Source organism: Pan paniscus, chromosome 5 (assembly GCF_029289425.2).
Source record: "Pan paniscus chromosome 5, NHGRI_mPanPan1-v2.0_pri, whole genome shotgun sequence".
Lineage (NCBI taxonomy): Eukaryota > Metazoa > Chordata > Mammalia > Primates > Hominidae > Pan > Pan paniscus.
This window is the reverse complement of record NC_073254.2, coordinates 45,740,546-45,812,634: the sequence shown is the minus strand read 5'-3', so window position 1 is coordinate 45,812,634 and position 72,089 is coordinate 45,740,546. Positions and strand designations below refer to the sequence as shown.

The following is a 72,089-nucleotide window of genomic DNA, read 5'->3' as shown; positions in this document are numbered from 1 at the left end:
TTTGCAGACTTGCTTATGTGGTTGCTTTATTGCGTGACTAGTTTATGTACTTCAGTGTGTTTTTGCAGTGGCTAGTAACTGTCTTTCCTTTCCATATTTAGTGCTTCTTTTAGGAGTTCTTGTAATGCAGGTCTGGTGGTAATGAATTCCCTTGGCATTTGTTTGTCTGAAAAGAATTTTACTTCTTTTTTGGTTATGAAGCTTAGTTTGCCTGGATATGAAATTGTGGGTTGGAAATTCTTTTCTTTAACAATGTTCAGTATTGGCCCTCAATCTCTTCTGGTGTGTAGGGTTTCCACTTGGAGGTCCACTGTTAGTCTGATGGGCTTCCCTTTGTAGGTGACCTGGCCTTTCTCTCTGGCTGCCCTTAACGTTCTTTCTTTCATTTCAACCATGGAGAATCTGATGATTGTGTCTTGGGGATGATCTTCTCATGGAGTAACTTACTAGTGTCCTCTACATTTCTGAATTTGAATGTTGGTCTGTCTAGCTAGGTTGGGAAAGTTCTCATGGATGATATCTTGAAATGTGTTCCAAATTGATTCCATTATTCCCATCTCTTTCAGGGATACCAGTAATTCATGGATTCAGTTTCTTTACATAATCTAATGTTTCTCAGAGGTTTTGTTTCTTCCTTTTCATTCTGTTTTCTCTGTTCTTGTCTTCCTGTCTTATTTTAGAAAGCCGGTCTTCAAGCACTGAGAGTCTTTCCTCCACTTGTTCTATTCTGCTGTTAATACTTGTGAGTGCACTAGGAAATTCTTGTAGTGTGTTTTTCAGCTTTATCAGGTTGGTTTCATTCTTCTATAATACTGGCTATTTTGTCTGTCAGCTCCTGCAGTGTTTTATCATTATTTTTAGCTTCCTTGGATTGGGTGACACTGTTCTCCTTTAGCACAGTGAAATTCTTCCCTCTCCGTATTCTGAATTCTACTTCTGCTCTTTCAGCCATCTCAGCTTTAGCCTGGTTCCAAACCTGTGCTGGCTTTTTGAGTTTTCAGCATTCTTGTGCTGATTCTTTCTCATCTTAGTGGGCTTATCTACCTTCATTCTTTGAGGTTGCTGATCTATGAATGGGTTTTGTTTTTCTCTTCTTTTGTTTTCTCTTTTAACAGTCTGGCCAATTTTCTGTAGGGCTGCTGCAGTTTGCTGAGGGCTCCAGTCCCCAGTTGCCTCAGATTTTCCAGTAACTGGAGATATCACCAGTGAAAGCTACGTAACAGCAAAAATGGCAGTCTGCCTTTTCCTTTGGGAGCTCCTTCTCAGGAATGTACAGACCTGTTGCCAGCCCAAACACACCTGTAGGAGGTACTGGAGACCCTGGTTGGGAGGTCTTGCCCAGTCAGGAGGAATAGGATCAGGATCTAGAGGTTTACCAAAGGGAGGAATACTCCCTCAGGAGACACAGAAATGATTCCATTGAGCTGGAAGCTAAGACACCCACCCGGGCCCTTCAGCTCCTCATGTTACTGAATCAACAGATAAAGGAAGGAATTACTGCACTTTCTGGGGTGATTGGTCCTGGTCATCAGGGGGAAATTGGTCTGCTACTACACAATGGCAGTAAATAAGGCTATGTTTGAAATACAGGAGATCTTTTAGAGCATCTCTTAGTAATACCCTGCTCTATAATTAAAGTCAATAAAAACTACAACAACCCCAGTCAGGCAGGACTACTAATGACCCATGCCTTTCAGGAATGAAGGTTTGAGTCACCCAAGCAGGAAAAGAAACCTGATCAGCTGAGGGACTTGCTGAAGGCAGTGGGACTATGGGATGGTTAGTGAAAAAAGCTATTTATACTAGTTGTGGCCAGCACGGTGGCTCATGCCTGTAACCCCAGCACTTTGGGAGGCTGAGGCAGGTGGATTCCTTAAGTTGAGGAATGTGAGACCAATCTGGGCAACATGGTGAAATTCCATCTCTACTGAAAATACATACAAAAAATTAGTCAGACTTGGTGGTGTGCTTGTAGTCCCAGCTACTTAGGAGGTTGAGGTACAAGGATCACTTGTGCCCAGGAGGTGGAGTTTGCAGTGAGCCGAGGTAATGCCACTGCACTCCAGCCTGGGCAACAGAACAAGACCCTGTCTCAAATAAATCAGTAAATAAATAAATAAATAAATAAATAACCAGCTGTAACCATGTGATCAGTTGCAGAAATAAAGACAGTAAATGTTATGAGTATTACTTCCTTATGTTTTTACAATGATATTTTTGTCTGTGTGTATGTATCCATACATGTATTAAGGAAATACCTTTGTTTTCATCTTTTCCTTATCATCTTGTAATAAAACACAAAATGTGCTAATAATAGTTCCCTTTTATTCATGATGGTTTAACTTTTTTTAAACATGGTGTTTAGGTTACAGTATATCAAAGAGAAGAACGCATATCATGCATTGAGTTTGAATTTTTTTCTGAGGAAAGGGTTAGTGTTTTTAGTTGGATGCAAGATAGCTGTATCATCTTTAGCAAAAGTATGACTTTATAATTGTTTTTATATGGAGACTAAGTATGGTTTAAGAAAATGTTATTGGGTGCCAAGTTCACAAGCATGGACTAAGGTGGTGGATATTACATGTCAATTTTACTAAACCATAGTATCTAGTTATTTAATCAAACACTAATTTATATGTTGCTATGATGGTGTTTTGCACTTGTGGTTAAAATCTGATGTCAGTTGATTTTATGAAAAGGAAATTACCCTCAAAAATGTGGGCGGGACTTTATGAATCAGTTGAAGGCCTTTGGGCAAAATGTGAGCCTTCTCAAAGAAGAAAAAATTCTGCCTCAAGATGACAGCAGCAACTACAGTTTAGATTTCCAATCTGCCAGCCTGGTCTACAAATTTTAGACTAAAGACTGCAACATTGTGACTTTCCAGCCTGCCAGCTTGCAGAGGTGTAATTTGTGACATCAATAATGTAAAATGAGGGGTGGAAAAAGATGTAAAGAAGCAGAGTTTTCATATTGGTTTTAATTCAAAATTGTTATAACTGTATTGTTATGTGCAATACCATAGTAATTACAAAGAAAATATATAAAAAATATACACAAAAGAAAATGAGAAGGCAATTAAAACATATCACTAGAAAAAAATCGACTAAACACAAAGGAAGGTTGGAATGAGGAAGATAAGGGATGGAACAGCTATAAGACATGCATAAAACCAACATCACAATTACAGAAGTAAGTCCTTCCTCATCAGTAATTACTTTAAATGTAAATGGATTAAACTCCCCAATCAGAATTCAGAGATTATCACAATGGATATAATAAAAAGATTCTAACCATATGCTGGCTACAAGATACTCACTTTGGATCTAGGGACACATACAAGTTGAAAATGAAAGGATGGAAAAGGATATTCCTGAAAATAGTAACTAAGAATTTTTAATGATCTCTCATAGAGTTCTATGTGTTGGCTGGGCTCAGATGATGGCCTTGGAGTTTTACATGGTTCAGGGATTGAAGTGGAAGGAACCAGATGCAGGCAGGATGGTTAACAGCAGTGCCCAGAACTGACACAACCACGTTTCTGCCGTATTTTATTGGCTAACGCAGATATCAGATCTGCTCATGTTTAAGGGGATGGCGAGAACTTACCTCTTGATGAGGGAGTGGTGGATCAAACTAAAGAAAACAAAGTGTGATGGAAAATACCTCTGCAGCCATCTTTGGAAAATACATGCAATCCAAAACATCCTATCTGCCAGAAAGGAAGAACACCATCACGCCTTACCCCTCCAGTCTAAGCCCTGTGATTCTGTAGTATCCTGGGGAAGGATCATGTCTTAGGAAGCAGGTGGGGAGTCGAAGCTCTAAATAAAGCCCCATCTACAGCCACAATTTCACTTAATTTTGATGAAATTTTGTGTCATTTTCGATAAAATGGGGGCTCACAAATCTCTCTTCAGGGATCTCTCCAGTGGTGGGGATGATATGCTTCCTTCTCCACAGTTCTACTTTACAGATAAGTGGATCTAGGTCTCAGTTTCAGTTATTTAAAACACCAGAGACTTGGATGCATGCATGTCACAAAAAGGTGAAAGAATGCTCTCTGTCACTTTCCCTTCTCTCGCTCACTGCGCCCTGAACAAGAACCTGCTCTACCTTGACCTTTTGAATGGGGAGGAGGGTCACACTCCTGACTAAGCTTCATGCTTCCAGAGATAAACCTGCTACCCCAACAGCATGGTTTATTATAAAGACCAAACCCTACACCAAGAGCTCTCCCTTCACCTACCAGGGCAGAAACTGAATCCCATGGAAAGGCCCAGAGAAATTGTGGCTCAAAAGGTCCAATGTCATGTCCCTTCTGCCAAAATGAAGCCAACATATTCATCACAATATGGGGTATTGATAAGGATATCAAAATGATTACCACAAAAATTTCACAAATATGTTCTTTTTATTACATCAACTTTTTTGTCCTACAAATATAAAGAAAATAAGCCTGCATAGCAGGAGAAGTTTTTCCCCTGGGAGAGAATCCTCTTCCCAATGAAAAAGCTGAAGCCAGACTCACTAGAATGGAGCAAACTTTCAGGAATGACACAGCACTGCGTCTTGGGGCAGCCAGAGTTAGGGAGGGCTCACCTTCTGGGTGACACCAACCTTTGGCTCTATTTTTTTTTGGTGTCACTGCAAGAATAAAATTTCGGAGTATTAAGAGACAGGGTCAAGCCAAAGAGATTTACTCTGTTTTACTCTTTAGAAAATGCAATCTCGGCCAGGAGCGGTAGCTCGTGCCTGTAATCCCAGGATTTTGGGAGGCCAAGGTGAATAGATCACCTAAGGTCAGGAGTACGAGACCAGCCTGGCCAACATGGTGAAACCTCATCTCTACTAAAAATACAAAAATTAGCTGGGCGTGGTGGCAGGCATCTGTAATCCCAGCTGCTCAGGAAGCTGAGACAGGAGAAATGCTTGAACCTGGGAGGCGGAGGTTGCAGTGAGCCGCGATGGTGCCACTGCACTCCAGCCTGGGTGACAGAACAAGGCTCCATCTCAATAAAAGAAAAGAAAACAAAAGAAAGAGAAGAAAAAGAAAGGAAGGAAGGAAGGAAGGAAGGAAGGAAGGAAGGAAGGAAGGAAGGAAGGAAGGAAAAGGAATCTCCAGGATAATCCAGACTGTTATGGGCTAAATTGCATCCCTCCAAAAATTGGCATGTTGATGTCCTAACCCCCAGTACCTGAGAAAGTGACTGCATTTGGAGAGGTCTTTAAGGAGGTCATTAAGGTAAAATGAGGTCATATGAGTGGGTCTTAATTCAATGTGACTAGTGTCCCTATAAAAAGAGAAGATTAGACATAGACAGATGCAGAGGAATGACCATGTAAAGACACAGGGAGAACACAACTACAAGCCAAGGAAAGAAGCCTCAGAAGACATGTGCACTGCCAACAGCATGATCTTGGACTTCCAGCCTCCGGAACTGTGGCACAATAATTTTTCTGTTCTTTACGTCACCCAGTGTGTGGTACTTTGTTGTGGCAGCCCTAGCAAATTAAAACAAACATATTACCCTGCCTAGTATCTGGACATGAAGTTTTTTCAAGATTATGAATTATCAGGGATTTCTAAGAACTGAGTGAATCAATTGAAAATTGACAAGCGTAGATGATAAAGGGTCATTTACAAGCCACTTTGGGTCCCATGGTCACCACTCAAAAATGGAGATATCCCCATTTCTTTTCAGTTTTACTCAGAACAAAGCTTGTGGTTCCAATCTGATATATAATCACAAGCTGTATTTAAGTTACTTGAGATGTTGAGGAAATGAGTTTTCCTCTAATTTTCTAGAAGTTATGAGAAATAATTATTTTGTAATCATTACTGAAGTAAAAGGGGATTTTTACCCAGGGCTTTGCAGGTATTATGTGTTTTCTTCCTACTTTTAAGGATCATGTTTCTTAAAATCCCGAGCTGATGGTTGGGTGCGGTGGCTCACGCCTGTAATCCTAGCACTTTGGGAGGCCGAGGCGGGTGGATCACCTGAGATCAGGAGTTGAAGACCAGTCTGGCCAAAATGGTGAAACCCTAACTCTACTAAAAATACAAAAAAAATTAGCGGGGCGTAGTGGCACACGCCTATAGTTCCAGCTACTTGGGAGGCTGAGGTAGGTGAATTGCTTGAACACAGGAGGCAGAGGTTGCAGTGAGCAGAGATTGTGCAATTGCATTCCAGCCTGGGTGACAAGAGTGAAACTCCATCTCAAAAAAAAAAAAAAAAATCCTGAACTAATGTTTCTCTCTGCATTTACCCCTTAGTACTGGGGCAACCCTCACTGCATCTCAGTAAGGATGAAATGTGTTCTCATTTATTCTCACTAGAATGGATGTGTTTATCCATGACTCACAGATGAATTAACAAGCACCAGGACTTGGAGAGATTCTCCTGAGAGCACAGCCATTGAATGGTGGAACAGTGACAAGCACATGGCACCCTTGGTCTAGTCCAGTATTCTGGGTGCCACAAGAATTGCAGAATTGCAACCTTGGTTTTTACACATTGGTTATTTTCTCTTTTTTTCTTTCCTTTTTTTTTTTTTTTTTGTTGTTGTTGTTGAGACAGGGTCTCACTCTATCACAGGCTGGAGTGCAGTGGCACAATCTCAGCTGGCTGCAACCTCCACCTTCCGAGTTCAAGTGATCCTCATGCCTCAGCCTCCTGAGTAGCTGGGATTACAGGTGCATGCCACCACATCTGGCTAATTTTTGCATTTTTGGTAGAGATGGAGTTTCATCATGTTTGCCAGGCTGGTCTCGAACTCCTGACCTCAGGTGCTTCTCCCACCTCAGCCTCCCGAAGTGCTGGGATTACAGGTGTGAGCCACCACGCCTGGCCATTTGTTATTTTCTTAACCAGAGAAGGAAAATGCATGGTGAAAATAAAGTGCAAGAGCCCTAGGCCCTTGCCTTACCTTTACTGGGATGGGGAATGGAGAGAGAGAGGCTGCCACTGTTTCTCTGAATTCCAGCTCCCAGTGTTGGTCACTCAACTGAGAGCAGGAAAATTCACCTTGTGCACTTGGGGCATCAGGACAAAGATGACAGGGAGTCCCACATCTACCACGAAAGAGAAAAGGGTCCCTCCTGCCTTATGAATCATGTCCCAGTTTTCTAATTGCACGTGCTTTCCTGCACACATAATGATTTCTCCTTCCTTCAAGCACCAGTTGTCACAGGGCAAATACAGCAACAGCAGGAAGGAATTGCTACTGAGCCTGATGCTCTGATGGAAGCTCTGAGTGGAGACTTTATTTCACAAGTAGGTGCCTCTGAGTCAATGCAGAGTTTTGCCTGACTCCACTCTAGCTCCAATTTGATCAAGGTCTATATGTTCTGGGACCTCTCCAGTTCCTCATCAGACATGACAAAGAATGCCACATGTCCAGCTCCTGGGGTGCCTGATGGCAGTGAGAGGTAGCTCCTAATTGGGGGAGCTTTGGGGTTACCAAGGCCTCATAGACTTCATTACTGTTGGGCCACGTGGCTTCAGTCCCGTGACCACAATGGGTTCATGAGCCTGGATTCACCTCTGACATTCGTGTCTTTTTTTCTTGGGCTTCCACAAGTGGTCTCTGGTTGATATGGGGGCAAAGGAAACAGGGATTCAAAATCTCTGACTGCCCAGTGGCCTCCGCTCACTTCCACTCAGAGACAACACGGCCATTTTGCTAAATTCCTGAAGACGCGGCCAATATAAGTAACACAGAGAGTTGCCTTGAACAGAGTTCCATGGAAGGGTGGCTGGTGCCCTCTAGACTCTTTGTCTACACTTGCTGGGCTTTCTTTAGCGTGAAATGTCCCAGAGACAGCCACATTCTATGCTTGGATCCTCAAAGCAAAGGGTGTGAGGGCCTTATCCCTGGCCAAATGAGCACTGAATTTGAGAGAGACCAGGAAACCTTCTAAATATTGGGACACTTTACTCCTGAATCCTGAATCCTGGAAGTTGGTTTCTGGCCAGGGAGGCAGGTAGGTGTCTTTACATCTTGTCTGCCTCTGTGAGGCCTCTTGTCCCTCTGCCCTTCTCATCTTTCTACCCCCGTTAATCCCAGAACAGATAGAAACATTCTGCCTTCTTTGATGCCTCTTGCTATAAACTTCAATGGCTTTTGATTGAATCAATAACTGAAATCAACTTTAATAAAACATGAGGTTTAAAGAATGGCATTTGACATGGGTTTAGAATGAATAAATGGATCAAGTAATGAATTTTGAGAAAATGCATGTAAAATTTATCTTTAATTCCCAATAGCATTTTATTAACTTGACTGTGGAATTAATAAATGATTCTAAATCAATACAAAAACGTGCAATCACAAATGTGTGAATGCACAGAAGTGTGAATGAAGGGCAGTGCACACAAGAAAAAAAGATGTGCACATGAAGAACTTCTTCGTTCCAGGTTTTTACTGATCCCTCTGGTCAAGATGGGATAAGAGTCCAAAAATATGCTTTCCTCACATGGTCAAATGATTCAGCATAAAATACAACTGATTGAACACAATTATCTATGCTTTAAATATATTAGAAAAAAATCCATAAGGAAAAATAATCCTACCATCACTAAGATTTTAATTTATAATAAAATAAAGCCTAGAAATGTATCCTTTATTCCCAATTCCAATGATTATAGGATTTCAGTGTTTGGCTTTGATAAGACCATTTAAAACAACTCAGGGAAGTTTTCTTAACAAACTCTATAGCAGGACCACAGCTAAACCTATGAGCATTAGTAGAAGTAAACAATGACACTGCCTTTAAAATTTCACTTTGAAAAACATGTTTGAAAGTGGCTGACTGGCTCCTAATTTAACTATCATTCGAGGTCATATGTTAGATTGGCAAAGTTGTTGTAATTTTTATGTATTTTATTTTTGTAATGCAAGTGCTTCACTCTACTATCTGATAAAATAAAATGTTAAGCTGGACATGGTGGTGCACACCTGCAGTCCCAGCTACTCAAGAGGCTGAGTGGGAGGATCCCTTAAGCCCAGGAGTTCAAGGCTGCAGGAAGCTCTGATGGTGCCACTGCATACCAGCCTGGGCAACAGAGTGAGGCCCTGAGTCTAAAAAATAAATAAATTAATTAAATGTTAACTTCAAATCTTATTGTTAGCAGTTCAACCTTGAACGGATTATTGGAGTTTTTTTTTTCTTTTTTTTTTTGAGACAAAGTCTCACTCTGCCACCAGGCTGGAGTGCAATGGCATGATCTTGGCTCACTGCAACCTCGCCTCCTGGGTTCAAGTGATTCTCCTGCCTCAGTCTCCTGAGTAGCTGGGACTACAGGCACCTGTCACCATGCCTGGCTAATTTTTGTATTTTTAGTAGAGACGGGGTTTCACCATGCTGGCCAGGCTGGTCTCGAACTCCCGACCCCAGGTGATATGGGACTCCCAAAGTGCTGGGATTACAAGCATGAGCCACCATGCCTGGCTTGAGATCTTATCTGAGAGAAGCTGTTGTGAAAACTTAGAGAATATGAACAAGAAGTAAATGTCAATCTTGTTTCTAAATTACAAACTAAAAGGACATTCTATAAACCTTTAATACTAAGCTAAATCATGGTAGAATGAATGACCAAAAACTATCCTACAAAACATACCAGCTGCTAGGTGTATCTGAATACTAATAAAAGATGAATGGAAAAAATGCTCTAGGAATGAGGTCAAGAGTTCGAGACCAGCCTGGCCAACATGGTGAAACCCTGTCTCTACTAAAAATTCAAAAATTAGCCGGGCATGGTGGTGGGCACCTGTAATCCCAGCTACTCGGGAGGCTGAGGCAAGAGAACCACTTAAACCTGGGAGGCAGAGGTTGCAGTGAGCCAAGATCGCACCACTGCACTCCAGACTCGGCAACAGAGTGAGAACCTGTCTCAAAAACAAAAAACAAGGAAGGAAGGAAGAAGAAAAGAAAGAAAGAAAGAAAGAAAGAAAGAAAGAAAGAAAGAAAGAAAGAAAGAAAGAAAGAAAGAAAATTATATTTAGAATAAAATTCTTATCTTATAGCAAAATTTCTTATTGAAAAACCACTTTATTTCACATACAAATAAGAATTCAGCATTTTTCTATACCCAGAGATAACAGAGATAAACAGAGTTTTTTTTTGTGGGGTTCAGATATTTTATTAGCTGCTGAGTGTAAGAAAATCTACCACTGAAGAAGCTGAAATCCCATTTTTCTTTGAAATGGGATCTTTCCAAAGTTAGTAACAATGAAGTTGTCATTCACATAATGGATGACTGAACAAAAAGATAGTGATAGTAGATGCTGCATTTTGTTTCTGTAATGTTGGGAACGGGCCTCCCAAAATATGGCCATAAACTGGCCCCAAAACTGGCCATAAACAAATCTCTGCAGCACTGTGACATGTTCGTGATGGCCATGATGCCCACGCTCGAAGGTTGTGGGTTTACCAGAATGGGGGCAAGGAACACCTGGCCCACCCAGAGTGGAAAACTGCTTAAAGGCGTTCTTAAACCACAAACAATAGCGTGAGCAATCTGTGCCTTAAGGACACGCTCCTGCTGCAGATAACTAGCCAGAGCCCATCCCTTCATTTCAGCCCATCCCTTTGTTTCCTGTAAGGAATACTTTTAGTTAATCTATAATCTATAGAAACAATGCTTATCACTGGCTTGCTGTCAATAAATACATGGGTAAATCTCTGTTCAAGGCTCTTGGCTCTGAAGGCTGTGAAACCCCTGATTTCCCACTCCACACCTCTATATTTCTGTGTGTGTATCTTTAATTCCTCTAGCTCTGCTGGGTTAGGGTCTCCCCTACCAAGCTGGTCTCAGAAAGCAGCACCCATACGTGGGGGCTCGAATCCAGGTTGAAGGGTCACCAGAGCAACAGTTGGAGAATGTGGAACTAAGCTGGAGGACACTCAAGTACTCTTAAGCAATCTCCGTGGTGAGTAAGAAGGGGAGCTTGGAAGCATCAGGGTAACAATGGGACAAGTGTGGGCTCTGGTTCGTTCCACCTTGGAACTTTTTCACACTGATGATGAGGAGGAAGGAGAGTATGACGAAGTAACAGAAGAGGTTACAGAGCAGGTTTATTTTCCAGCTAAAGCTAAAGCGGCAAAGGAGGAAGAGGTTCATCCCTACCCTTCTGCACCCCCTCATTATTATTTTGAAGAAAAAGAGTGGCCAGACCCTCCAGATCTTTCTTTTCTGGAGGACGCTGGGCGAAAAGCAGTTGCCCCAGTGACTGAGCAGCACCTCAAGCAACTGCTCTCAGTTCTATTCAGGCAGGAATTCAGCAGGCTAGACGAGAGGGTGATATAGAGGCTTGGCAGTTCCCTGTTAGAATACACCACCTGATCAACAGGGAAATATTATAGCTACATTTGAGCCTTTTCCTTTTAAATTACTCAAATAATTTAAACAAGCTATTAATCAGTATGGACCAGGTTCTCCTTCTGTAATGGGACTGTTAAAGAATGTTGCTGTTTCCAGTCGGATGATTCCTACTGACTGGGACACTCTTATTCGAGCTTGTCTAACTCCTGCTCAGTTCTTACAATCTAAAACTTGGTGGGCAGATGAAGCTTCCATTCAGGCTGCTTGCAATGCCCAGGCCCAAACTCAAATTAATATAACATGGACCAACTTTTGGGGGTCGGCCGCTGGGCTGGTTTAGATGCACAAGTGGTCATACAGGATGATGCCATAGGACAGCTTAGAGGAGTGTGCATTAGAGCTTGGGAAAAAATCACTTCAGGTGGAGAACAATACCCTTCCTTTAGTGCTGTAAAACAGGGACCAAAAGAACCGTATGCAGATCTTATAGCTTGGAATCTCTTAAGACAGGAGTCTCTTAAAAAGGTGATTTCAGATTCAGCCGCTCAGGATATAGTGTTGCAGTTATTAGCTTTCGGCAATGTTAATCTCGATTGCCAGGCTGCTTTGCAACCTATTAGAGGGAAAGCACATTTAGTTGATTATATCAAGGCCTGTGACGGTATCGGAGGTAATCTGCATAAAGCTACTTTGTTGGCACAGGCAATGGCAGGACTGAGAGTGGATAAAGGAAATACTCCATTTCCTGGAGCTTGTTTTAACTGTTTGAAGCATGATCACACTAAAAAAGAATGTAGAAAAAATCAGCGAGTCAGGCCACCATATAGGGGAAAAAAAGAAAACTACTGAGCCTGAAATATGTCCAAAATGCAAAAAAGGAAAACATTGGGCTAATAAGTGTCACTCTAAGCTTGATAAAGATGGGAACCTGATTTCAGGAAACACCATGAGGGGCCCATCCCGGGGCCCCATTCCAAACCGGGGCATTTCTGGCTCAGGCCATTCCCTCACCCTTGTACAATATCTGTCCCCCGCCACAGCCAGTAGCACCACAGTAGATTTATGCTGCACAAAAGCTGTGAGCCTTCTGCCTGGGGAAATCCTGCAAAAGGTCCCAACAGGAGTCTGTGGACCCTTGACAGCGGGAACGATAGGATTATTTCTAGGAAGGTCTAGTTTAAGTTTAAAAGGAGTACAAATACATACAGGGGTCATTGATTCAGATTACAATGGGGAAATTCAAATTGTTATATCTACTTCTGTTCCCCGGAAAGCAGAGTCAGGAGAGCGTATAGCACAGCTCCTGATTGTGCCGTATATGGGAATGGGAAAAAGTGAAATTAAACAAACAGGAGGATTTGGAAGCACAAATAAACAAGGCAAAGCAGCTTATTGGGTGAATCAAATTACTGATAAACTCCTACCTGTGAAATAACTATTCAGGGAAAGAAATGTAAAGATTTGGTAGATACAGGAGTGGACATTTCAATCATTTCTCTACAGCACTGGCTGTCCACGTGGCCAATTCAACACACTCAACTTAAAACAGTTGGCGTTGGTAAAGCCCCTGAAGTATATCAAAGCCATTATATTTTGCATTGTGAAGGGCCTGATGGACAACCTGGGACTATTCAACCAATTATAACTTCCGTACCTATAACTTTATGGGGGAGAGATTTATTACAACAATGGGGAGCACAAGTTCTAGTTCCAGAGCAATTATATAGCCCTCAAAGTCAACATGTGATGCATGAAATGGGGCATGTCCCTGGCATGGGACTAGGAAAAAATTTGCAAGGTTTGAAAAAAAATGCTTCAAGTGGAGAGACAAAGTTCCCGCCAAGGTTTAGGGTATCATTTTTGATGGCAGCCATTGTTAAGCCTCCAGAACCTATACCTTTAAAATGGTTAACAGATCAGCCAATTTGGATAGAACAGTGGCTGCTAAGAGAAACTGGAGGCTTTAGAGAACTTCGTTAATGTACAATTAGAAAATGAGAACATAGCTACAACACTTTCCCCTTGGAATTCTCCAGTTTTTGTAATTAAGAAAAAATCAGGTAAATGGAGAATGTTAACTGATTTAAGAGCCATTAATTCAGTTATACAAGCTATAGGAGCATTACAGCCAGGAAGGACTCTTTCTTTACTATACCCTTAGCTAAGCAAGACAGTGAACGGTTTGCATTTACAATTCCTGTGGTAAACAATCTGCAGCCTGCTAGGAGTTTTCATTGTTTCACAGATGGGTCTAGCAATGGTAAAGCTTCTTATTCTGGATCAAAAGGTAAAGCTTTCCAGGCAACCTATACTTCAGCTCAGAAAGCAGAGCTTGTAGCTGTAATTGAGGTGCTGACTGCTTTTAATATGCCTGTTAATGTGATTTCTGATTCTTTATACATGGTTCATTCCACACAATTAATTGAAAATGCTCAGTTATGATTTATACAGATGAACAACTGATGACAAAAAAAGGGGGAGAAACAGGGATTACGAGACAGCCCATACACAACTGAATCTAGCATTATTAACTTTAAATTTTTTGAGGCTGCCCAAAGGCCAGATGTTATCAGCAGCTGAACAGCATCTACAGAAACCAGCTGCAAAGACAGAAGCAGAACAACTGGTTTGGGGAAGAGATCCAATAACAAAAATTTGGGACATAGGTAAAATAATAACTTGGGTAGAGGTTATGCTTATTTTCTCCAGGCCAAAACCAGCAGCCAATTTGGATACTATCAAGACACCTAAAACCTATCATGAGCCAGATACCAAGGAAGAGATTCCAGAAGGATCCTGAGGACCCCCTGGTTGCAGCCATGTTGAGACTGATGCTGAGGAGGACCCTAACTGTCACGAGCAACACCCGTTGAACACAGCCACCCACCTGGGGACAGATCAAGAAGCTGTCACAGATGGTGGAAGAAAACCTGAGGAAAGCGGGACAACCAGTCACAATGACTGTTTACTGAAATGAAGGCTGTGAAACTCCTCATTTCCCACCCACATGCCATATTTCTGTGTGTGTGTCTTTAATTCCTTTAGCGCCACTGGGTTAGGGTCTCCCCGACTGAGCTGGTCTCGGCACTGTAATTCTGCCTTGTCCACATGGCACTATTTACACTTTAATTAATTAAAATTAAATAGATTTTAAAAGCCAGTTTCTTATTTGCACCAGCCATATTTCAAGTACTCAGAATTCACAGAATATGGATGTCTGTATCTGCGCCATAATGAATAGCTCAGATATAGACACTCCATCACTGCAGAAGGGGGTTGGACAGTGGTATTCCAATGTTTCATGGACAGGATCCTGAGTATAATTATGGAATAATGACAATTCCAAGTTCCCATTTCAATTCATGGTCTCTTCTCTGATTCGTGGTGTAGGGGGCAGCCCATCTCTTTTGTGAATAAAGGTTAATTTTTCCAATTACACGTAAGTAGCTAACATTACTTTTTTTTTTAGCAGTCTTACAGTGTAAGTTACAACCAAAAGTGAAGTGCCTGAATTATATTTACATTTTAACAAATGGTTTTAAAGGGAAAATCCATGTGAAAAAGAAACAAAAGTCAGGAAAAAAAACACACAGAAGTTTCCATACCAATCCTGATAGCAATAACAATCCCTTTGCTGTCCTGAGAGTTCACCCTCATCCTGATTTCATAGTAATCCTGTTCACACCTTTCTTTAAAGCTTTACTCCCATGCATACATCTCTAAAACAATATAGGTTATCTCAAACTTCATATAGATTTTGAATCTTTTGATACAAATGGAATCGTGCTATGTGTATTCTTATGAGACCTCATTTTAGCTCAAATGTATGTTTGCTAAGTTGTTACAGGTGTCTCTAGAGCGTTCATGATGATTATTCATAGAATTCCACACATTAAATTAATCCTTCTTTGTTTGTGGTCATTTTATTTGTTTTCAGGTTTTAAAAATTACAAACAATGCTGTTGTAAGCCTTCTTGCACATGTATGTTGGCACAATGAGCATATATCTTTCAAAATTATATGCCTAAGAGTGGAATTACTGGTGTATGTGTATGATATCCCACCCAAAGAGATGGTGCCACACTGCTAGACAAAGTGTGTGACAGCTCTTGATGGTCCATATTCGCACCAACATTTGGAATAGTCAGTGATTTTAATTTAGAAATTCTAGTGGATTTGTCATGACATATCATTATGTTTCTTTCCTTAAACTTTATTAAGATATAATTCACATATCATTCACCCATTTAAAGTATACAATTCAATGGTTTTTCACATATTTGGATTTTTAAATCACCATATCTAATTTTAGAACATTTTCATCATCCCAAACTGTTCTCCACAGTTTGAGAGCTGCCTTCTGCAGACCAGCAAGACACAGATTGTTCTCAGCTCCCCTTGTCTCTGGACCCTGACTTCTCTTCCCCCAGCTGCACAGCTGATAAACTGTGTCTCCTCCCAAGCATAGCCCAGGAAGGATATAGGGAGAGGGGCCCATTCCCCTGATGTCCCAGAACCCCTTCCACATAATCCCAATATCCAAGCCTGGTGTCCCCTTCCCTGGATCAACCTTCTTTTTCTGGGAATGAAAGAGTTACAGTGTTTCCCTCCCAGATCTCCCCTGTGACTCACTCACTCTAAATAGATGTCTTGCTCTATGAGTTATTATTCTCATATCCTTTCTTTGAAGCTGTGATAAGATATTACAAACTATTAAGAGAACATGGAGGCTAGGCGTGGTGGCTCACGCCTGTAATCCCAGCACTTTGGGAAGCCAAGACAGGCAGATCACCTGAGGTCAGGAGTTCGAGACCAGCCTGGCTAACATGGTGAAAACACCATCTCTAAAAATACACAAATTAGCTGGGTGTGGTGGCAGCTGCCTGTAATCCCAGCTACTAGGGATGCTGAGGCAAGAGAATTGCTTGAACCAGGAGGTGGAGGTTGCAGTGAGCCGAAATCACGCCATTGCACTCCAGCCTGGCAACGAGATAAACTCTGTCTCAAAAAAAAAAAAAAAAAAAAAAAAAAAGAGAGAGAGAGAGAACATGCAGGTTAGGTTCTCTTTTTGGATTCTGAGGACCTACTGTGTTGGGGCAGAGGCAGATGGGGAGAGAAGGGCAGGTGGAGGGGCAGGTGCTGAGTGGTGTTCACCCTTGCTCCGTGCTCAATAAAGTTCCTGCTGTGGTCATTTCTTGTGTATTTGTCTGGATCCCTCCGTGTGCTGGGATTTGTGCCTGGTCTTTAGGGGCGGGTGCTGCTCCAGGTCGGAGGCCTCACACATCTCCAGGCTGAGTCTTTCTCCAAGTCCATGGAGGTCACGGGCTGAGAATGACAGCTCTCCATCCTGCCGTCAGCTCCACTTTGTGTGTGTGTATTTTTACATGTTGATCTCACCCCTCTCGTCAGAGATTTACAGGAATAGTACTCTGTAGGAGAACCATTATCATCCTGCTCTGGCCAGGCTCCGTCTCTCACTTTTGGGTCGTGTGTTCTGTTTCTTGTCCTCTAAAGACTCAGGGCAGCCTCTGCACTTGGGGCTTCTCAGATGCCCCAAATTGATTGTTTTCACCTTTGCCTTCCTTCCTGCTCTGTTTCCAGAATACTCTTATTTTTCCCTTTTATTGTAGTAAGTCAATTTTTTGAATTAACATCATGAATAGATGTGTTAGTGCAATGTCTTAAATACATTCTTGTCACTTCTCCTTTTGTGGGAGCACCCTGTGGTGAGTCAGGGACCTGGCAGGAAAGAGATGGCACCTTTTTTTCTTTTCGGAGACTGAGTTTCACTCTCGTTGCCCAGGCTAGAGTGCAATGGTGTGATCTCAGCTCACCACAACCTCTGCCTCCTGGGTTCAAGCGATTCTCCTGCCTCAGCCTCCCGAGTAGCTGGGATTACAGGCATGCGCCACCACGCCCAGCTAATTTTTTATTTTTAGTAGAGACAGGGTTTCTCCATGTTGGTCAGGCTGGTCTTGAACTCCCAACCTCAGGTGATCTTCCCGCCTCGGCCTCTCAAGGTGCTGAGATTACACGTTTGAGCCACCGCGCTGGCCTGAGATGGCACCTTTTACACAGGTGCCGGCAGGGCTGAGAAAGCCACAAAGGGCACTGAAGCTCCCTGGGATGATTCCTGGCACGAAACTGTTTTCATCTCGAAGCTTGAAAGAGCAAGGAAGGGAGCAGTTTCCAGAACCCAAGGAAATCTGTAGCTTTCACTAGTGGCAGACCCACATGCCTGTGGCTGTAGGTAGAGGACGGCAATGATTACAGAACCACAGAGCTGTCCAGAGGGAGTGAGGGAAATGAAAACCCTGAGTTACTTCTCCCCCCATGCTCCCATCTCCTGCAGGTGCCTGTTATCATCCACACCCAAGCAGAAGCCAGGTGGTGCAGGAGCATGGGCCGTGACTGTCATGGTTGCCTCCCAGTGCAGGGGACAAGGTGGAGGAGGGTGAACGACGGCCCTGTGGGGAGAGAGAAGCAGAGAATAATGCACTCACCTGCTTACAGTGTCCACATTCCTCAGGGAATTCACTTAAATATCCTAGAGTTTGCCCTAATCCAAAGGCGTGGCTTCAAAAAAAATACATGTTATTTATTCATTCTGAGGCAGAAATTTAAAAATAATAATAATAATAATAAGTATTGCATTTATTTACTTTAAGAAAAGTTAAAGCTAAGGCTTAGAATGTGGCAAGGCAAAAGTTAAAAAGAAAAAGAAAAGAACAAGTTTTTTTCTGCTTAGCAAGCTTACCTCAAGGACAGTTTTATATATATATATTTTTTTAGATGGTGTCTCGCTTTGTCACCCAGGCTGGAGTGCCATGGCACGATCTCGGCTCACTGCAAGCTCCGCCTCCCAGGTTCACGCCATTCTCCCGCCTCAGCCTCCCGAGTAGCTGGGACTACAGGCACCCACCACCACACCTGGCTAATTTTTCGTATTTTTAGTAGAGACAGGGTTTCACCATGTTAGCCAGGATGGTCTTGATCTCCTGCCCACCTCGGCCTCCCAAAGTGCTGGGATTACAGATGTGAGCCACCATGCCCAACCCAAGGACAGTTATAAGATAACGCTGTCTGAATAGCTAGGGCTAAAAAAATAGGCCTTGGACACTTCTTTTTTCTAGAGCAAAGTTGAAGGAAAAAAAAGAGAAAAAAAGATTACTTTACCGTAGAATGCATGAACCAGACACTCAAGCAGCTACTGAAGAAATATTGCCAAGAAACTCATCTGAGACAGAATCAAGTCTTGCCTATAGTCCTCCTCTGAGTCAAGCGCACCCCCACCAAACAAACTAAGTATTTACCCTGTAAGATTTTGTTCAATCAGCCACCGTCAAATTAAAAGTGATCTCCAAGAACTAAAAGAACTAACCTTAAGAAAGCAAATGCAGGCTTTAGAAACAGCCATGCAAAGTGTTCATAGTTAAGTACATAAAAGAATGCCTAAAAGTCTAACACACCCAGTACACCCTTTAAACCTAGTAGCTTTGTTTAAGTTAAAAAGTAGAACCCAACTTCTCTAAGACCCATGTAAGATAAGCCTCACAGAGTAATCTTGTCGACTCCCACTGCTGTTAAAGTTGCAGGAATCGTGCCTTAACTCCATCACAGTAGGCTAAAATCGGCAGCTCAGGACAAGTGAACCAGCCAGCAACACCCAGATCATCCAACCCGGCTGATCCTGAGACAAGACCAAGCTGCTGCTAAAGACGACGGCCCTGCTCTGGTCACTCCGGAGGCTGACCAGTCTACGCATGGCTGAAGTTTGAAGAAACAACAAGCCTTGCTCTAGTCACACACCAGAAGCTGACTAGTCTATGCATGGCTGAAGCTTAAAGACTCATCAAGCAAGTAAATGTAGTTAGAAATCTTAAGACTAGTAGTTTTCCTGTAATACTAAGTGTTTTCCTATTGTTCTGTCACTGTGCTCAACCTCCTCCCCCAAGTAAAGACCTCTTTTGTCCTTGCTAGATTTAAATATGCTGTACATTGTTTTGATGTTGTTATCCCCTTAACCATACTAGAAGAAACACCTACAGAAAAGTGTCCCCACTGTACACATACTACTTAGTCAAAGAACAGTATAACTGGAACCCTATTGTACTATACTTATAAGTGTACAAAGACTTGCTTAAGAACTTGTACTTATAATCAGACCACCTATTCAATTTGTGACCCAAGAAATGGCCAGCCTTATATATGCTATGACCCTAAGTCTTTACCTAGGACTTAGTTTAAGATTCATACAAGTCAAAAAAAAAGAAGTCTTATAAGTCAAACCCAAGCCTCTCTTTCCCAGGGTTGGGGCTATATCCATATACTTTGATATTTGTCAGTTAACATCTATGAACACAACCTATCTCACAATCTCTAGTCCTACGAAGTACTATACAAACTGCCAGTATAAAATTGTGTGTACATCCCCTGTTTGTCTCTCCAAGGCCCTAGCAACAGCTTGCTGGAACTGCACAATGCAGTTCACTGACCGATCATCACTGAGGCCAAAGCCAATCTTGCTCATCAAAGTACCAGCAAAACCAGATTGTAAGACAAGCATTTGCAATCCTGTAAATCTTACTATCTTAAGGCCAAATCTACCTGTATGGACTATAGGCTACTCCATGGCATTACAAAGCTACGGTCAAAAAGCTAAAATAACTTTGTATATTATAAAGAAGACTTGAACCAAGCAGTCAGCCCAGGAGCAATTCTGAGTATTTAAGTCATTCTTTGAGCATATAAACCAGAAGTTACCAGAGCCTCCTCCTTTAGCCAAAAACCTATTTGCTCAGCTGGCTGAAAACATTGCTGGCAGCCTAGGCATTTCCTCATGTTATGTTTGTAGAAAGACTAACATAAAAGACCAATGGCCTTAAGAAGCAAAAAAGTTAATGCCTCAAGATAACTTTACTCCGACTGACTCTTCCCCCAAACTGATGCCCACAAGTTCAAGCGTCTGGCTCTTAAAAACTTCTATATTGAGGCCGGGCGCAATGGATCACGCCTGTAATTCCAGCACTTTGGGAGGCCAAGGCAGGCGGATCACGAGGTCAGGAGATCGAGACCATCCTAACACAGTGAAACCCCGTCTCTACTAAAAATACAAAAAATTAGCTGGGTGTGGTGGCGGGTGCCTGTAGTCACAGCTACTCGGGAGGCTGAGGCGGGAGAATGGCGTGAACCCAGGAGGCGGAGCTTGCAGTGAGCCAAGATTGCGCCACTGCACTCCAGCCTTGGAGACAGAGCGAGACTCCGTCTCAAAAAAAAAAAAAAAAAAAAGAGATTCCATCTGCATGTATACATTCAGCCAGGACACGGTGGCCAGGGGTCTTAAACACCACCCAAGGGCCTTCAGACAGTCAAGTTCCTCTTTCTTCTCAGGGTTCAGCCTGAGCACTGGGGTGACCAAACACACTGTGCAAAGGGCAGGAACCTCTTCAATGCCAGCTTATGAATCTGTCCCCTCCAGTGGTGGGAAATCGCACCTCAATCCACAATCCACTATTTCTTCCAGCCCTTACCTCCTCACACCCATCTGGAATTTAGGGGAAAGTGGAGGGCAGCCAGCAGCAATAGCAGTAGCTGAGGCCTAAGGAAAACTGAACAGGAAGCCAAGGAAACACATCAGGTGACTAAAATTGTTTGGTGTTCTGCACATGTCCAAGAATGACCCCAAAAGATTTTCAATGACCAGTTCTATGGTTACCAACCTATTGGGCCATGTCATAGACATCAAGTGGATGAACATTGCCTTTATCAATGACAAGTGAGCCCCACACCCAGAAGGACACCCACTCTCCCATTCCTTATGTTTTGTATCTTTTCACACCTTACATCCTCTTCCCTCCCTCTGGGTGTCTTCCCTCTTTGGGGTCTTCTGTTTCTACCCTCTGTCTCCTTTCAGGTGACCAGAGCAGGCTGGTTTGGAACAGGGCTTGGCCATCACGTTTGTGTCAGATGAGAATGATTCCAGGATCCTCAGTATGGGCAGCATCGCTTTGAGGTCAGTGTTAGGAGCTGCCTGATGAAACAGACGTCTCCTCCACAGTGAGTGCTGATCTCACGAAACACTTAGTTCCTCCCTGAACCTTAGTATGTTTGTCTTCAATCCCATCACGTAGGTCATGGGCACCTGATGCATAATGGACACTCGACTGGTTCACGCCCCCTGGCCTTTGATGCTGTGTTGGGATGTTTTCCTGACCTCTATGTGGGGTCTCTGTCTTCTCTCATCATATTACATCTCTTCTCCCACCCCCAAGTCCAACCTCTGAACCCAGGCAGTACACCAGCATCTGCATGTGTGCCATGTGTTCCTGCCTCGCTTTCCCCTTTTCATGCCTTATTCTGACTGTGCCGTATTTTCTCTTCAGTTGAACAGACACAGTAGAGGACTCACCAATTCTGGGATATGATAGTCTGTCCTTCAGGAGAGGACACCAGGGTGGGGGTGAAGGAGACAATACTGCCTCCACCCCTGACAGCCCCCACCCCATGGCTTCCCTCCTCTGCATCAGCACCACTCCTGAACCCCCATTCCTGATTGTCAGAATTTTTAAAATCCTAACTAGGCTGGGCACAGTGGCTCACGCATATAATCCCTGCACTTTGGGAGGCTGAGGCGGGTGGATCACCTGAAGTCGGGAGTTCAAGACCAGCCTGACCAATATGGAGAAACCCAGCATCTACTACAAATACAAAAATAACCAGGCGTGATGACGAGCACCTGTAATCCCAGCTACTCGAGAGGCCGAGGCTCAAGAATCGCTTGAACCCGGGAGGCAGAGGTTGCAGTGAGCCGAGATCGCACCTTTGCACTCCAGCCTGGGCAACAAGAGAGAAACTCCATCTCAAAAAAAAAAAAAAAATCCTAACGAAAAATGGAACACGTGTGTGTCTGTGGTATCTGCATGCTACATGTTCTTACTGTGTTTGGGGAGAGGTTATTGTAGGACACGATCCAGGGTAAATTCCTGTAAGGCTGAGGTACACTGCTGTGAGGTCAAAGGAGGGATGGGACTGAGACTGCAGAGCCCTGGCTCCCCACTACCTACCTGTATTAGTCAGGGTTCTCTAGAACTGACAGAATAAATATATATATAAAGGGGGATTTATTAAGTAGTATTAACTCGCATGATCACACAGTCCCACAATAGGTCGCCTGCAAGCTGAGGAGCAAGGAAGCCAGTTCAAGTCCCAAAGCTGAAGAACTTGGAGTTCGATGTTCGAGGGCAGGAAGCATCCAGCATGGGAGAAAGATGTAGGCTGGGAGGCTAAGCCAGTCTAGCCTTTTCACATTTTTCTCCCTGCTTTATATTCTGGCCACGCTGGCAGCCAATTAGATGCTGCCCACCCAGATTGAGGGTGGGTCTGCCTTTCCCAGTCCACTGACTCAAATGTTAATCTCCTTTGGCAACACCCTCACAGACACACCCAGGATCAATACTTTGCATCCTTCAATCCAACCAAGTTGACACTCAGTATTAACCATCACACTGCCTACTTCTGGCCTTTTGTGGTCTCTTCCATTTTCCCAGTGGCCTGGGAGCAGCTGGGATATTTCTGATCCTGGGGTTCCTGGGGGTGGTGCACAGTATTTCCAGTGCTAAGGGGTGCCGCGGGCACTGGTGGGAAGCTTGGTTGTCTCCTCCCAGGCTCTCTTGGTGCCTCCTTCCTCATCTGTTTCTTCAGCTTCTGGATCTTGACCACCAGGGCCTGGGCCCCCCACTCCCTCCAGCAGGGCCTGATCCACTCCAGTTGCTGCTCCAGCAACTCTTTGGCTTGGGCCAGCTCAGCTGTGTGGTGGGGCCAGGGCCCTGGTGAGGGGAGTCAGGGAGGGAGCATCAGCCAGGGCAGGGGGGCTGAGGCTCTGGAAAGCTGTGCTGCAGGGTCTGGCTGTAAGTGGGAAATTCTACCTCCCTTTCTCTGTTTCTAGCCCATTAGTTTAAGTCCACCTGTACGGAGAAGCCCAGGGAGCTCTGTATCTTAGGTACAAGCCTCTGGGGAGCAGATAGAGATCCCTGGCCCAGGAGCTATACTGGAAAGCCCACAGCTGCAGAAAGTCAGGTTGCACCTGTAAAACCCCCAGCTGGTTAAAAAAAGATAAAATTTGACTACCTGAGAGGTTTCATTTACATAACAGGAACACCTTCCCAGCCTCTCTCTGTGGGCTATTAAAGATTTCAGAGATCTCTTATTCTAAACAATTAATGAAAACATCAAGTCTTAAAAGGACACATGGTAGTGTCATGGCTAGTCTTCAAAAATTCCCTTGATTAAATTAAGAGCAAAAAAATCTGACTTCAAACACTTCTGGTAGTTAAACACTTCTCAGCCGGGTACGGTGGCTCATGCCTGTAATCCCAGCACTTTGGGAGGCCGAGGTGGGCGGATCACGAGGTCAAGAGATTGAGACCATCCTGGCCAACATGGTGAAACCCTGTCTCTACTAAAAATACAAAAATTAGTCGGGTGTGGTGGTGGGCACCTGTAGTCCCAGCTACTCAGGAGGCTGAGGCAGGAGAATCGCTTGAACCTGAGAGGCGGAGGCTGCAGTGAGCCGAGATCACACCACTGTGCTCCAGCCTGGGCAACAGAGCAAAACTAAAAAAAAAAAAACATTAAACACTTCTGCCATGGCTCAGGTTTGCCACCTCATCAGGGAACAACTAAGGGCCACCCACCTTGTGGCCTAATAGTCATAACTTTGGTTAAGGCACTTGGGAGGATACCTTTTGGTAAAGAAGGTGAAAAGCCAGGAATATCAACTGTTCCTCCTGGCCAAAATCTGGTAATAAGAGATGTCAAAGGATTTTTTTAGAGCTCTATAGTCAAAATTTGACTTAATTAAAACTGATATTTTAGACTTCAGTGTGTACATATTGCTTTAAGGTCTCTTTTCTCCCTGGGTAAACATGTCTCAGTCAACTAAATGTCTCTCTTTTTCAACCCCCTGCTAGCCACATGCACTCCCTCTGTTTCCCTATTTCTTTCTTTTTTTTTGAGACGGAGTCTCACTCTGTCACCCAGGCTGGAGTGCAATGGCGTGGTCTCAGCTCACTGCAACCTCCACCTCCCAGGTTCAAGCGATTCTCCCACCTCAGCCTCCCAAGTAGCTGGGACTACAGGCGCCTGCCACCACACCCAGCTAATTTTTGTATTTTTAGTAGAGACGGGGTTTCACTATATTGGCGAGGCTGATCTCGAACTCCTGACCTAATGATCCACCCACCTCGGCCCCCCAAAGTACTGGGATTACAGGCATGAGCCACTGCACCCGGCCTCCCCTATTTATTTCTATCAGCCCCTCCTTCCTCTTGCCAACCTTGGTGCCATATAAGAAAAAAAATTAAATAAAATAAAATTCTAATAGCCTGGGATCCCTTAAGAAAAATGCAAAAGGCACCACAGACGCATTTTTGTGAGAAACTGCTGTTTTTTCCTCAGGGAATCCAAAGAGGGAATCCAAGAGAGGACAAAATCCTCTCAGGTCGAAAACTCTGTTCCGTTGCCTTGCGTGACCTGATTTTGGCTTTGAATGGGATCAGAAATCACTTTGTATTGTGAGAAAACTTGACTTTGGCGTATACAATGGCTGGGAAATGGGCTGATCACAGAGAGTGGGCTGATTGGCACTGGGTTGCCCACCAGCCTTGAGAGAAAGTTTTTGTAGCAAAACACACTAAAAATATTGCATGGCCAGGTCCCCATGGCATTACTCTCTTTCTGGGGACTGAAAATTCAGTGTGGGCTCTACCCTGAGTTCAATGGTCCAGTTAAAAGATACAGGCCAAATTAAAAGCACCTATCTAAATGCAGTTGATCTCCTTATAAGATCCTATGATAGACCGGGCACGGTGGCTCACACCTGTAATCCCAGCACTTTCAGAGGCCAAGGCGGGCGGATCACAAGGTCAGGAGATTGAGACTGTCCTGGATAACATGGTGAAACTCCATCTCTGCTAAAAATAAAAAAAAGTAGCCGGGCGTAGTGGCACACACCTGTAGTCCCAGCTACTTGGGAGACTGAGGCAGGAGAATCGCTTGAACCTGGGAGGCGGAGGTTGCAGTGAGCCGAGATTGCGTTCTGCAGGAGGTACTAATTAAAATTGCTTACCTCCTAGCTTTTTCACTAAAAATAAGAGTTACTAAGAGTTAACATTACAATTCATAGATGTAATTTAAATTACTAGATATAAGATAAATAATTCTACAAGCAACATGCAAAGAAAAGTAGAATGTGGTTTTTGGTAGAAACATAAGAAGGCATGGAAATAGGGCTTTTGTTAAAGGAAAAGTAATTCTGCCTAGTTAGAGGGGTTTATTTTATTTTATTTTATTTTATTTTATTTTATTTTATTTATTTTGAGATGGAGTCTCGCTCTGTTGCCCAGGCTGGAGTGCAGTGGCATGATCTCAGCTCACCATCAACCTCCACCTGCCGGGATCAAGTGATTCTCCTGCCTCAGCCTCCCAAGTAGCTGGGACTACAGACGTGCACCACCACGCTCAGCTAATTTTTTGTATTTTTAGTAGAGATGGGGTTTCACCATGTTGGCCAAGCTGGTCTGAAACTCCTGACCTTCTGATCCACCCGCCTTGGCCTCCCAAAGTGCTGGGATTACAGGTGTGAGCCACCACGCCTGGCCAAAATAATCTTTTATAACTTTTTTTGTTGGAAACATTGCTGATTCTTTTTGCTTTGTTTTTCAGAGTCAAGAAAACTTTTCTTTTGAACATTTACAGCTTTTCACAATGAAGCGTACTCTTGTAAGCAAAATTTGAGGCATATTTCTTTCTCTCTACCTGATTTCTCCAGAATTCAGAAACTATTTCTGAGATTTTGTTTGTTTGTTTGTTTTTTGAGAAGGAGTCTTGCTCTATCTCCCAGGCTGGAGTGCAGTGGGGCGATCTCAGCTCACTGCAATGTCTGCCTCCCGGGTTCAAGCGATTCTCCTGTCTCAGCCTCCTGAGTAGCTGGAATTACAGGTGCCCGCCACCACGCCTGGCTAATTTTTGTATTTTTAGTAGAGACAGGTTTTCACCATGTTGGTCAGGCTGGTCTCGATCTCCTGACCTCATGATCTGCCTGCCTCAGCCTCCCAAAGTGCTGGGATTACAGGCATGAGCCACCACACCCGGCCTTATTTCTGAGTATTCATGATTTATGGCAATATACTTATTTGCATGAGTTTAATAAAAATCTGTTTTCTTTCTTAACAGGACATAATTTTGACACTGATTATTTTACCAAGGCTTTGGCTAGAATGCCATATTTTAAGATATAAGCAGACTGCTTTGAGAACTTGAGATTGATGTTATAGAACTGATTAAAAAAAAAAAAAACCCTTGGAAAAACTGACCTCATACTTTGTCTACGCATTTCCTTTACAGGGTTCCTGACAGGTAGTAAGTAAGAATATCACTTTCTCACAGACCTAGGAACCACACGTTATTTTGAGACCTTGAGAAGACAGAAATTTACCTCATTCATACAAGTATCTGCAGGCACAGATAAATCCTTGGCTGGACTCAAGAAAAACTCTAATCTGAGATTCCTTATGAAAAGCTCTAGCAAAACCAATTCAAAAAGAGCCTAGGGCCATGCACAGTGGCTCAGGCCTGTAATACCAAAACTTTGGGAAGCCGAGGCGGATGGATCACCTGAGGTTGGGAGTTCGAGACCAGCTTGACAAACATGGAGTAACCCCGTCCTGACTAAAAATACAAAATTAGCTGGGCTTGGTGGCGCATGCCTGTAATCCCAGCTACTCGGGAGGTTGAGGCAGGAGACTCGCTTGAACCTGGGAGGCAGAGGTTGCAGTGAGCTGAGATTGCACCATTGCACTCAGCATGGGCAACAAGAGTGGAAACTCTGTCTCAAAAAAAAAAAAAAAAAGAGCCTATTGGCCAATAATTATTCTTGCTGCACTTTATGCAAATAATCAGACCAAGTATAATAAGACTAAAACTTATTTTGCAGATACATTGGTGCCACTATGATTTTGATTTTGGTAAAAATAGGGGACTGGAGAGAGAAAAATTATTTCAAAGAAAATTATAGTACACTCATTATAAGATTCTAGCCTTGTCCATTGTTTTTCAGTTTTCACTATTTGTCTACAATTTATTCAGACTAGATCCTGAATTCTTTCCTGGCTATAAGTCTCCAAAGTAACATTTTCAAAAGAAAAATTTCTCCCATTTTTCTCACTTGGAATCACTAGAAATTAAAACTGTTCTTTTCTTATAGCCCTGCAAACTGAAGCTAGAAAACTTAAACTTTGTAGTGTAATAGCAGAAATAGTAGCATTTGCAGATAACTGTATTTTCACAAGCTTACTTTATCTTATGTACAATGTAGACTTACTGAGTGCAAGACAAATGCATAATAGACTTTTTCTCTACTCCCTTCTTTTCACCTATAAAATGTAGATTCACTGAGCACTAATCAGAGCCTCACACACCCCACCTTTGTGCCTGCCTACTGAAGTATGGACTTCGGTAGCATATCCTAAATTACTTTTCCAGGATTGCATTCCCTTTGTCTCTATAATCTGGTCTTGGTCCCTCCCTTTTGTTTCTCTTTTTCCCTTTTTTCTTTCTCTCTTCCTCCCTCTATTTTTCTCCATGGGACAAGAGACTTTACAAGCCCCTAAGAATAAGCCTTCCTAGCAACATGGGATCTAATCTTCTAGGAATAAATCATTCTAGCAGAAGAGGTTAGACCAAACCCATGAGCAGACCCCCATTTTCTTCTACCATGCTTTCTCTGAAAGATTTAGAATAACAAGGGAGAAATGTGAAAAGAAAATAGAATCTCAGGACCCCAAACTGCTATGCAAGAAAGTTAAGCTTGGAAACTGAGTCATGCAAAATTTGCCTTCCTTTTGTTCCCAAACATATAACTGTAATTTTACATGCTTACTTTAGCTTATGTAAAATATAGATTTACTGAACATGATGTGAATGCATAACTGACTTCTTCCTCCCCTCCCTTCTTTTCACATGTAAAATGTAGATTCACTAAGGACTAATCACAGCCTCACAAGTATGTAACCACTCGCATCATTGCCTACCTGTCCTTCCTTTTTTTTCTTTCCTCTCCTGCTTGCCCTTTCTCCTTTAAATATTGAAGGTCCCAAAATCCTCCTTGGAAAAAGCACAGGTCACAGGTCCTATTGTGGCTTATGTTTCTTTTCCCCCAGCATATTTTCAACCTTGGCAAAATGAACACCGAATTGATTGAGAGCTGCCTCAGTCACTTTGTGGTTTACAAAGCTAAATTAATTACATTTGTAAATTAAAAACAAGGGGCCAGGTGCGGTGGCTCATGCCTGTAATCCTAGCACTTTGGGAGGCCGAGGTGGGTGAATCACCTGAGGTCAGGAGACCAGCCTTGCCAACATGGCAAAACCCTGTCTTTACTAAAAATACAAAAATTGGCCAGGCATGGTGGCAGGCACCTGTCATCCCAGCTACTCGGGAGGCTGAGGCAGGAGGCAGAGGTTGCAGTGAGCCAAGATCACACCACTGCACTCCAGCCTGGACAAGAGTGAAACTCTGTCTCAAAAAAAAAAAAAAAAAAAAGAGGCTGGGCACATTGGCTCATGCCTGTAATCCCAGCACTTTGGGAGGCCAAGGCAGACAGATCATGAGGTCAGGAGTTCAAGACCAGCCTGGCCAACATGGAGAAACCCCATCTGTACTAAAGATACAAAAAATTAGCCAGGCATGGTGGCGCACACCTGTAATCCCAGCTACTCGGGAGACTGAGGCAGGAGAATCACTTGAACCCAGGAGGCCAAGGTTGCAATGAGCTGAGATCACACCATTGCACTCCAGCCTGGGCAACAGGGTGAGACCCCATCTCAAAAAAAACAAAAACAAAAACAAAAAAAACAAAAGATAGCAGCTATTTAGAAAAAAAAAAACAAGAGCTTGGAGTCACAAAGAAGACAAGCACTCAAACAAAAGGATTTCTCAGCAAGGCAAATTTACTTCTGCAGAAGGGTGCTGCTTGCACTTCTGGCTGCTGCGAGAGCACACCGAAAAATGGACAGAAGCGGGTTTTATCCCTAACGCAATCAGCCCCTGCTACTGTGTCCTGTCCCCATTTGCTGAAGTCAGACTGCACAATCTAAGCTGATCCCGATTGGCTATTTCAAATGGAGCAGGAGTGTGAGTAAGTAGGGTGGGAAGGGCTGTTTCAGCGAGAAGAGAGAGGCCATCCTTTACTGTGCAAGACATGTCAGGGCATGGCAAAGGCAGGAAGAGCCCTCTGCAAGTTACAGATTGGGACTGGCGGGAGTTGGTGTTTACAGAGCGGGTAACTAGGAACGAGAGAGTACAAGGAAGTTGGGTTTTAGAAATAGAAAACAAAGAACAAGGAAGTTAAAGAAGCTGAACCTTTGAAGAGGAACTTACTGTATCTAACAGAACAAATGAGGCTTCTGCAAGACAATTGAAATGATACACTCATAACAATCCTTCATGAAAGTAACATATTAGCCACCTGAGTTTCTGCTTTAGGTTATGAACTCCAAAATGGACTGGCCCCCAATAATTTACAGTAGGTAGTCCTAAGCCATAAATAAATAGAATCTGTGAATATTGGCTTTGTTCATCTGTAAGAACTTAAGAAAGTGCTGGGCATTGGGTCAGTTCAAGTCTATTGGATGAACTGTGAATCTCATAATCATGGAAATGTAGGAATAAAGATAAATATACATAAACCAGGCCAGGCTCGGTGGCTGACTCCTGTAATCCCAGCACTTTGGGAAGCCAAGGCAGGAGGATCACCTGAGGTCGGGACCAGCCTGACCAACATGGAGAAACCCCATCTCTACCAAAAATACAAAATTAGCCAGGCATGGTGGCACATGCCTGTAATCCCAGCTACTCAGGAAGCTGAGGCTGGAGAATCGCTTGAACCCTGGAGGTGGAGGTTGCGTTGAGCCAAGATCGTGCCATTGCACTCTAGCCTGGGCAACAAGAGTAGAAACTCTGTCTCAAAAAAAAAAAAAAAAAAAAAAAGTAAACCACAGATTACCTAATGCTAAGGTTTTGTTACAGGAAAGGAGTCTTGATTCAGACCCCAAGAGAGGGCTCTTGGATCTTGCACAAGGAAGAATTCAGGGCAAGTCCATAGAGTAAAGTGAACCAAGTTTATTAGAAAAGTAAAAGAACAAAAGAATGGCTACTCCATCAACAGAGCAGCCCTGAGGGCTGCTGGTTGCCCATCTTTATGGTTATTTCTTGATGATATGCTAAACAAGGGGTGGGTTATTTATGCCTTCCCTTTTTAGACCATATAGAGTAACTTCCTGTCGTTGCCACAGCATTTGTAAACTGTCATGGTGCTGGTGGGAGTGTAGCAGTGAGGACGACCAGAGGTCACTCTCGTCACCATCTTGGTTTTGGTGGGTTTTGGCTAGCTTCTTTACTGCAACCCATTTTATCAGCAAGGTCTTTAGGACCTGTATCTTGTGCTGACCTTCTGTCTCATCCTATGACTTAGAATGCCTTAACCATCTGGGAATGTGGCCCAGTAGGGTTCAGCCTTATTTTACTCAGCTCCTATTCAAGATGGAGTTGCTCTGGTTCACATGCCTCTGACAGTTTGAATGACCCCCCAAAACTCATGTTGACATTTAATTGCTATTCTGATAGTATTAAGAGGGGAGACCTTTAAGAGTTGATTAGGTTGAATAGATTAATGTCATTATTGTGGGAGTGGGCTCCTGATAAAAAGTATGTTTGGCCCCTTTGCCCTACCTCCTTTCACCATGGGATGACACTACAGGATGGCCCCCACAAGATGCTGATACCATGCTCTTGGACTTCCCAGCCTCCAGAACTGTAAGAAATACATATTTTAATAAATTGCCCAGTCTGTGGTATTCTGTTATAGCAGCAGAAAATGAAACCTAGTTTGTTATGTTATCATGTTTATTTATTTATGTTTGTTATTCTTGAGTCATAATAGAGTCTTACTCAGATGTGCATTCATGCCTGGCCTCTGCAGGAGGGGCCTGTCTTCAGCCAGGGACAAGCAGAACATTATGGTCAGCATCATCCACAAGGTCAAGAGGCCACAGAGCCCCCTGAGGGCAGTATACTGGCCCCTTCGATATTGTATCCTACCCAGCAGGTTAGTAGGACTGCATGACTGACAGAAATCATTGTAGCCTTCATAGCAAAGTTTTATGGAGACGGGGCTAAGGATATTGAAGTCCAGCCATTAGATTAATGTAGGAGCTTGCTGTCAGAGACCCTGCTGGGCACTTTTTGTTCCTGTCACAGATGACCTTCACAACAACCTTTCAAGAGACCTCTTTTCATTTCACTTTTCTTGCATGTGGATGTCCAGTTTTTCCAGTGCCATTTATTGAAAAGACAGTCTTTTCTCCACTGTATTGTCTTTGCTCCTTTATTTGTATTTACATGGGTCTATTTCTTGGTTCTCTATTCTGTTTCATTGATCTATTTGTCTATTCTTTTGCCAATACCACACTGTCTTTTTTAAATTAAATTATTTTGGTTGACAAATAAAAGTTATATTTGGGTGTATAGCATCATGTTTTCATATACGTATACATTGTAAAATGGCTAAAGCAAGCCATTAACATATACATTACCTCACATATTTTTGTGGTAATAATGCTTCAAATAATTTCTCTTATAATTTTGAAATATACAATATGTGGTTACTAAGTTTAATCACCATAAAGTACAATAGATCTCTTAAACTTATTCTTCCTATCTAATTGAAATTTTGTGTTGGTCGGGCATGGTGGCTCATGCCTGTAATCCCAGCACTTTGGGAGGCCGAGGCGGGTGGATCACTTGAGGTCAGGAGTTCGAGACCAGACTGGTCAACATGGTGAAACTAAAAATACAAAAATTAGCTGGGTGTGGTGTCACATGCATATAGTCCCAGCTACTTGGGAGGTTGAGGCACAAGAATTACTTGAACCCGAGTGATTCAGAGACTGCAATGAGCCAAGATCACACCACTGCACTCCAGACTGGGTGACAGAGAGAGACTCTTGTTTTTTTGTTTTTTTTTTTTTTTGGTAGAGTCTCTCTGTTGCCCAGGCTGGAGTTCAGTGGTTCAGTGGTGCAATCTCAGCTCACTGCAACTTCCACCTCCCGGGTTCAAGCAATTCTCCTGTCTCAGCCTCCAGAGTAGCTGGGACTACAGGCACATGCCACGACACCCGGCTAATTTCTTTTGTATTTTAGTAGAGACAGGGTTTCACCATGTTGCCCAGGCTAGTCTCTAACTCCTGAGCTCAGGCAATTTGCCTGCCTCGGCCTCCCAAAATGCTAGGATTACAGGCTTGAGCCACTGCGCCCAGCCGAGACTCTGTCTTTAAAAAAAAAAAAGAAAGAAAGAAAAGAAATTTTGCGTCATTTGCTTACCCCTCCCCAATCCTCCCACCTCCCAGCCTCTGACAACTACCAGTTTACTCACCATGTATATGAGTGTGGCTTTTTTTACATTCCACATATATGTGAGATCATGTTTGTCTTTTTGCGCCTGGCTTATTTCACTTAACATAATGTCTTCTAGGTTCATTCATGTTGTTGACTGAATAGTATCCCACTGTGTATATATACCACATTTTCTTTATACATTCATCCATTAATGGATACTTAGGTTGATTCCATATCTTGGCTCTTGAGAATAACACTGCAGCCAGGTGTGGTGGCTCGCACATGGAATCCAGCTACTCAGGAGGCTGAGGCAAGATGATCACTTAAGGCCAGGATTTTGAGACCAAGCTGGGCAATGCAGTGACACCCTACCTCTAAAGAAAGAAGAAAGAATAATGCTGCAATGAACATGGAAGTGCAGACATCTCTTTGACACACAGATTTTATATCCTTTGAATACATATTCAGTGGTAGGATTGCTGGATCATATGGTAGTTCTATATTTTAATTTTTTGAGGAAACTTCATACTCCTTCCAGCAATGACTATACCAATTATCTGTCTGGATTACTGCAGTTTTATAGAAAGTCTTGAAGTCAGGTGTGGCAGTACTTTGACTTTGTTTTCCTCCTATATTGTGCTGGCTAGGCCTTTTGCCTCTCCATGTAAACCTTTTTTGTTTGTTTGTTTTTTGTTTTTTGAGACAGAGTTTTGCTCCTGTTGCCCAGGCTGGAGTTCAATCTCAGCTCACTGCAACCTCCACCTCCTGGGTTCAAGCGATTCTCCTGCCTCAGCCTCCCAAGTAGCTGGGATTACAGGCACCTGCCACCATACCCGGCTAATTTTTGTATTTTTAGTAGAGACGGGGTTTCACCATGTTGGCCAGGCTGGTCTTGAACTCCTGACCTCAGGTCATCTGCCCACCTCGGCCTCCCAAAATGCTGGGATTACAGGCATGAGCCACCGTGCCCGGCCTCTCCATATAAATTTTTAAATCAGCTTGTGAGTATACACAAAATAACGTCCTGGGGTTTTGACTGGGATTGCATTGATTCTATAGATCAGGTTGGGAAGAAATGACATATTAACAATATTGAGTCTTCCTGGTCTTGCATCCCAGGTTAAAGCTATTCTCCTGCCTCAGCCTCCCGAGTAGCTGAGATTACAGGTGCCCACCACTACGCCTGGCTAATTTTTTGTATTTTTAGTAGAGATGGGGTTTCACCATGTTGACCAGGCTGGTCTCGAACTCCTGACCTTGTGATTCGCCTGCCTCAGCCTCCCAGAGTGCTGGGATTACAGGCGTGAGCCATCATGCCCAGTTCTTTTGTAGCATTTCAAGATGTTCCAGGCTTATCTTGTATTTTTCCTACTTCACCCCTAGAATCAGCTATTTTTCTAAGGAGCCCTGGTTCCTTCTATTGGAGATTGATGTATTATAACCAAAATCTGGGCATTGGGTGCTCATTTCACTTTCCTAAGGAGGACATAGAGGTTCTGTTGATGACATCTGTGATACCTCTGTCTTTGTCTTCTTCATTTAAAAGAATGTAAACAAGAGACACACAGCAAAGGAGATGCAGTACAGAACAATTTATTGCAAAGGAAAAATGATATTTTGAAAGTTAAGTGCAGAATAGATAGTATGCCCTGAGAGAGAGGATTCAGGGTGGACTGCTCCTAAGGATGAGACAGCATTGATTATTGCTGCAGAAACTCCCTTTATGGGGGTCTTACATGATTATTCATAAGGAGATGGAAGAGGTGTTACTAGTAAGCATGTTCTGGGTGGTCCTCTGGGTGGGTGGTCCTCTGGATGCACATGTGCAGTAGCTATACATGCTTGTTCATGCATCTCATGTCTCATAAGCATCTTAAATCTCCACCCAGGGGTGTGTTTCTTACTATTGTAATGAGCTAAGGGTCAGTTTGACGGTAGGTAAAATCAAAATGCGCATGCTCTCTACAGGGTAAATTCCCTACTGGAGATAGCTTTGCTTGAATGAGCTGGTCTACAATGTGAATGCTGGAGCTTATTGTGTTGACTGTATGGTTATCAATGTTGCTGCATCCCAAGGACACAGTTACTTCCTTGACTCCCTATCCTGCCTCAATTCCTCCCTAAAAGATCTTAGGACCCATAATCATACGGGAGGATGAGAGGCTAGGTCATTTCTTCCAGAGCTGCTTCCTGCTGAGTGCGGCATTGTCCTTGCCTAACCTGGACCCTGAAGTCTTTTCCTGCCTAGTCTAACAGTGTGTAAGCCATGTCTTTCAGGGGACTGGTGGGCAAGATGTGAGATAGCTCATTAGCAGCCAAAGGTTGGAAGCCTTGCAAAACCATCACATGAACCGGGATTTGCTGTAGGTGACAGAGCAAGAAATCAGCAATTTTTTTTTTTTTTTTTTGAGACAGTCTGGCTCTGACGCCCAGGCTGGAGTGCAATGAAGTGATCTCAGCTCTCAGCTCACTGCAACCTCTGCCTCCGAGGTTCAAGTAATTCTCCTGCTTCAGCCTCCCAAGTAGCTGAGATTACAAACGCCTGCCACCACACCTGGCTAATTTTTTGTATTTTTAGTAGAGACAGGGTTTCGACATGTTGGCCAGGCTGGGAAATCAGCATTTTAAACAAAGTTGGACCAAAAGTTAGAGCTAAACATATGGTAATGACTGGCATTGTTAAAGGGAGCAAGGCAGAAAACAGCCATTGCTTCCAAGTTCCCATGGACGCTCCTAAATATTCAATTTTGTCTGCCTGGGTAATGATTTTCTTGTCCCAAGAAAATGCTATTAATATATATTTGTAATTTGATTGATGCAAAAACAACATTCTTCTTCTCGTTACAAACATGTTGCTCGTTGTCCAACTGTGAGAAGGTCTAAGGCTCTTCGGTTTTGTAGGACTGCCAGGAAGTGCAGCTGTTGCTGAAGTCTAGTGAGGCTCTCTGCTGTTTGTCAGAGGGCCACTGTGGTCTCCTGAGACAGTTTATGCTGGGTTCCCAAGGCTCTGTCTCTGTGGCTGGCTCTGCTAGTCCAGATAGAGAGGATAGCACTAACCCCAAGGGAACAAGGAATCCTGCTCAGCGGTGGATCTTGTGATGTTGGTACATGGGGAAAGGGAGAGATTTGTTAGCCAATGCAAAAGGTAGATAAGGGGAAATGTAAACTATGGGACATCGTCCCTTCCATTGTGGAGGGAGTTGTAGACGTGCTGAAGATCCACAAATACCAACAAATTTTTTTTTTTTTTTTTTTGAGACAGAGTCTCACTCTGTCGCCAGGCTGGAGTACAGTAGTGCGATCTCAGCTCACTGCAACCTCCGACTCCCTGGTTCAAGCGATTCTCCTGCCTCAGCCTCCTGAGTAGCTGGGATTACAGGCACATGCCACCATGTCTAGCTAATTTTTGTATTTTTAGTAGAGATAGGGTTTCACCATGTTGGCCAGAATTGTCTCAATTTCCTGACCTCATGATCCACCCGCCTCAGCCTCCCAAAGTGCTGGGATTACAGGCGTGAGCCACTGCGCCCGGCCAACACAAACAAATTCTATGTGATGGTGAAATTTGTGCTGCAAAAGCATTTTGCATCGAGGTGTAAAAGTAATGGAAATTCGGTGGTCACTGGACTAATTAGAGGATGGTAGAGTTGAGTGGTGTTAATAAGCTTTTTGAAATAAGGTTCCCTCTTTAGGGTTCTATCATGAGGTATATAAATGATTCTGTGAGAAAGGTTTAGATATACTGACTCTCTCGTGGAGTTTTTCTATAAAAGGAGTGAAACTGGCATGGTTGCTGTAAAGGCAGAAGGGGGATTGCTCTGGGTAAAAAGCAAGGTAAGAAAGCAATTTTCCCCTTGGCAGAGTGAAGCTATTATTCATAGATAAAAATGGAAGTTTGAACTGGCAGTGGCCAGGTCCAAGGAACTCTCTTTGTATTGTTTGTTTAGCCAGATATTCCCATATTATGGTCCAAAGTTTGTTCCAGGAGGTGTATAGGAATGTTGGCCCATTCTTCTTGAGACACAGGTTTTGCATATTTTTAACTTTTGGTAGTCACGCAAAGCCAGCAAGACTGAGTTAATTTTTATAAGCTAGTAGTATGGTTTATTATTTCTTTAGCAGATAAGGTCGTTTTAGTAAGAGCGCCTAAAATGCAGTAAGTAAATAAGAAAAAAATAAAACATCACATCTCACTGTGAGTTGTTTTCTTGAATAGAAGCTTATGCTGAGGCAACATTAATTGCCTGATGTTTTGGGTGTTGGCTGTTTTTGGACAGGAGCCTTAGATCCTCCAGTGCTTCACAGGAATAGCTTGGAGTCTTTGTTTTAAGTTTCTGTGATGACTTAAAAGGAATCATTTTTTATTTTTGATAAACACACCAAAGGCCTACACCCCTAAGTTTTACTGCAGCAGAAGTTGGTCAGCTACATGGTAGAGTGAAAATCCTAGTCTGGAGTTTGCTATTAACACCAATGACAGTGTCGTGTTTGGTAGACAGAGGCCCAGGGCAGACAGTGAGAACTGACGGGCCAGCCTCTGTCTTTAAAAGGATATTGATATTTTTGCCTGTCATGTCCAGGGTCACCCGAGGCTCCACTGCTGTGACTGGAGCTGATTGCCACATAGGAGCTGTTGTTTGCCTTTGGTCTCTTTAGTCTTTAGCCAGGGACAATAAGGAATTAGGAGTCCCTCCTCCCTTCAGAGTTGGAGACAGTCCTTCTTCCATTGCCCTTCTTTGTCACATTGATGACAGGCTCCAGAGGGTTTGCAAGCCTGAAGGCCTTTGTTACTTATTTAACTCCAGTGTCCAGGCTTTTTATAAATGCAGCAATAGCTGCATTGGGTTCCACTCAGGATGACCTGGAGGTGGGAGTTTTCGCATAGTGAGTGAAGGCCAACAATTGGGCCTGTCTTTTGTCTCTCTTTTCTTCCCTTTGATCTCTATGTGCCTTTTCCACTCTCTGTTGGTAATTAAAGACACCAAAAGTTATGTTTAGCAGTTCATTTATTGGGACTTGGGGATTTATGACTAGTTTTGTGACTTTTTCCTGATATCTGGGACAGACTGACTCATGAAATAAGTCTCTAAGAGGATTTGGTTGTTTTTCTATGTGTTACCTGAGAGAGGGAGATAGACAGAGTGAGAGCAGGTTGCTTTTTGTTTCAGGGGGGCAATAGGATACCCTGCTGAGTTGTTCCAGCAGGACTGGGCTCTTTAGGGAGTGTTTGGTGAACAAGCTGATATGGACGGGGTGCAGAAGACTGTGTGTCAAGTGAGGAAGGACTACAGGAGTAGAAGCTTAAGAGGTTTGAAGAGTAACCCTGGACTAGATTGTAAGGGAGGAAAGTTGTTGGTAGGATGTATTTTTCTTTTTCTTTTTTTTTTTTCAAACAGAGTCTCACTCATCACCCAGGCAGGAGTGCAGTGGTGTGATCTCAGCTCACTGCAACCTCTGCCTCCTGGACTCAAGTGATTCTCCTGCCTCAGCCTCCTAAGTAGCTGGGATTACAGGCCCATGCCACCACACCCGACTAATTTTTGTACTTTTAGTAGAGACAGGGTTTCACCATGTTGGCCAGGCTGGTCTCGAACTCCTGACCTCAAGTGATCCACCCACCTTGGCCTCCCAAAGGGCCACTGCTGCACCCAGCTGGTATATTTCTTATTATAGAGTCATTAATTATGTTAGATTTCCCCAAATTCTTTTTCGAGACAGAGTCTCTCTCTGTCACCCAGGCTGGAGTGCAGTGGTGCGATCTCGGCTCACTGCAACCTCCACCTCCCACGTTCAAGTGATTATCTTGCCTCAGCCTCCTGAGTAGCTGGGATTACAGGTGCAAGCCACCATGCCCGGCTAATTTTTGTATTTTTAGTAGAAATGGGGTTTCACCATGTTGGTCAGGCTGGTCTCGAACTCCTGACCTCATGATCCACCTGCCTCGGCCTCCCAAAGTGCTGGGATTACAGGCAAGAGCCACTGGGCCCGGCCTCCCGAATACTGTTGAATAACATGAGCATAATATATTTGGTATCAGTCTCTAAGGGACTGGTCTTAGTATAGAGCTGTCTGGTTAGTAGGGGGAATAATGTCAGGTTCCCCTGGGCCCTTGGGGAACCCTGATCATCCTCCTTTCTTTTTCTTTTTTTTTTTTTTTGAGATGGCATCGATGGCGTCTCTCTTTGTCGCCCAGGCTAGGGTGCAGTGGCTGAATCTTGTCTCACTGCAACCTCTGCCTCCCAGGTTCAAGTGATTCTCCTGCCTCAGCCTCCCGAGTAGCTGGGACTACAGGCACGTGCCACCACGCCCAGCTAATTTTTGTATTTTTAGTAGAGATGGGGTTTCACCATATTGGCCAGGCTGGTCTCAAATTCCTGACCTCATGATCCGCCCGCCTTGGCCTCCCAAACTGCTGGGATTACAGGTATGAGCCACTGCACCCAACCTTCCTTTCTTTTTATTTAAAAACAGCAACAACAACAAAAACTCTAATTGTAAAACAGTATTGTTTGGGACCATGCAGTGTTGGAAAAGACCTAATCATGGAAATTTATTTATCTTTTTTTTCAGGTTAGTAATGGCCAACCTTATATGTGCCCTTAAATGTTTTAATTTTGGCCTTAAAATAACAGCTTAGGACATGTAAGTAGCTATGTTCATTAGGCTTTCTAGGTCTCATAAGGGGAATTTGGTAGAAAATATATTTCACCCAGCAATTAAAGTTTTCTTCCAGGGCTGGGCACTGTGGCCCACACCTGTAATCACAGCATTTTGGGAGGCTGAGGCAGGCAGATTGCCTGAGGTCAGGAGTTCCAGACCAGTCTGGCCAATATGGTGAAACCCCATCTCTACTAAAAATACAAAAAAATTAGCCAGGCGTGGTGGCACACACCTGTAATCCCAGCTACTCGGGAGGCTGAGGCAGGAGAATTGCTCGAACCAGGGAGGTGGAGGTTGCAGTGAGCTGAGATCGGGCCACTGCACTCCAGCCTGGGTGACAGAGTGAGATTTCGTCTCAAAAAAAAAAAAAAAGTTTTCTTCCGGTAAAGACAAAACTCTCTTTGCTCTCACCAAAGGCAGAGGAGCCCTGACACACAAAGCAGAAAGAAAGAATCTTTAGGACAATTTTTATCAGTCTTACAGGTTAGAGAGAAAAAGAAAGCAAATGAAAGTCTGTGAATACAGATGGATCAAAAACGACAATAAATTTTCATGGAAGGACAGAATTCAAAAGGGGTGAAATGCAAAGAAGTGCAAACATAACAAGATGATTGTTAGCAGTAAGAAAAATGAAGATCTCCAGACATTGCAAATGAGGATTCCCAGACAGTGCACAGCCTGGACGAAAGCCCTGCCAGCTTCACAAACCTCCTGTCAGGGAGGGCCACAGTGAACTAGATCTACTTGGTGTGAACTTTGAAGTCCTCACCTCTGCTTGTCACCTATCAGGCTATCAGGATGAACTGATAAATCAGCTGAAGGGAGCAAAGTCACAGTGCGTGAGAATTGTTTTGGAGATTTGTAAGTGGAAGAATGAGAGGAAAGGGAGAGACTCAGTGATGGAAAAGAAAACCTTAAGCCTTAAAGTGGTGAGGATTGTATCAATAGTTTTATTCTTTGGCAATTGTTTATTATCTTTTATTTATTAAAAAAAAATTTTTTTTGAGACGGAGTTTTGCTCTTGTTGCCCAGGCTGGAGTGCAATGGCATAATCTCGGCTTACTGCAACCTCCGCCTCCTGGTTCAAGCAATTCTCCTGCCTCAGCCTCCCGAGTAGCTGGGATTACAGGAATGTGCTGCCATGCCCAGCTAATTTTGTATTTTTAGTAGAGACGGGGTTTCTCCATGTTGGTCAGGCTGGTCTCAAAATCCCAACCTCAGGTGATCTGCCCACCTCAGCCTCCCAAAGTGCTGAGATTACAGGTGTAAGCCATCGCACCCGCCTATTATCTTTTAATTTATACAGTTTCAAAATACTCCAATGTTTAGTATATACCCTAGAGGTGTTTCAGTGACAGTAGAGGAGGTGACTTTCTAGGTAACAAGAGAATCCTGCAACCACAGAAACATGTACCAAAATCCAGGAGGTCATCGGCATCCCTGTGAGCTAAGCTGGACGATGGAGTCCAGGGTGTTCCCTTGAATCCCCATGAAACTGAGGCCCTAGGAGGTCATGGGCATTTGCCACACACCGTTCTAGGTCTCACTGGTGCTGGACGTCTCCAAGCTGAACTGAAGTGATCTCTGCTGCCAGCCGGGGGGCCTGGATGTCTCGCCAACAAGCCCTTCCTTATTTCACTGATCTGCCATTTTTAATGTCCAGTCATCATGCTTGGAATGCCTGGTTATAGTCCCCATGACTACACATCCATGTGACCACACATCCTGCACTCAACATGGATGGCCTCTTGGAACGTCTCCTGTTCTCAGAGGAGACATTCAGAACACACTCCTCTGAGACTCAGAGGAGTCTCAGAACACACAGAGCCTGGAGGAATGGGGACTGTTGGCAAAAGTAGATCTAATGTGTCCCTCAAGGTGAACAAAAATCTTTGAAGAGATTACTTGATTAACAAACAAGTGCTGGGCGCAGTGGCTCATGTCTGTAATCCCAGCACTTCGGGAGGCCAAGGTGGGCTGATCATAAGGTCAGGAGTTCGAGACCAGCTGAGCCAGTATGGTGAGACCCGGTCTCTATTAAAAATACAAAAATTAGCCGGGCGTGATGGTGCACGCCTGTAATCCCAGCTACTTGGGAGGCTGAGGCAGGAGAATCGCTTGAGCCCAGGAGGTGGAGGTTGCAGTCAGCCGAGATAGAGCCACTGCACTCCAGTCTGGGCGACAGAGTGAGACTCTGGTCTCAAAAAAAAAAACAAAAAAAAAAAAAACAAGTTACGATAGCCAGTAAGTACAGATCAGGCGCAGTCCTGGGAGGGACAGCAAAACAAAAAGTGAAACAGAAGCAGCAAAAGTCCCAAGGCTGAATAATCAGGGTGTTCCATCCAAATAAGGTAATTGTAAACACTGTAAAAGCAGCAGCCAAATGGAAAGCAATCACAATTAGTTGCTCAAAGAATGTGAGTGAGTTCAAAGGTCCTCCCCCAAAACCTTAATAGAATAGATCTGGGGAAAGCAGTGATAGTCAATCAGGGGTCTCGGGCTGCCATAGTACTCACCAGTAGTCAAGGGAAACTGAAACCAATGAAGCAGACAAACCTCTGAGTCATGGCACCGGAAATGTTGACGGCTATTGTAATACCTTGGTTCTTGACTTCTTCATTTAAAAGAATTTAAACAAGAAACACACAGCAAAGGAGATGAAGTACAAAGCAATTTATTACAAAGGAAAAATATTATTTTGAAAGTTAAGTGCAAAATAAACTGTACACCCTGAGAGAGGATTCAGGGTGGGCTGCTCCTAAGGATGAGACAGCATTGATTATTGCTGGAGAAACTCCCTTTATGGGAGTCTTACATGATTATTCACAGGAGGTGGGTGGGAAGAGGTGTTACTAGCAAGCATGTTCTGGGCGGTCTTCTGGGTGCACGTGTGCAGTAGCTGTACATGCTTGTTCATACATCTCATGACTCATTAGCATCTTAAATCTCCACCCAGGGCTGTGTTTTTTTTCACTATTGTGATGAGCAAAGGGTCAGTCTGAGAACAGGTGGAAATGCACGTGTTCTGTACAGGGTAAACTCCCTATTGGAGATAGCTTTGCTTGAATGAGCTGGACTACAATGTGAATGCTAGAGTTTATTGTGTTGATTTTGTGGTCATCACCAGTCGCTATGTCCCGAGGACATGGTTACTTTTTTCATTACCTATACTTCCTCAATTCCAACACCTGCCTGAGCTTACACAGGCAAATAAATGACTCATTTCAGCACCACCTTAGAGCTTATTCAGTGCAGCCTTTGACATCCCTCAGAGGAGAAGTTTTCCGAGCATGATTTTATTTTGTAAAGCCTCCGTTTTTTCAGCCTGCAGAGCTGAGACATTGATAATTTTATTCTCAAATATTTAGAGACTTTCTTATAATAAGATTTTCACATCTTGGTAACCAATTTCACTTACAAAATTTGCCAGAATAGGCAAAAGGAAAGAGACAACAGGAGGGATCACTAAGATTTTTCTTTCCTGTGGAGTATTTCACTGTTCCTGCTTCTCTTTTCACTTTCCTGGGCTTGGGGGAAGGGCAGCTCCCTTGGACCATGAAAGAAAAATGGTAATACGGAAACATCTGTCTTTATCGCCTCCCCCAACCCTTCCACTCTGCTCTGGCTGTGCCCATTCTCCCTCCCATCCCCTGGCCCATAAGCCTTTTCCTTCTCCCAACCTCACCGAGAGCCCAGACTCTCACCTAGAGCTGGCTCCTCAGTGGGAAGTGAGTCATTACCTGCTAAAGGGTAGAAGAGGAGAGAGAGAGAGGCCAGAGCCTGGGGATGGGGCAGAAGGTGCAGCAGGAAGGAAGGTTAGAGTGAGAAAAATTTCCAAATAAGGGGTGATGTGTGAGTGCTCAGAGGGTGACTGAGGACATCCCCAGCATTTCCATTGAGGAAGGAGGAAGGAGGGGCCCTTGGGTTCTGGGGCAGATGCCGGCAGGGTCTGGATGAGATGCCCCCAACCTCAACCCTGGTCCTCTGAAAACACTTCACCCAGTCACACTGAGGAGCCCCTCCAGGCCCAGGGGCCCCTCCAGGTAGGCGCATCTCAGCTCCTCTCTGGAAGGACCCCCACAGCTGCCCAGCCCTGGTATGTCTCATCTCCCTGGTTCTGGTCCCCTTGAGTCTTGAGTCCGGGGTTGGCTCCTTCCCTTCCTGCAGCCGGGTCAGAGTGAGGTTGGCAGATGAGAAGCCAGGTGCTCTGCATGGCAAGGTGTGGTTGCCCTCAGGGTCTTCCTTGTCAGGGACCACAAGCCCTGGGGAAGGAGGCACTCGATGTAGGAGAGAGAGAGCAGAGAGGTGGAGTGAGGGTGGGACACGCTTTGGCCTCCCCTCCTCTCCTAGTCTTCCTCCACATGCCAGTGCCTTTCCCTCCCCAACTCCAGGTCGTGTAAGAGCCACGGCAGGAAGGGTAGACCTGGGTCCCCAACATTCTTTGAAGAAGTCTTTCCATAAGTGTGTCCACCTCCATTCCCACTGCAGCTTTAGGGTCTGCCTCAGTGCAGAGCCCTGGGTATGTACAGAGCATAGGTGTACATGAGGGTGATTCTGGAAGGTTCTTCCTTTGCACATACCTGCGTGTCTCAGTTTCTCTCCTCTTCAAGTCTGCTCAAATGGCACCTTCATGAGGCCCACCCTACTTAAAATGCCACCTCTATTACTTTGCATTGATTGTCAACTTTGCATTATTTTTTTTCTTTTTCTTTTTTCTTTTTTTTTTTTTTTGAGATGGAGTCTTGCTCTGTCACCAGGCTGGAGGGCAGTGGCGTGATCTCGGCTCACTGCAACCTTCACTTCCTGGGTTCAAGCGATTCTCCTGCCTCAGCCTCCAGGGTAGCTGGGACTACAGGTGCACGCCACCACACCCAGCTAATTTTTGTATTTTTAAGTAGAGACAGAGTTTCACCATGTTGGCCAGGATGGTCTCGATCTCTTGACCTCGTGATCCACCCATCTCGGTCTCCCAAAATGCTGGGGTTACAGGCGTGAGCCACCGCACCTGGCCTATTTTTTCTTTTTATCGCCTATCACTTTGTAAATATAAAAGTCCTTTTCCAAAGATGGCCTCAACAATATCTCCCATCCCACATGCTCTTTAGCAATGTGACCTTGCCATCCTCTATCAAGAGCTGATGCTAATCCCCCTCTTTTTGGATCTGGGACTTGCTTTGGTGACTAGAACATGAGGAACGTGATGCTGCCTGACTTCTGAGGTTCCAGCATAAGATGCCTTGTGGTTCTGACTTGGCCACTTGAAACACCCGGACCCCAGGTGCAGAGCCAGAAGCAGCCAGGGCACGTGGAGGAGCAGGTGGAGGAGAAACCAAGTTACCTGGTTCACAGCCTCAGTGAGTTCCCAGCCAACAAGCCAGCATCAACTGCAGCCCTGTGCAGGAGCCTCTTGAATGTGTTGGACCAGCTGGGCTCCAGATGATGGTGGCCCAGTCCATGTTGTATGGAGCAGAAGAGCTGCCGAGCTGAGCCCAATCAGCCCACAGAATGAGAGATAATATAAAGATTGTTTATAATATATAAAAACATATATATATATATATATATATATTTTTTTTTTTTTGGAATGGAGTCTCACTCTGTCACCCAGGCTGGAGTGCAGTGGCACAATCTTGGCTCACTGCAACCTCCACCTTCTGGTTTCAAGTGATTCTCCTGCCTCAGCCTCCCAAGCAGCTGGGATTACAGGCGCCTACCACCACGCCCAGCTAATTTTTGTATTTTTAGTAGAAACGGGGTTTCATCATGCTGGCCAGGCTGGTCTCGAACTCTTGACCTTGTGATCTGCCCACCTCAGCCTCCCAAAGTGCTGGAATTACAGGCGTGAGCCACCATGCCCGGCGTTTGTATGCGTTAAGATTATTTTTTGCTCAGCAATCAATTGCTGGAACACATCCATATAATTCACTACTGTTATTATATTTTTCTTTATTGTCTTTCAGATTGTAAGCATCAGGGAGCAGGTGTTAGTCTCTTTTGATTAAATGATCACCAGGCCTAGAAAAATGCCTGGCACAGAAGCACTTACTAAATATTTGTTAAATGGATGAATAAACTATGTGACCAGAATTCCTTAATACTGGGTCCGAGACTAGAAAGTGGGAGTTACTGGTTTGGTTTTGGCACTTGTTTAGTCAGCTTGTGCTGCCATAACAAAACACCACAGATGGATTGGTTAACAATAGACATTTCTTTCTCACAATTCTGGACCCTGGAAGTCTGCGGTTAGGGAACCAGCAGATTCAGTTCCTGGTGAGGGCCCTCTTCCTGCCTGGCAGACAGCTGCCTTCTTGCCATATCCTCACGTGGTGAAGAGAGTGGGAGCTCCAGTCTCTTCTTTTTCTTAAAAGGACACTAATCCCATCATGGGGGCCCCAACCTCTCAACCTCTTCTGAATCTAATCACTTCCCAAGATGGCCACCAGTCTCAAGGAGTTTACTGTCACAGTGGGAGCAAAGATGCTACAGCAGGTTGTAAAATTAGGTGTCATCCCAGTCAGTGGGGAGAGGACAGGTAATTCAGGGAAGGGGACCTGGATAGAGCTCACCCATAGGATATGGCAGGTCCCAGAACTCTATTGAAATCAAGTCTGGACAAAAGTCAATAATATTCTTCTGACCGAATTCCTTTCAGTCTTCCTGAGGGATGGGCAGGCTCATTCCAGAATAAAAAAGATGCCTGGGGTCTAGTCTCCAAGGGCACTGGCCCAGGACACCTAGGTTCTACTGGTCACCAACGCCCACCTAGATCTCTCCTGGGTGGAGCCTTGTTCCAAGCCTCTCACAGCCCTTGCCTGCATTCCCATGGTGCTCACCGTGGATAACAGGGCCACAGCCAGCCTCAGAGCCAGACTGTTAAGTGAAACCACTGATCCTTGCTGAATGACTTCCTTGAGGCTGAGATAAACTTCACATTTCAGCCTCATTAATAAGATTAATTGTAAATCCAAATGGCCTGCAAATCTATAAACAGTCGCTCAGTTGATTAGCCAGAACATTGAGGACTGTTAATGATACAGGAAAAGGGCCATTTTGGAGGTGAGAAGCTGAGGAGCCTGAAACTGTTTCCATTGTTTATGAGAGTAATCTGACAATATATGAATGAAAATACCCACCACCCCCCGACCCAGCAATCCAAGGTGGGAAATATCTCTTTTTTTTTTTTTTTTTTTTTTTGAGACGGAGTTTTGCTCTTGTCCCCCAGGCTGGAGTGCAGTGATGCAATCTCAGCTCACTGCAACCTCCACCTCCCAAGTTCAAGTGATTCTCCTGCCTCAGCCTCCCAAGTAACTGAGATTACAGGCGTGTGCCACCATGCCAGGGTAATTTGTGTATTTTTAGTAGAAACGAGGTTTCACCATGTTGACCAGGCTGGTTTCGAACTCCTGACCTCAAGTGATCCGCCCACCTCAGCCTCCCAAATGCTGAGATTACAGGTGTGAGCCCAAACTCCTACTTTTAAATCACTGCATAATAGTCCATAGTCCATTGAATGGAGTATAGCAATAAACACTGTTACATATTCTGCACCTCAACTCCCTCCCTCCCTCCCTTCCTTCCTCTCTCTCTCTCTCTCCTTTCTTTCTTTTTATTTTTTGACACAGGGCCTCACTCTGTCACCCAGGCGGAGTGCAACTGCGGGTCAATCATGGCTCACTGCAGCGGCGACCTCCCCAGGCTCAGGTGATCCTCCCACCTCAGCTTCCGGAGTAGCTGGGACTACAGGCATGAGCCACCTCACCTGGCTAATTTTTTGTATTTCTGGTGGAGAAGGGGTTTCACCATTTTGCCCAGGCTGGTCTTGAACTCCTGGGCTCAAACCATCTGCCTGCCTCACCCTCCCAAAGTGCTAGGATTACAGGTGAGCCACCACACCCAGCCAACTGTCTTTATTTCTGTAAGAGATATTTCCCGGCCAGGCGCGGTGGCTCACACCTGTAATCCCAGCACTTTGGGAGGCCGAGGCGGGTGGATCACCTAAGGTCAGGAGTTCGAGACTAGCCTGGACAACATGGCAAAACCCCGTCTCTACTAAAAATATAAAAATTAGCCGGGCGTGGTGGGGGGTGCCTGTAATCGCAGCTACTTGGGAGGCTGAGACAGGAAGAATTGCTTGAACGGGGGGGGGGGGGCGGCGGGGGCGGAGGTTGCAGTGAGCCCAGATGGCGCCACTGCACTCCAGTCTGGGTGACAGAGCAAGACTGTCTCAAAAAAAATAAAATATATAAATAAATAACAATAATAATATGTAAGGTTTGTCCCATGGCATTTTGAGGTGATGGCAGGCAGAAATAAAGCCAGTCCCACCCTTTCTGGGCTAGGGAAAGCCGAGATGGTCTTCGGCTCCGGGTGAGTCACTCCCCAGGGTCCAGGCCTGGCTGCCCGTTCCCCTCCCCCTCCAACCCACCTACAGCCCCTTCTGCTCTGCCCCATCAACTACATTTTCTCCCTCAGCACTCGCCTTAGATTCCTGGACTCACAGCACAGAGGCGACCTCCTCCTTGCAGACTTTAGGCGCCACTGCGGGGTCCGGAAAAAAAAGAGAAACGGCCCAGCGCTGTCGCTTACATAACCCAGGGCGGGGCTGCGCTCGGCGACCGCAAGCGTTTTGAATTCTGCGCCCCAGAGTTCACTGCGAGGACTGGGATCACCCGTCACCCCGCCCTGGTCTACGGAAAATGACAAGTGTTTACTGATATAGAAACGGAATAACGGCGCTCTGGGCTGGGGTGGGCGGAGCTGCCTTCAGGCTTCTGGTCTCCAGCGGCGGGGAACTCACACCTGCCGCTGTGAAAATGCAGACCCGCGAGGCAGGAATTCCGAGTCCAGCCTGGGGCGCAATCTGGAATCTTGACTCGCTTGAAACACCGCGGCGGATTCGGAGACAGGTGAGTATGGAAATGAGCCTCAGCCCCTCCCACGGGCCGCCCACGGATTCCAGGATCCGGAAACTCTTCCTGCTGCTGCGTCACCCAAGGAAGGCAGCGCCCGCCTCTGGGCCGTTCTGATGGAAACTGGCTCCGCCGCCCAGAGGAAAACCCACAACTAAGGGGCCAAGAAAAAGCCTCCATGGTCCCGCCCTTTCAGTGAGGATCCTAATTTATACCCCGAGTGTGGCCCCCATCAAAGTCTGCAGTGACAGCCGAGCGCGGTGGCTCACGCCTGTAATCCCGGCACTTTGGGAGACCATGGCGGACGGATCACTTGAGGTCAGGAGTTCGAGACCAGCTTGGCCAACATGGTGAAGCCCCTTCTCTACTAAAAATACAAAAATTAGCCGGGTGTGGTGGTAGGCGCCTGTAGTCCCAGCTACTCGGAGGCGGAGGCAGAAGAATGGCGTGAACCCGGGAGGCGGAGCTTGCAGGGAGCCGAGATCGCGCCACTGCACTCCAGCCTGGGCGACAGAGTGAGACTCCATCTCACAAAAAAAGAAAAAAAAACGTAGAGTGACGTTCACTGAAATACTAGACCAGCGGGAGGGACCCAGAGCGCTGCGGTTCACAGAATGCGGTGACAGCGCCGCCTCGCGTCCTTTCCTTCACCTGCCCCAGGCAGACGTGGTCACGTGTGTTGGCCTGGAGGCTGGAATACACTGGGGTCAAAAGCAGAGAGTGGGCAAAGGAGGGAAGGATGGGAGGACGTGTTGAAGAAAGACAGGAAGAGCTGGCGCTATGGTTCATACCCATAAAACTAGCGTTTTCGGAGGCGAGGCAGGAGGCTCGTGAGACACCAGGAGTTTGAGGTTGCAGTGAGCCATGATCGCACCACTGCACTCCAACCTGGACGACAGAGTGAGACCCTGCTTTTATATACTTTTCATATTTTCTGTAATTAAGCAAGTTTTGTGTCCGGAATTGGTGGGTTCTTGATCTCACTGACTTCAAGAATGAAGCCGCGGACCCTCGCGGTGAGTGTTACAGCTTTTAAGGTGGCGCGTCTGGAGTTTGTTCCTTCTGATGTTCGGATGTGTCCGGAGTTTTTTCCTTCTGGTGGGTTCGTGGTCTCGCTGGCTCAGGAGTGAAGCTGCAGACCTTCACGGTGAGTGTTATAGCTCTTAAGGCCGCACGTCTGGAGTTGTTCGTTTCTCCCGGTGGGCTTTTGGTCTTGCAGAGTTCAGGAGTGAAGCTGCAGACCTTCACAGTGAGTGTTACAGCTCATAAAAGCAGCATGGACCCAAAGAGTGAGCAATAGCAAGATTTATTGCAGAGCGAAAGAACAAAGCTTCAACAGTGTGGAAGGGAACCCGAGTGGGTTGCCACTGCTGGCTCAGGCAGCCTGCTTTTATTCTCTTATCTGGCGCCACCCGCATCCTGCTGATTGGTAGAGCCGAGTGGTCTGTTTTGACAGGGTGCTGATTGGTGCGTTTGCAATCCCTGAGCTAGACACAAAGGTTCTCCAAGTCCCCCATCAGATTAGTTAGATACACAGTATGGACACAAAGGTTCTCCAAGGCCCCACCAGAGCAGCTAGATACAGAGTGTAGATTGTTGTATTCACAAACCTTGAGCTAAACACAGGGTGCTGATTGGTGTGTTTACAAACCTTGAGCTAGATACAGAGTGCCCATTGGTGTATTTACAATCCCTGAGCTAGACATAAAGGTTCTCCAAGGCCCCACCAGAGCAGCTAGATAGAGTGTGGATTGGTGCACTCACAAACCCTGAGCTAGGCACAGGGTGCTGATTGGTGTGTTTACAATCCCTGAGCTAGACATAAAGACTCTCCACGTCCCCACCAGACTCAGGAGCCCAGCTGGCTTCACCTAGTGGATCTCGCACTGGGGCTGCAGGTGGAGCTGCCTGCCAGTCCCGCGCCATGCGCTCGCGTTCCTCAGCCCTTGGGTGGTTGATGGGACTGGGCGCCGTGGAGCAGGGAGTGGTGCTCGTCAGGGAGGCTCGGGCAGCACAGGAGCCCTTGGAGTGGGTGGGAGGCTTAGGCATGGTGGGCTGCAGGTCCCGAGCCCTGCCCCGTGGGAAGGCAGCTAAGGCTTGGTGAGAAATCGAGCGCAGCGCTGGTGGGCTGGCACTGCTGGGGGACCTAGTACACTCTCCGCAGCCGCTGGCCCAGGTGCTAAGTCCCTCATTGCCGGGGGCCAGCAGGGCTGGCCGGCTGCTCCGAGTGCGGGGCCCGCCAAGCCCACGCCCACCCGGAACTCCAGCTGGCCGGCAAGTGCGGCACGCAGCCCCGGTTCCCGCTCGCACCTCTCCCTCCACACCTCCCCGCAAGCTGAGGGAGTGGGCTCCGGCCTTGGCCAGCCCAGAAAGGGGCTCCCACAGTGCAGCGGTGGGCTGAAGGGCTCCTCAAATGCCACCAAAGTAGGAGCCCAGGCAGAGGAGGTGCCGAGAGCAAGCGAGGGCTGTGAGGACTGCCAGCACTCTGTCACCTCTCGGTTTTACTTTATTTTAGGATAAAATATCTATTGTGAATTTTAAAAACATGTAAAATAAAATTTTAATTAAAAAGCCTAAATGTTCTTTTCCAACTTATCCTGAAGGAAATTCCTGTTGATGGCGCATTTAGGAACTCATTTATCCCCTGAAGACCTGAGCCCTGCACATATCAAAACTGTACATTCCTTGTGGAGCAGTCTTCTCTTTTGAAATGTAAACACTATTTCCCTAATCTTCAAGCCAGCCATTGTCACTCCTAGTGACACTTCCATTGGATAAGCTCCTTACTCTCACTGAAATTGGCCTCAGAGTTGCAGCCAAGCATTGGGAGCCATGGCAGAAGTCATCGTGGGGTTTGCACCTGGCTGATGTGGAAGGTAGTCCTGAAAGGTAGTGTGTGACTAAGTGGGCTCTGGAGGGCAGGGATGTGCCTGGTGAGAGGAGAACAAGACAGATAGGAAGGTTCCAAAAGAAAACTTAAGGGGTCCCTGTGCCCAACATCGGGATTTAGAAAATCTTCTCCCAGCCACTTTTGGCCTGCTTTCATTCCGCTTTCCTGTCTACCAGGCCATTGCAGGCAGTTCCTTCATTGAATAAATATTTATCAAATACCTACCACGTGCCAGGCATTGTGTTTAAGGAGCTGGGGCTGAGGTAAGAGGAACCAAACCCCCCTTGCGCTCAAGGTTGTCCCAGTCTTGCTCAGGCAGAGATCAGTCAGGAAATTGTAACACTAATGGTTGGCAGGACATGTACACATGCTTTGCAAACTCACAAGTAGACCATCTTCTCTGACCTAGGAGTCACAAAAAGTTCATAAAAGAGACAATGTTCAAGCTATGTTTTGAGGTGTAAGTAGGAGCCCAACAGGCACCTGGGACAAGAGAGCATTGCTCAGAATCCAGAACATGAATTTCTTTCCCTGGGCCAGGCCAAGAATCAGACTAAGCTGACTGAGGAGCCAGATGCTTCCTGGCAAGAAAGGGTGTCCCACATCTGACTATTCCAAAATCACAGCTACTCAATGTTGAGACTTAAGACAGACAGAAAAAGAGAAAGGCCTAATTCGAAAAGCAGAATTCTCCAGGGGTGGGGGGAGGCTAAACTGCAGTTTCTGATATAATATGTGTGGGCCAGGCCAGAGAATTGCATTTCCTTTTTTATTTATTTATTTTCTTTTTTTTGAGACGAAGTCTTGCTATTGTCCCCCAGGTTGGAGTGCAATGGCACAATCTTGGCTCACTGCAACCTCCGCCTCCCGGGTTCAAGTGATTCTCCTGTCTCAGCCTCCCAAGTAGCTGGGATTACAGACGCCTGCCACCACGCTCGGCTAATTTTTTGTATTTTTAGTAGAGACAGGGTTTCACCATGTTGGCCAGGCTGGTCTCGAACTCCTGACCTCAGGTGATCTGCCCGCCTCAGCCTCCCAAAGTGCTGGGATTACAGGCATGAGCCACTGCGCCCAGCTGAGAATTGCATTTCTAACAAGTTTCCAGGTGATGCCAGTGCTGTTTGTCCCAGGACTACACTTTGAGAATCACTGCCCTAAAGCAACCTGGTTTGATCTCTAATAACAGAAGAGGACTGGGAGAGCACTATGAGGCAGAGGTGTAGGATAAACAAGACCATACTCTGCCCATCCTGGAGAATTCGCAAGCCCAAGGCTGCAGCGTTTGAATTCCTTGGGAGTCCCGGGAATTGCAGACACCCAGGAAGAAACTGAATGTGGGTCAGAGGGTGATGCATGCTCTCTGCTTCACACAGCACCTGGGGTTCCTGCCACTACACAGTCTGGCCCCCACACCCTCAGTCCTTCCCACCCCCTCCTCGAAGCATTGACCTGCAGGCCTTACTCTACTGCCCTCAGCTGTTTGGGCCTGGGATATGACCCTAGGCGCTCCTAGTGTACCTTCTGATCCAAATACAGGGTGACCTAGTATGACAACTATTAGCAGACTCATAGGGATAACAGAATGGGCTAAGGATGAGAATCTTTGGTTGCGCACGCCTGTAATCCCAGCCACTTGGGAGGCTGAGGTGGGAGGATCACTGGAGCCCGGGAGGTGGAGGTTACAGTGAGCAGAGATCAGGCCACCAACATTCTAGCCTGGGCAAAAGAGTGAGACTCTGTTTCAAATAAAATAAAATAAAATAAAATAAAATAAAATAAAATAAAATAAAATAAAATAAAATAAAAAGGCCGGGCATGGTGGCTCACACCTGTAATCCCAGCACTTTGGGAGACCAAGGCCAATGGATCACTTGAGGCCAGGAGTTCCAGACCACTTTGGCCAACATGGTGAAACCCTGTCTCTACAAAAAATACAAAAAGTAGCCAGGCATGGTGGCATGCACCTGTAGTCCCAGCTACTCCAGAGGCTGAGGCAGAGAATCGCTTGAACCAGGGAGGCGGAGGTTGCAGTGAACCGAGAAGATTGCGCCACTGCACTCCAGATGGGGCAACGCAGTGAGACTCTGTCTCCAAAAAAAAAAAAAAAATAAGAATCTTGAAAAGCTGGCAAGTGGCTTCAATTACATGTCCCCCAGAATTACAAGTGTTTTTTCTAAATATCATATCCTTGGGCCCACATGGACACCAGAGGGCACCCTGAGCTCACTGAAGCCACAACTGTTGCATTAGACCATTAGAATCCCTTGTAAAGGTCAGGCATGGTGGCTCACACCTGTAATCACAGCACTTTGGGAGACGGAGGAGGGTAGATCATCTGAGGTCAGGAGTGCGATACCAGCCGGGCCAACATGGTGAAACCCCATCTCTACTAAAAATTAGCTGGGTGTGGTAGCATGCACCAGTAATCTCAGCTACTGGGGAGGCTGAGGCAGGAGAATCACTTGAACATGGAAGGCAGAGGTTGCAGTGAGCTGAGATTGCATCCTTGCACTCCAGCCTGGGCAACAAGAGCAAAACTCCATCAGAAAAAAAAAAAAAAAAAAAAAGAATCCCTTGTAAAGACTGCAGTTTGGCTGGGAGCAGTGGCTCATGCCTGTAATGCCAGAAATTTGAAAGGCCGAGGGTGGGCCACAGTGGATCGCTTGAGGTCAGGAGTTCAAGACCAGCCTGGTCAACATGGTGCAACCCCATCTCTACTAGAAATACAAAAATTAGCTGGGCATGGTGGCATGCAACTGTAGTCCCTGCTACTCAGGAGGCAAGAGAATTGCTTGAGCTCTTAAGGCAGAGGTTGCAGTGAGCCAAGATTGCATCACTGCACTCCAGCCTGGCCAACACAGCAAGACTCCATCTCAAAAAAAAAAAAAAAAAAAAGGAGTGATATAATTTTTAGACTTTTTTTTTTTTTTTTTTTTTTTGAGATGGAGTCTCGCTCTGTCACCCAGGCTGGAGTGCAGTGGCACGATCTTGGCTCACTGCAAGCTCTGCCTCCCAGGTTCACGCCATTCTCCTGCCTCAGCCTCCTGAGTAGCTGGGACTATAGGTGCCCGCCACCACACCTGGTTAATTTTTTGAATTTTTAGTAGAGACAGGGTTTCACCGTGTTAGCCAGGATGGTCTCCATCTCCTGACCTCGTGATCCACTCGCCTCTGCCTCGCAAAGTGCTGGGATTACAGGCGTGAGCCACCGCACCCGGCCCCAGCTACAATTTTTGTTTTCTCTTAATGAAGGTAAGAGAATTCTATTAGGCTGAGTTTTTTTCTTAAATTTTCACTATGAGTTTTTCGGGTTTTTTTCCTCCTTGGAATTACCTTTTGTGTTTTCACTTGGTTAAAAATTAAAAAGGTTCAAAAGGCAAAAAGTCTCTGTCTTGGCCGGGTGCAGTGGCTCAAGCCTGTAATCCCAGCACTTTGGGAGGCCGAAGCAGGTGGATTACAAGGTCAAGAGTTCGAGACCAGCCTGGCCAACATGATGAAACCCCCGTCTCTACTAAAAATACAAAAATTAGTCGGGTGTGGTGGTGGGAATCTGTAATCCCAGCTACTTGGGAGGCTGAGGCCGGAGAATCACTTGAACCCGGGAGGCACAGGTTGCAGTGAGCCGAGATCTTGCCATTGCACTCCAGCCTGGGCGACAAGAGCAAGACTCCGTCTCGAAAAATAAATAAATTAATTAATTAAAGAAAGAAAGAAAGAAAGAAAGAAAACAAACTTAAGACATTTGTTCGGGCTTGGTGGCCCACGCCTGTAATTCCAGCACTTTGGGAGGCCGAGGCGGGTGGATCACCTGAGGTAAGGAGTTCGAGACTAGCCTGGACAACATGGCAAAACCCTGTCTCTACTAAAAATACAAAACATTAGTGGGCGTGGTGGCAGAAGGCTGTAATCCAGCTACTTGGGAGGCTGAGGCAGGAGAATCACTTGAACCCGGGAGGCGGAGGTTGCAGTGAGATGAGATTGCACCATTGCACTCCAGCCTGGGTGACAGTGAGATTCTGTCCCAAAAAAAACCAAACAAACTTAGACATTTTATGCATATGCAAGCAAATATAAGTGTGTGTGTATATACATATAATTTCCCTCTTTCCACATAAATTTTAGCAAACTACATATGCTTTCCTTCATCTTGTTTTTTTTTTCTTTCTGAGACAAGGTTTCACTCTGTCACTCAGGCTGGAGTACACTAGTATGACTACCACTCACTGAAGGCTTGAACTCTTGGGCTCCCCACTAGCTGGGACCACAGGTGTGAGCCACAACACCTGGCTTTTTTTTTTTTTTTTTTTTTTTTGAGACAGAGTTTCACTCTTGCCGCCCAGGCTAGAGTGCAATGGTGCGATCTCGGCTTACTGCGACCTCTGCCTTCTGGGTTCAAGTGATTCTCCTGTCTCAGCCTCTGGAGTAGCTGGGAAATCCCATCTCTACTAAAAATACAAAAATTAGCCAGGCGTGGTGGTGCACACACCTGTAGTCCCAGCTACTCAGGGGGCTGAGGCAGAAGAAATTCTTGTACCTGGGAGGTGGAGGCTGCAGTGACCTGAGATCTCACCACTGCACTGCAGCCTAAGACAGTGAGACTGTCTCAAAATTTAAAAAAAAAAATTATTTTTAAAGAAAGAATGAACTACTGATAGGTGCAACAACATGGATGGATTACATAGATATTATGCCAAATACAAAAAGCCAGACACAAAAGAGGCCATATTCTATGCATACATTTATAGGAAGTTTTAAAACAGGCAGCCCAGCACAGTGGGATTACACCTGTAATCCCAGCACTTTGGGAGGCTGAGGCGGGTGGATCACCTGAGGTCAGGAGTTTGAGACCAGCCTGGTGAACATAGCGAAACCCCATCTCTACTGGAAGTACAAAATTAGCCGGTCATGGTGGCTCACACCTGTACTCCCAGCTACTCAGGAGGCTGAGGCAAGAGAATCTCTTGAACCCGGGAGGCAGAGGTTGCAGTGAGCCGAGATCGCGCCATTGCACTCCAGCCTGGGTGGCAGAGTGAGACTCCATCTCAAAAAAAAAAAAAAAAATTAGGAAAAACTGCTCTATAGTGATAGTCATCAGATCCATGGCCACTCAGGGGCAGGGCAGAATCAAAGAGGGCAAAGAGAACTTTCTATATCTTGACAGGGGTGTGGGTGACATGTATTTGTCAAAATTCTTTGATGGATTTGCTAAAGATCTGATCATTTCACTTTTTGTAAATGGTGAAATTTTAAAATAAAATTTTAATAAATTTAATAAATTTTAAAATAAAAATATTTTTGCTGGGCACAGTGTCTCACGCCTGTAATCCCAGCACTTTGGGAGGCCAAAGTGGGTGGATCACTTGAGGTCAGGAATTTGAGACCAGCCTGGCGAAACCCTGTCTCTACAAGCAAATACAAAAATAATCCAGGTGTGGTGGTGTGTACCTGTAGTCCCAGCTACTCAGGAGGCTGAGAGAGGAAAATCGCTTGACCCTGGGAGGTGGAAGTTGCAGTGAGCTGAGATCACACCACTGCACTCCAGCCTGAGCAATAGAGGGAGACTCTGTCTCAAAAAAATAAAATAGGGTCGGGGACAAAGGGAGGGAGAGCATTAGGACAAATACCCAATGCATGCGGGGCTTAAAACCTAGATGACAGGTTGATAGGCGCAGAAATCACCATGGCACATGTATACTTACATAACAAACCTGCACATTCTGCACGTGTATCCTGGAACTTAAAGTAAAAAAAGTAATAATAATAATTTAAAAAATAAATTAATTAATTAAACAAAAATATTTTAATGTTAATAATAAAAAGTAGCCGGGGGCTGTGGCTCATGCCTGTAATCCCAGCACTTTGGGAGGCCGAGGTGGGTGGATCACCTGAGGTCAGGAGTTTGAGACTAGCCTGGCCCACATGGAGAAACCCTGTCTCTACTAAAAATACAAAATTAGCCGAGGGTGGTGGCAGGGGCTTGTAATCCCAGCTACTCAGGAGGCTGAGGCAGAAAAATCACTTGAACCCAGGAGGCAGAGGTTGTGGTGAGCTGAGATTGTGCCATTGCACTCCAGCCTGGGCAAAAAGAACAAAACTCCATCTCAAAAATAATAATAATAATAAGTAAGATAATTGGGCCAGGTGTGGTGGCTCACACCTGTAATCTCAGCATTTTAGGAGGCCGAGGTGGAAGGATCACCTGAGGTCAGGAGTTCAAGACCAGCCTGGCCAACATGGTGCAACCTCATCTCTATTAAAAATACAAAAAATTGGCCGGGTGTGGTGACTCACGCTTGTAATCCCTGTACTTTGGGAGGCCAAGGCAGGCGGACCAGTGGACCACGAGGTCAGGAGATCGAGACTATCCTGGCTAACACAGTAAAACCCCATCTCTACTAAAAATACAAGAAATTAGCTGGGCGTAGTGGCACATGCCTGTAGTCCCAGCTACTCGGGAGGCTGAGGCAGGAGAATCACTTGAACCCGAGAGGTGGAGATTGCAGTGAGCCAGATCGCACCATTGCACTCCAGCCTGGGCGACAGAGCGAGACTCCATCTCAAAAAAAAAAAAAAAAAAATACAAAAAATTAGCAGGGTACACTGGGCACGGGGCTCAAGCCTGTAATCCCAGCACTTTGGGAGGCTGAGGCGGGCGGATCACGAGGTCAGGAGATCAAGACCATCCTGGCTAACGCGGTGAAACCCCGTCTCTACTAAAAATACAAAAAAATTAGCCAGGCGTGGTGGCAGTCACCCATAATCCCAGCTACTCGGGAGGCTGAGGCAGGAGAATGGCGTGAACCCGGGAAGCAGAGCTTGCAGTGAGCCGAGATCACACCACTGAACTCTAGCCTGGGCAACAGAGCAAGACTCCGTCTCAAAAAAAAAAAAAAAAAAAAGAGTACTGAAGTTCTAAAGGAGAGGATAAGCAGGCTGCACAAACAACTTTCGCAGAGTAGATACATAATCAGTGACTTGAAACACCTGCTGGGCACTCAAACTAGGCCAAAGGAAAGAGAAACAGAATGAGTATATGCTATAAGAACTGGAGATAAGTAAGATTCCTTACTCATATCCTTATCTCCAGTTCTTGGCACATAATGGGCACTCAGTTTATTGTTAGGTGAATAGGCTGCTGTGGAGAAAGGTAAATAAATGATGGAAAAAATTACAAGGGGAATTAACTAATCTGTACACTAAACCCCCGTGACAGGCAATTTATCTCTATAACAAACCTGCTCATATACCCCTGAACTTAATATAAAAGTTTTTAGGCCAGGCGCGGGGCTCACGCCTGTAATCCCAGCACTCTGGGAGGCCGAGGTGGGCGGATCACCTGAAGTCAGAAGTTTGAGACCAGCCTGGCCAACATGGTGAAATCCCCATCTCTACTAAAAATACAAAAAATTAGCCAGGCATGGTGGTGCATGCCTGTAGTCCCAGCTACTCGTGAGGCTGAGGCAGGAGAATCACTTGAACCCGGGAGGTGGAGGTTGCAGTGAGCTGAGATCTCACTCCAGCCTGGGTGACAGAGTGAGACTCCGTCTCAAAATAAATAAATAAAATCGGTGAGAAGCTCACTTCCTAAACCACAAACCCTCCTCAAATAATCAGAATTGTCTACTCTCATCTACCCTGCACCCTGTACTCTCCCTCTCTCCACAGTGGCTGAAAGAATGATGGGGAAGAGAGGAAGAAGAAATTGCCTTAGGCCTTCTCCCTCTTCTAGGGTCTCTGTCTTTCCACCATTTTCTTTTAAAAACTTTTTGCTTTTTTTTTTTTTTTTTGAGACACAGTCTCACTCTGTCACCCAGCCTGGAGTGCAGTGGCATGATCTCGACTAACTGCAACCTCCCCCTCCCAGGTTCAAGCCATTCCCTTTCCTCAGCCTCCCGAGTAGCTGGGACTATAGGTGTGTGCCACCATGCCCGGCTAATTTTCGTATTTTTAGTAGAGATGGAGTTTCACCATGTTGGCCAGGCTTGTCTTAAACTACTGACCTCAAGTGATCCACCCACCTCAGCCTCCCAAAGTGCTGGGATTACAGGCGTGAGCCACCATGCCCGGCCAAAAAACTTTTACATGAGCAGGTTTGTTATCGAAGTAAATTACCTGTCATGGGGATTTGGTGTACAGATTAGTTAATCCCCCATGTAATCTTTCCACCATTTATTTACCTTTCTCCACAGCAGCCTATTCCCTTTGAGGGAAGAGAGAGACCCTTTCATATTGTTTTATATTGTTTTATACTCAGTACCTGTTTTAAGAAAAAACAACAAGGAAGTAAAACCAAAGACAGGCAGCCTGGCGCCAGGCCCGAAACCAGGCCTGGGCCTGCCTGGCCTAAACCCAGTAGTTAAAAATCAACTCATGACTTAGAACCTGATGTTATTCATAGATTCCAGACATTGTATAGAAGAACATTGTGAAACTCCCTGCCCTGTTCTGTTTCTCTCTGACCACCAGTGCATGCAGCCCCTGTCATGTACCGCCTGCGTACTCAAATCAATCACGACACTTTCATGTGAAATCTTTAGTGTTGTGAGCCCTTAAAAGGGACAGACATTGTGCATTCAGGGAGCTTGGATTTTAAGGCAGTAGCTTGCCGATGCTCCCAGCTGAATAAAGCCCTTCCTTCTACAACTTGGTGTCTGAGAGGTTTTGTCTGGGGCTCGTCCTGCTACATTTCTTGGTTCCCTGAACAGGAAGCGAGGTAACTGACAGACGGCCAAGGCAGCCCCTTAGGTGGCTTAGGCCTGCCCTGTGGAGCATCCCTGCGGTGGACTCTGGCCAGCCTGAGTGACGCGATCCAAAGAGCGCTCCTGGGTAGGAAATTCCCCGGGTGGAACGCCTTGCCAGAGCAGCACGTAGCAGGCCCCCGAGGAGGATTAACACACTGGCTGAACACTGGGAAGGAACTGGCACTTGGAGTCCGGACATCTGAAACTTGGTAAGACTAGTCTTTGGAACTTGCCCCACTCCATCTGAGTGGAAGCGTGGCCTGATCACCCATGGTGTGCCTGTACTGGCACTTTTGTTCTGGTTTTGACTTGACTTAGATTGTGTGATACTTTGGTTTTGGTTTTGGTTTTGACCTGGCTTGGGTTTCTGGATACTCTGATTTTGGTTTGGTGTAAACTGCAAAAGTGTGTGTGCCCTTTTTACCTGTTTTTTTGTTTCGTAGTGTGCGTGTGGTGTGAGCGTGGTGTTTTGTCTCGAAGAAGCATGGGTCAGGCACAAATAAGCCCACCCCACTAGGAACTGTGTTAAAAAAAATTTTTTTTCAAGAAAGAATTTAAGGGAGATTACAGTGTTACTGTGACACCAGGAAAACTTAGAACTTGTGAAATAGACTGGCCAGCATTAGAGGTGGGTTGGCCATCAGAAGGAAGCCTGGACAGGTCCCTTGTTTCAAAGGTATGACACAAAGTAACCTGTAAGCCAAGGCATCCAGACCAGTTTCTGTACATAGACAGTTACAGCTGGTTTTAGACCCCCTTCCCCCCACAGTAGTTAAGAGAACAGTAGCATAAGCATCTGGCAGAGGCGAGGAAAGACCAGCAGAGAGAAAAAAAGGCCATCTATACCAATTCTAAGTTAATTTAGACTAAACAAGGTCTTATTAATAGCAAAGGATAATTGAAATCCCAAACTTACAAGGTTTTCAACAAAAGTGAAGTTTGCTAAAAATTAACAGTATAACATGTATTATGGTAACTTCTAATCTTGTGGCCTTAGACAGTCTAGTCCAAAGACAAAAAAAAAGTTCACTTAAAAAAAAAAAAAGCGGGGGAGGCAGAATTTATGTAAAAAGAGGGTTATATGGTAAATTCTTGTCCTGAAATAAATTAACTGGTTGTTTAAAGAAAAAAAAATGTTTGTAATAAGTCAGAAAGTTGAGACATGTTGAAGAATTGTTGGCGAAAGTCGTGAAAGAAAAAATGTTATAAAAAAAGTATGCAAAAAATATTGTATAATTTAAAAGTAATAAGGCCTCCTGAGTACTATCTAAAAAAAAAAAACAGTTTATCTGCAAGGTGTATAAGAAAAGTAAAATATACCTTTGGTAAAAAGATTATAAGGAGGCATAAGAATGTGGATTTTTACCTACATTAAAAGGTTAAAAAAATTATTGTTTTGAAAGTGTAAGCAAATTTTCAAATGTTAATTGTAAAGAAAATTCTGTGTGTAAACATATTAGCTAAAGTTAAAAAGGTATCATCCAGTTTTTCTGTGAACTGGACATTAAAGTAAAAATGTGACAGGTTTTTCTTAAAGCATCAACCTGCTCTTTAACAAAAATTATAAAAGGTTAAAAAGAGTCTATAAAACCTTACCTTATGGTCAAACATGAAAAATTGGATAAATATGTCTACAAAGTTTTATTAAAATTAAGTTTAACATTAATAACACACTAATATAAAGGTAAAATTTAGCTTATCTTGTATAAAAATCATACAAGAAGCATTATTAAATATAAAATGGTGTTTAGCTTTCTTTGGTCTAAAAACTAATAAAAATAGGTGCTAAAGGAAACATTCATTTTACTAGAGGATCATAGAAGTTAAAGACTTAAAACAAACTTTGGCAGTTAAGACAGCATACCAAGATGCAAATGCCTGGTTGGAATGGATCATATATTCCATCTGCACGTTAAACAAAAGCAATTGTTATGCTTGTGCACATGGCAGGCCAGAGGTCCTGATTGTCCCTCTTCCACTAAGGTGGTCCTCCAGTCGACCAGGTGTGGGCTGCATGGTAGCTCTTTTGCAGGATTCCACAGCCTGGAGTAATAAGTCATGCCAAGCTATCTCTGCTATATCCCGAAGTCTCTGCGGGTCAGCCCCCGAGGGCCATCCAGCTTCCGTCTCCCAACACTAAGTTCACTTCTTGTCTCTCACGGCAGGGAGGAGACTTAGCATTCCTTGGAGACCTGAAGGGATGCAGTGAGCTTAAGAGTTTCCAAGAGCTTATCAATCAGTCAGCCCTTATTCATCCCCAAGAGGATGTGTGGTGGTATCGGGGTGGACCTTTACGGGGCACTCTGCTGAATAACTAGAGTGGCACTTGTGCTTTAGTCCGTTTGGCTATCCCTTTCACCCTGGCATTTCATCAACCAGAGGAAGAAAAAAGTAAGACATCATAAAACGAGAGAAGCCCCTTATAGGTCTTTCAACTCTCACATCTATTTAAATGCAATTGGAGCCCCGCAAGGGATACCAGATCAATTTAAAGCTTGAAATCAAATAGTTACAGGATTTAAGTCAATATTTTAGTAGATGACAGTCAACAAAAATGTGGATTAGATAAACTACATCTATTACAACCAATAGCAAAGAGCTTTTCATGAGTTAAAAAGAAAAACTCATGTCGGCCCCAGCCCTGAGGCTACCTGACCTGACAAAACTCTTTACACTCTGTGTGTCAGAAAGAGAAAAAATGGCAGTTGGAGTTTTAACCCAGACTGCAGGGCCCTGGTCAAGGCCAGTGACCTATCTCTCAAAACAACTAGACGGGGTTTCCAAAGGCTGGCCCCCATGTCCAAGGGCCCTGGCAGCAACTGCCCTGTTAGCACAAGAAGCAGATGAGCTAACTCTTAGGCAAAACCTAAAGTCCTCCCATGCTGTGGTGACTTTAATAAATACCAAAGGACATCATTAGCTAATAAATGCTAGACTAACTAGATACCAAAGCTTGCTCTGTGAAAATCCCCGCATAACCGTTGAAGTTTCCAACACCCTAACCCAGCCACCTTACTCCTGGTATCAGAGAGCCCAGTTAAACATAACTGTTTAGAGGTGCTGGACTCAGTTTATTCTAGTAGGCCTAACCTCCGAGACCACCCTTAAACATCAGTAGACTGGGAGCTATACGTGGATGGGAGCAGCTTTGCCATGCCCCGCAAAGTGACTCTGAAGAAGGAGACAAGCCCTGCTCCAGTCATACCCGGAAGCTGACTGGTCCATGCACAGCCGAAGCATGAGGAAACTCATTGCGGGACTCATTTTCCTTAAAATTTGGACTTGTACAGTAAGGACTTCAACTGACCTTCCTCAGACTGAGAACTGTTTCCAGTATATACATCGAGTCACTGAGGTAGGACAAAAGATTGCTACAGTCCTATTATTTTATGGTTATTATAAGTGTACCAGGACTCTAAAAGAAACTTGTTTGTATAATGCTATCCAACGTATGTAGCCCAGGGAATAACCAACCTGATGTGTGTTATGACCCATTTTAAGCCTCCCGTGATCACAGTTTTTAAAATAAAATTAAGGACTGGTCCTTTTCTAGGTGACACAAGTAAGGTAATAGCTAGAACAGAAAAAAGAGGGGCCCCCAAAAATGTAACCTTAAAATTTGGTGCTTGTGCCGCTATTGATAGTAAGCAGCATGGAATAGGATGTGGTTCTCTAAATTGGAAAAAAAAAGTTACACAGTAAAAAAAAATAAGTGTATCTGTCAAGAATCGTATTTATGTGAGATGTGACAATACTGGTCTTGTGTCATTTGGGCTACTTAAGAAGAAGATAAAAAAGATCCTGTTTGGCGGCTTAGTTGTCTTGGGCAAAAACTGTATAATGGTACCACAAAAACAGTTACATGGTGGAGTTCCAATTACACAGAAAGAAATCCATTCAGTAAATTTCCAAAGTTGCAGACTGTTTGGGCCCACACAGAACTCCACCGGGACTGGACAGCCCCCACCGGGTTATACACAGAGCTTATGCTAAGCTGCCTGATCAGTGGACAGGTAGCTGTGTAATTGGCACCATTAAGCCATCTTTCTTCTTACTGCCCATAAAAACAGGTAAACTTCTGGGCTTCCCAGTCTATGCTTCCTGCGAAAAACGAAGCATAGCCATAGGTAATTGGAAAGATGATAAATGACCTCCTAAAAAAAATTATATAATACTATAGGCCTGCCACTTAGACACAAGATGGCTCATGAAGATATCGAACCCCCATCTACATGCTCAACCGAATCATATGGTTGCAAGCTGTTTAGAAATTATTACTAATAAAACCCGTCAAACCTTGACTGTTCTTGCCCGGCAAGAGACTCTGATGAGAAAGGCTATCTATCAAAATAGACTAGCTCTTGACTACTTGCTAAATATATATATATATATATATATATATATATATATATATATATATGTATACACATACCCCATCTCTACTAAAAATACAAAAAATTAGCGGGGTATGGTGGCAGGCACCTGTAATCCCAGCTACTAGGGAGGCTGAGTCAGGAGAATCGCTTGAACCTGGGAGGCGGAGGTTGTAGTGAGCCGAGATCGCGCCATTGCACTCCAGCCTGTGCAACAAGAGTGAAACTCCATATCAAAAAATATAAATAAATAAATAAATAATAAATTAAATAAATAAAATGGGAAGGAAGAGGTCTGAACATAAAAACACTCGACTCCACAGCGACCAAGGAGAGACAACTTAAACCTCAAATTCTCTCTCTTTTTTTTTTTGGTGGCGCTAGCTACATCGGCTCACTGCAACCTCCGCCTCCTGGGTTCAAGCGATTCTCCTTCCTCAGTCTCCCGAGTAGCTGGGTTTACAAGTGCGCGCCAGGGTTTCGCTATGTTGGCCAGGCTGGTCTCCAACTCCTGACCTCAGGTGATCCGCCCGCTTCGGCCCCCCACAAAGTGCTGGGATTATGCTGGGATTACAGGCGTGAGCCACCGCGCCAGGTCTCAAACCCCAAATTATTTTTTAGGGGGGACGGAGTCTTGCTCTGTCGCCCAGGCTGGAGTGCAGTGGCGCGATCTCGGCTCACTGCAAGCTCTGCCTCCAGGGTTCACGCCATTCTCCTGCCTCAGCCTCCCGAGTAGCTGGGACTACAGATGCCCGCCACCACGCCCGGCTAATTTTTTTGTATTTTTTTAGTAGAGACGGGGTTTCACAGTGTTAGCCAGGATGGTCTCGATCTCCTGACCTTGTGATCCGCCCGCCTCGGCCCCCCAAAGTACTGGGATTACAGGCGTGAGCCACCGCACCGGGTCTCAAACCCCAAATTCTTAAGTATGGATGAGCCAAATCACCCCTCCCACTGCTGAGTAGAGACCCTTGTCTCGGACTGGACTTAACCCAATGGGGTTCAAGAAAAAGGGAAAGTCCCGCCTCCCTAGCAGCTCCGGTCCAATGGGAGCCTCCCGGTACGCTCAGCTGGAAGCTGGGCGGGACTACGCTGGGTGGGAGCACGGCACGTGATGTCCGCTGGCCTGGTTGCCGGGGACCTGGACCTGAGCGAGAAGCACGATCTCCGGCCGCCCCCGCTCTTGCACCCCCCTCGTCCTACTGCTGTCCTTGCTGGCGACGGTTCGTTCCGGAAGTCAGGCCAGTGACTGCGGGGCTCTGCTCCGCCCTCCATACCTACTAAGTGTCCCCCTCCCCCACAACGCCTGATCCCCACAGCCTGGCAGCGAGAGTCCAGCCCTCCGGGGAGGTTGAGGCCCGGTGTCACCACCACCACTGGAGGCCTGACGATGCCTCACGCGGGTGCTGAGTAGTAGGGGGGCTTAATTATTTAGCACCTCTCCCCTTCCCCTGAGCCATAACCTTCCCCAAACTGTGGCCTTTAAGAGGCCTCTTGGGAGTGCTTTTTGGAGCCGGGGGAGGTCTGGGGCGATGGAGGTTGCAGAATAAGGTCAGGCTTAGGGGGTAGGTAGGTCTTCCTCTGAAACTGGTTGTATCTGGTAAGTAATTGTCCCATGTCTGCCACTTGAAGCTTAAACTTGGCCGTAGGAGGTCCTTACGCCTGTAATCCCAGGACTTTGGGAGGCCGAGCTGGGCGGAGGATTGCTTGAACACAGGAGTTTGAGACCAGCCTGGGGAACATGAGGAAAACCTGTCAATACAGAAAATACAAAAACATTAGCCAGGCGTGGTGGTGCCCGCCTGTAGTCCCAGTTACTCTGGAGGCTGAGGTGGGAGGATCGCTTAGCCTGGGAGGCAGAGGTTGGAGTGGGCCTCATGATTGTGCCACTGCACTTCAACGTGGGTGACAGAGTGAGACCGTCTCAAAAAAAAAGAGAAAAGGAGCCAATGATAGCAGCTATGTTTGTTAAATATATATATATACACATATATATACGTATATGTGTGTGTGTGTGTATATATATTTGGAGACGGAGAATCACTCAGTCGCCCAGGCTGGAGTGCAGTGGTGCAATCTCGGCTCACTGCAACCTCCGCCTCCCGGGTTCTAGGGATTCTCCTGTCTCAGCCTCCCGAGTAGCTGGGATTACAGGCGTGCACCACCAGGCCCAGCTAATTTTTGTATTTTTTTAGTAGAGATGGGGTTTCGCCTCATCGTGGTTTTTAACCCGGCCTTAAAAATATATTTAAACATAACTACCAGGTGTGTTTTTTGGCATGATCTCTAATCCTCTGAGATTGGTGTAATTTTCTCATATATGAAGAATGTGGCTCAAAGAGTGAAAACCTTGTCCACGGTAGTATGTCTCAAAAGAATCATCTGAGGTGCTTGTTAAAAGTAGATTATTGGCAGGGCGCGGTCACTCACGCCTGTAATCCCAACACTTTAGGAGGCCGAGGAGGGCGGATCACCTGAGGTTGGGAATTCGAGACCAGCCTGACCAACATGGAGAAACTCCGTCTCTACTAAAAATACAAAAAAAAAAAAAATTAGCTAGGCATAGTGGTGCATGCCTGTAATACCAGCTACTCGGGAGGCTGAGGCAGGAGAATTGCTTGAACCCGGGAGGCAGAGGTTGCGGTGAGCCGAGATCGCGCCATTGCACTCCTGCCTGGGCGACAAGAGCGAAACTCCCTCTCAAAACAAAACAAAACAAAACAAAAAACAGATTCTTGGCCGGGCGTGGTCGCTCACGCCTGTAATCCCAGCACTTTGGGAGGCCGAGGCAGGCGGATCACCTGAGGTCGGGAATTCGAGACCAGTCTGGTCAACATGGTGAAACCCCGACTCTACTAAAAATACAAAAATTAGGCCGGGAACGGTGGCTCACGCCTGTAATCCTAGCACTTTGGGAGGCCGAGGCGGGCGGATCACGAGGTCAGGAGATAGAGACCATCCTGGCTAACACGGTGAAACCCCGTCTCTACTAAAAATACAAAAAATTAGCCAGGCCTGGTGGCAGGTGCCTGTAGTCCCAGCCACTCAGGAGGCTGAGGCAGGAGAATGGCGTGAACCCGGGAGACAGAGCTTGCAGTGAGCCGAGATCACGCCACTGCACTCCAGCCTGGGCAACAGAGGGAGACTCCATCTCAAAAAAAAAAAAATTAGCCGGGCGTGGTGGTGCGCACCTGTAACCTCAGCACTTTGGGGGGCCGAGGCAGGCGGATCACCAGGTCAGGAGATCGAGACCATCCTGGCTAACACTGAAACCCCGTCTGTACTAAAAATATAAAAAAATTCGCCAGGCCGTAATGTCACGCGCCTCTAGTCCCAGCTACTCGGGAGGCTAAGGTAGGAGAATCGCTCGAACCCAGGAGGCAGAGGTTGCAGTGAGCCGAGATTGTGCCACCACACTCCAGCCTGGGCGACAGAGCGAGACTCCGTCTCAAAAAAAAAAAAGAAAAAAGGCCAGGCGCGGTGGCTCGTGCCTGTAATCCCAGCACTTTGGGAGGCTGAGGGGGGTGGATCACGAGGTTAGGAGATCGGAGACCACCCTGGCTAACATGGTGAAACCCCGTCTCTACTAAAAGTACAAAAAAAATTAGCCGGGCGTGGTGGTGGGCGCCTGTAGTCCCAGCTACTCGGGAGACCGAGGCAGGAGAATGGTGTGATCCCGGGAGGCAGAGCTTGCAGTAAGCCGAGATCGCACCACTGCACTCCAGCCTGGGCGACAGAGCGAGACTCCATCTCAAAAAAGAAAAGAAAAGAAAAGAAAAAAATACAGATTCTTGACTGGACGAGGTGGCTCACGCCTGTAATCCTAGCACTTTGGGAGGCCGAGGCGGGCGGAACACTTGAGGTCAGGAGTTTGAAACCAGCGTGGCCAGCATGGTGAAACCCCACCTCCCATCTCTACTAAAAATACAAGAAAATTAGCTGGGCGCGGTGGTGGGCGCCTGTAATCCTACGTACTTGCGAGGCTAAGGCATGAGAATTGCTTGAACCCAGGAGGTGGAAGTTGCAGTGAGCCGAGATGGCACCACTGCATTCCAGCCTGGGCAACAGAGCAAGATTCCTTCTCAAAACAACAACAAAAAGGCTGGCTCGGTGGCTCACACCTCTAATCCCAGCACTTTGGGAGGCTGAGGCGGGCGGATCTTGAGCTCAAGAGATCAAAAGCATCCTGGCCAACACGGTGAAACCCCATCTCTACCAAAAATACAAATATTAGCTGGGGGTGATGGCGCATGCCTGTAATCCTAGCTACTTGGGATGCTAAGGCAGGAGAATGGCTTGAACCCAGGAGGCAGAGGTTGCAGTGAGCCGAGATCGCGCCACTGCACTCCAGCCTGACAACAGAGCCAGACTCTGTCTCAAAAAAAAAAACCAACAAAACAAAACAAAAAAAACCATATTCTTGAGCTAGGTATGGTAGAACGTCCCTGTAGTTCCAGCTACTCAAGAGGCTGGGGTGGGAAGATCATTTGATCCCAGGAGTTAGGCTGCAGTGAGCTATGATTGTGCCTCTGTATTCCAGCCTGGGCAACATAGCAAGCAAGACCCCATCTTTTGTTTTGTTTTGTTTTGTTTTTGGAAACAGTTTCACTCTGTCTCCAAGGCTAGAGTCACTGCAACCTCTGCCTGCCAGGTTCAAGTCTCCTGCCTCAGCCTCCCGAGTAGCTGGGATTACAGGCACACACCACCATGCCCAGCTAATTTTTGGTTTTTTTGTTTTTTGTTTTTTGTTTTTTTTTTTTTTGAGATGGAGTTTTACTCTTGTCGGCCAGGTTGGAGTGCAGTGGTGCAATCTCAGCTCACTACAACCTCCACCTCCCGGTTCAAGTGATTCTCCTGCCTCAGCCTCCCGGGCAGTTGGGATTTCGGGCACCCACCACCATGCCCAGCTAATTTTTGTGTTTTTTTTTTTTTTTTCTTCGAGACAGAGTCTCGCTCTGTTGCCCAGGCTGGAGTTCAGTATCGCTATCTCTACTCACTGCCACCTCCTCCTCCCAGGTTTAAGTGATTCTCCTGCATCAGCCTCTCAAGTAGCTGGGATTAGAGGCACTTGCCACCACGCCTGGCTAAATTTTGTATTCTTAGTAGAGACAGGATTTCACCATGTTGTCCAGGCTAGTCTGGAACTCTTGACCTCGTGATCCACCCACCTTGGCCTCCCAAAGTGCTGAGATTACAGGCGTGAGCCACTGTGCCTGGCCAAGACCCTGTTTTTGAAAAACAAAATATAGGACTGGGCACGGTGGCTCACTCCTGTAATCCCAGCACTTTGGGAGGCCAAGGCAGGTGGATCACCCAAGGTCAAGAGTTCAAGACCAGCCTGGCCAACATGGCGAAACCCCACCTCTACTAAAAATACAACAATTAGCCGGGTGTGGTGGCATGTGCCTGCCATCCCAGCTACTCAGGAGGCTGAGGCAGGAGAATCGCTTGAACCCGGGAGGTGGAGGTTGCAGTGAGCTGAGATCGCACCACTGCACTCCAGCCTGGTGACAGAACAAGACTCTGTCTCAAAAAAAAAAAAAAAAACATAGGCTGGGTGCAGTGGCTCATACCTGTAATCCCAGAATGTTTGGGAGGCTGAAGTGGGCAGATTGCCTGAGCCCAGGAGTTTGAGACCAGCCTGGACAACATGGCAAAACCCCACTCTACAAAAAATATAAAAATTAATTGAGTGTGGTAGCACATGCCTACTGAGGTGGGCGGATCACCTGAGGTCAGGAGTTTGAGACCAGCCTGACCAACATAGAGAAACCCCCTCTCTACTAAAAATACAAAATTAGCTGGGTATGGTGGTGCATGCCTATAATCCCAGCTACTTGGGAGGCTGAGGCAGGAGAATCACTTGAACCAGGAGGCAGAGGTTGTGGTGAGCTGAGATTGCGCCATTGCACTCCAGCCTGGTCAACAAGAGCGAAACTCCGTCTCAATAAAAAAAATTAGGCAGACAGATCACCTGAGGTCAGGAGTCAGGAGTTCAAGACCAGCCTGGCCAACATGGTGAAACCCTGCCTCTACTAAAAATACAAAATTACTCCAGCCTGGGCAACAGACCAAGACTCCATCTAAATACATACATACATATGTAAGTAATTTTGGACCCAACACTTCTGAGTCAGTCTCTTAAGGGAAAAGGGCTGGGAAACAGCCCAGGTGATTCTCAGGCTCCTAGGAGCTTGGAGAGCACTGTACTGTACCCTTTTACCTCTGTCAGGAACTGGTTTTCAGGAGGACTTCCCTGCTGGATAGAGGGAATAACCAAGGGATCAAGGAGGTTGGAGGAATCAGCTCTGAACAGGAAGAGAGATGGCCCCAAGAGGGATGCACAGCCATAGACAAGTGGTAGGGTGAGTGTCACCTCTGAGTGAAAGTCAGAGCCGTCTCTGAAATAAAGGGGTACAGCAGCGTGGTAGATGGTTTGAGGCCAGGGTAAGGGTTTAATGAAAGGGTTTAAGTGGTGTTTGGAGAAGGGAAGGATGGGTCTTCCCTTCAGGGGACCATCTCAGGAAGGCACTGGGAGGTGGAACTGCAGGAGTACAGAGGTGCTCCAACCTTCCTGTTCCAAGTGGGTCAGGTGATGGCAGCGTGTGGTGGGAGATGAGGGTGGAGACGGCAGCCTTCAAGGGGCCTTGTTTAGCTTGCTAAGGAGCTTGGAAACCATCCCGAGGACAAAAGGGGAATCCTTAGAGGAAGAGCAGAGAGGTATGCGGTCTGATATGTATTTCTGGATAGATCACTCTGATTATATCAAGGAGGACAGATTTTATATGCTTAAGACTGGAGGGAGAGGGACCAGTTAGAAAGACTCTGGCTATAATCCAAGCAAGCCATACAATGGGCTGGTTTGGTGGAGGTAGAGGAATGTCCAGATTCGAGAAACAGGAAGTTAAAAATGGGCAGGGCTTGCTGACTGTTTGAAACTAGGGGGTGTGAAGGGAGGCAGCACTCTAGGATAAACACCAGACTTGCCAATTGTTTGGGAATATCCAATTCTGCTGTAGAAGACAGGAAAACAATAAACTCAAAAGAAGTGTTACACATAGATAACTAAATTAGTCATCTGTAGATAGTACAACATATTCGTGTGTACAGAGATCAAAAGGGACAGAAAGACCAAGGAGGCACTAAATATTCACGGTACCCTAAATACGTGAGACATGAGGCACTCAGGATGCAGGAGGTTTCAATTTGACAGGATGGATGAACACTGCATGACCCACAGTTCAGCTGGTGTGATCATTCCACCCAACTTGCCCCCTCTCCCGTGTGTTGACCCACCCCAGCACCTGCCTCCTGCTTCTCAGAATGTGTTTTACATTTATTTAATAAACGATGTTATTTGAGCATTTACATTTGGTCTGTGAGCCTTTTTGTTCCATGACCTCTCAGCTCACTTCATGCTATTGTGCCAGGAGGCTACATGACATCCGGTAGTTGCCCACACCTCAACCCAGTTCTGGCTTGAGTAAGCAGGCAGGTGAGAGGATGATGCCACTCACCAGGAGTATAGGATGAGAGGCAGGTTGTTCCATGGCCAGGGCCAAGAGGAAATACTCAGTTTTGGATGTGTCAGATTTAAGGCCATATGGAACCTTAGGTCCAGATGACCAACAGGTAGGTAGTTGGATATACCGATGTGAAGAACAGGGATGTAGAGATTTGGGAGTCATTACTATTTAAAACAGTGAGCCTAGATGAGGCCCTGCAGGGAAACAAGAGAT

The 72,089-nt window shown here is 45.5% G+C and overlaps 2 long non-coding RNA genes across 2 annotated transcripts; one reads left to right on the top strand and one right to left on the bottom strand.

Annotated features, from left to right (window-relative positions):
- Nucleotides 1-42,095: 42,095 nt before the first annotated feature.
- LOC129397944 (uncharacterized) lies at nucleotides 42,096-47,793 on the bottom strand. The gene is made up of 2 exons (XR_010112418.1): nucleotides 43,142-47,793; nucleotides 42,096-42,984 (listed from the first exon to the last, which is right to left on the bottom strand). It is a non-coding gene; the product is annotated as an uncharacterized LOC129397944 (long non-coding RNA).
- Nucleotides 47,794-48,048: 255 nt separating this feature from the next.
- LOC134730585 (uncharacterized) lies at nucleotides 48,049-71,718 on the top strand. The gene is made up of 2 exons (XR_010112417.1): nucleotides 48,049-49,493; nucleotides 59,942-71,718. It is a non-coding gene; the product is annotated as an uncharacterized LOC134730585 (long non-coding RNA).
- The last annotated feature ends 371 nt before the right edge of the window (nucleotides 71,719-72,089 follow it).